Genomic DNA, 72,089 nt, shown 5'->3' with positions numbered 1-72,089 from the left:
TCCGCCTGACTAAAATCTGGGGACCAGTGCCTAAATTGGGAATGCTGTCTCACAGACTACTCAAGCAACAGCCTTACATGGGCAAGGAAACCTCCTGCCCTAGGCCCAATCATCTTCAGCTGCTCAATCAATGCCTTCCTTCCATCATGAGGTCAGAAGTGGGGATGTTCGTTGATGATTGCACAATGTTCAGCACCATTTGTGACTCCTCAGATACTGAAGCAGTCCATGTCCAAATGCAGCAAGATCTGGGCATGGGTTGACAAGTGGCGAGTAACATTCATCCACACAAGTGCCAAGCAATGACCACCTCCAACAAAAGTGAAACCGACCATTGCCGTTTGATGTTCATTGGCATTACCATCACTGAATCCCCCACTATCAACAACCTGGAAGTTACCATTAACCAGATACTGAACTGGACTAGCCATATAAATACTATGGCTGCAAGAGCAAGTCAGTAGAGGCTAGGAATCCTGCGTCAAGTAACCCACCTCCTGACTCCCCAAAATCTGTCCATCATCTACAAGGTACAAGTCAGGAGTGTGGTGGAAAACTCCCCAGTTGCCTGGATGAGTGCAGCTCCTACAACACCCAAGAAGCTTGAAACCATCCAGGACAAAGCAGCCCGCTTGATTGGCAACACATCCAGAAACATTCACTCCCTCCACCACCGACGCACAGTAGCAGCAGTGTGTACCATCTACAAGGTGCACTGCAGGAATTCATCAAGGCTCCTTCAACAATGCCTTCCAAACACACAGCCACTACCATCTAAAAGGACAAAGGCAGCAGACAGATGGGAACACTACTACATGCAAGTTCCTCTCCAAGTCACTCACCATTCTGACTTGGAAATATATCGTCGTTCCTTCACTGTTGTTGGGTTAAAATCCTGAAATTCCCTTCCTAACAGCACTGTGGGTTACCTACGCCACAAGGGGTGCAGCAGTTCAAGAAGGCAGCTCACCACCACCTTCTCAAGGGCAACTAGGGATGGGCAATAAATGCTGGCCCAGCCAGCGATGCCCACACTCCATGAACAAATTTAAAAATATGCCTATGTATAGCAAGGAGTATAGCAAATAAAGCCGATGAGCTGAGGGCACAGATAGACACAAGACAACATGATATCATTGCTATAATGGAAACTTGGCTTAAAGAGGTGCAAAAACGGCAGCTCAACATCGCTAGTTATAGAGTTTTTGGGCAGGTTAGAGAGGGGAATAAGAAAGTTGGGGTGTAGAATTATTGTTTAAGGAATCAATGACTGCTGTGAGCAGGGATGACATACTAAATGAAGCATCAGATGAGGGCATATGGGTTGAGCTCAGAAATTAAAAAGGGATCCTCAAATAGTGAGAAGGAGAGAGAAGAGCAAATATGTACAAACTTTCTGAGTACAAAAACAATGGGGCAATAATAGTTGGGGACTTCAACTACCCTAGTATCAACTGGGATACAAACAGCGTGAAAGGCACGAAGGGCACAAAATTCTTGAACTGCAATCAAGAGAACATTTTTATCCAGCACGTAACAGTCCAACAGGAAGGGGTATAATTCTATAATTAAGGCAGAATCGCCACAGATTTGCATGAAGTGCGGTAGCGGGCGTGAAAAAAGACAATTTACCCGCCGGCTGCAATGGTGGGTTTTCACATTGTATCGTCCGCTTCTCATCTTATCAATTATGCAGCACAGGAAACACGCAGTCTGGCTGTTGGGTGGCCTCTGAATTGCCGGCCACGCTGTGACCTCACTGTTTCCTCAATTTGGGTGCCATATCTAAACTGCAGCCCCGTACACAGTTCTCAATGCTTGCAGCCCAGGACTGTTCGAGTGAAGACATGGCCCTGAAAGTCAAGAAGAGTTCAGCGACCCGTCACTGGAATGCCTTTTGAAGGCCCATCGTGTTGTCCTCCACCCCCACTTTTGCCACAAGACGTCTAGCAATCTCACCACTCCAGCTTGAGAAGCAGTGGCAGTGATAGTCAGTTCCAATGCTGCACAGAAGAGGCTGGCCATCCAGTGCAGAAAGAGGATGAATGATCTCACCCGTGTTGCCAGGGTAAGGCAACCATTTCATCACTCTAAACTCACACACTCACAAGCCCATCACAAATTAACTGGTGTCCCACTCACTGCCAGCTCAAGGGACATCATCCCTCTCTCTCTCACACACACCCTCACATTTCCATCTAGCCTCATCTCCTCTGCAGGCTGCACCATCTTGGTACCCCTTGCACAAATCAACATGTGCGCCCACACACCCCCTGGGATACCCCCTTTTCCCCAATACAGCCTTCGCCCTGCAGCCTCTTGCCTGAGACAATTTCGCCCCCTTCCCCAAGCAAGCCCTAGCCCTGCAGCTATTGAAAAGAGACCCCTGCCTTATGGCTGGTCTGGTAGGTAGAGACTTGCCTGTGAGCCCCCCTAAAAGTGATGTGGTGCTGTTTGCAAAGCCTGATGCTGATGGCCACAAGTGCTGCCTAAGGCAAATGAACTTTGAAGCCCTGAGCGTAGACTAGCTCACCAGGTGTACATTACTTATATACAGTTGTGAAACACACTGACATGCCCGGATGATCTGAGCGAGATTCAACAGGCACAGTGTAGGAATGTCCCCAAAAAGAAAAAGGGCAGTACTGCCAAATCTAGAGTCCCCTGGTTATCCAGAAATATACAGGGTAAGATAAAGCAGAAAAAAGAAGCTTATGACAGTCACAAAAAGCCTAATACTGTAGAAAGCCTACAGGAGCATGTACAGTGGTGAAGTTAAAAAGAAAATTTGGAAAGCAAAGATAGGATATGAAAAAATGTTGGCAGGTAAAACCAAGGAAAATCCAAAAATGTTTTATCAGTACATTAAGAGCAAGGGGGTAACTAAGGAAAGGGTAGGGCCTATCATGGATATACATGGTAATTTATGCATAGATACAGAAGATCTGGGCAGGGTTCTTATTGAATACTTTGTCTCTGTCTTCATAAAGGAGAGGGATGATGCAGGCATCCTAGTTAAAGAGGAAAAGTGTGAAATATTAGATACATTAAGCATAATGAGGGAATGGGTACAGGCAGAACTGTTATCTTTGAAGGTGGATAAATCACCAAGGCCAGATGGATTGTATCCCAGGCTGTTAAAGGAAGCCAGGGATTAAATAATGGATGCTTCGAGGATTACTTTCTAACCCTCACTAGATACGGGCAAGGTACCAGAGGATTAGAGATCTACGAATGTTGTCCCATTTCTTAAAAAGGGTGTGAGGCATAGATCAAATAATTATAGGCTGGTCAGCCTCACTTCAGTGGTGGGCAAATTATTAGAATCAATTCTGAGAGACAGGATGAACTGTCACTTAGAGAGAAACGGGTTGATCAAGGATAGTCAGCCTCATTTTGTAAAAGGAAAGTCGCATTTTACTAATTCAATCCCATTTTTTGAGTAAGTAACAAGGAGGATTGATGAGGGTAGTGCAGTGGATGTTGTCTATATGTATTTTAGTAAGGCATTTGAAAGGTCCGACATGACAGACTGGTCAGAAACGTAAAAGTTCATGGGATACAGAGGAAGGTGGCAAGCTGGGTCCAAGATTGGCTCAGCGACAGGAAATAAAGGGTAATGGTCGATGAATGTTTTTGCGAATGGAAAGCGGTTTCCAGTGGTGTTCCACAGGGCTCAATGATGGTTCCCTTGCTGTTTGTTGTATATATTAATGATTTGTACTTAGATGTGGGAGGCATGATAGGGAAATTTGCAGATGATACAAACATTGGCCATGTAGTTGATTGTTAAGAGGATAGCTGTCGACTCCAGAATGATATCAAAAGTGGCAAATGGAATTCAATCCGGAAAAAGTTTGAGGAAATGCATTTGGGGAGGGCGAACAAAGCTAGGGACTACACAATAAACGGGAGGATATTAAGAGGGGTAGAAGTGAGAGATCTTGAAGTACATGTCCACAGGTCCCTGAATATGGCAGGAAAGGTGGACAAGGTGGTAAAGAAAGCATTTGGAATGCTTTCCTTTATTGGACGAGGTATAGAATATAAAAGCATTGATGTAATGCTGGAGTGGTATAAAATTCTGGTTGGGCCACAGCTGGAATTTTGTATACAGCCCTGGTTGCCACATTACAGGAAGGACATAGTTGCTATAAGGAGCACAGAGGAGGTTTACAAGAATGTTGCCAGGACTTGAAAATTGCAGCTATGAGGAAAGATTGGGTAGGCTGAGGTTGATTTCCTCAGAACAGAGGAGAATGAAGGGAGACTTAATTGAAGTATTCAAGATTATGAGGGGCCTAGATAGAATAGACAGGAAAGACTTGTTTCTCTAGCGGAGAGGGCAATTACCAGGGGGCACAGATTTAAGGTGACTTGGTGGAAGTATTAGAGGGGACATCAGGAAAAACTTCTTCACTCAGAGGGTGGTGGCTGTCTGGAATTTGCTGCCTGGCTTGGTGGTGAAGGCAGAAACCCTCAACTCATTTAAAATGTACCTGGGCCTGCACCTGAAGTGCTGTTACCTGCAAGGCTACAGACCAGGTGCTGAAAGGTGGGCTTAGAAAGGGCAGCTAGTTTTTTTTTTCCGGCCAGTGCAGACATGATGGGCTGAATGGCCACTTTCTGTGCCGTAACTTTTCTATGGTTTTAAAATAAATGAGTTAATACAGCCATTAAAATAGCATTCAGTGGAATGTGATAAAAATGTGAAAGTTTGTTCATTAATGATCCCAACAATAACTTCCTGGCTTAAGTATCTGCCCTTAAAAAGTGATTTAACACTTCAAAGTTCAGACTATTAGAGTATCAGCGGGAGATTTTTTTTCTATGTGAATAAGAGCTTTTTCTCATTTATTAATCAGTTCTCATTGATTCTGATAATTTAGTGCCCATTATGCATATGGATCTAGTCTCACAGGGAACTAGAGTAATGATGCCTAAATTATTCACGAACCGATTACAAATTTTGCTAGTTGGAGCAACAGGCAATGAAAATATGAAATATTAATATTTTGTAACATGTCCATTATTTTCAAGATTTATACTTATTTGGCCTATAAAGAATTTGGGAGAATTCATATTATGCTATTGCTAAATTAGATTTATCCCAAGAGGGATTAATTCCTTCCTGGGGTGTGGATTAGAACTATTAGTTGGGACCCAGGAATTAGGTAACAACAGTTTGTTTCTTATCAGTTTGAAACAATGGTGTTCATTAATGTATTCCATAGGGAAACCGGGTTTAATATTAGAATGCCTTCTATGGTTATGAATATCTAATTTTATGATTCAAATGTTTCAGGAGCAAAACTTTCAGGTTGAGTATTGAATTTTTAGATATAAGATAAATGGAAAATCTGGGTTTGAGAAGCTGGTAAACACCCTTAAGATAATTACAGTTCAAAGGATGGTACATGTTTATCTAAGGGGTTAGAATTAGAGGTGTGAAAGCAATAAACAATAGGTCCTCTCTTAGCTTCGTAATGGAGCCAGTGAATCTGGTAAGATTGCAATTGTCTCTATTAGAGATATAAATTATTCATATGGTCTCTCAGCTCAAAGTAAGGCTTGAGAGCAGCAGGTAAACAAGGGAAGATATTAAAGTGTCCACATACTTTTCATATCAAAGGACAAGTTTAAGGTTAGAAATAATCAGCTTAAATTTCTGTCTGGGACATCCCAAGGATGCCACGTTGCCATTGGGATAGGTTGCCAAGTAGTATTTCTTTTGTTTTGGCTTTATCTCTGTGAATCTCAGTGAATTCTGTGAATCTCTGTGAATATTTGGAAGCCACTGGGGTCTGAAGAGAGAAGACTGCCAGCAGTGAGCGATCTGAAGCATCTGGAACCAGGGCAGAAGGTTTTCAGAAACCTGGGGTGTTTTTAATTTAGATTCCACTAGGCAAGAATGCAACAAGGCCCATGCTGAGGTGGGGAGTCAATAATTGTGAGTTGCTTAAGAAGAGTGGGAGGATCGCCTAGCTAGATAATAGTGGAAGAAGCACAAGAAATCTCATACCTCAAAGGATAGTGGGAACACTGAGGAAAATCAAAGTGAATTCCTGAGGGCTGTGGCATACCTTGGTTTGATCCCAGGAGAAGTGAAGGTACCATCAAAATCCTTTAACTATAGAGCAACTGTTGTGTGGAAATATAAGTAGAACGGTGGGTATCCTGCTGAGAAGTTTGGGTTTAAAGAATAAGTGTGTATGAAATATAGTGCTGTTACTAGTACTTGCTTCATTTAATCTGTGTACAGTAAAGTTTTTTTTACAATGTGAATTCTTGTGACATAATTCTTTCAGTGAATAACTGAGAGTTCAATTTTTAAAAAAATGTAAAATCCAGCCCCAGTTTCTCTGGAAAGCACAATTTTGTATGAGTTGCAGTTTGAACCAGTCAGAGTGGCATCTTTTTCTAATGTTTTGAAGTATGTTTTTAGATCTCTCCCTACTCTCCATATATCATGTAACATTCCAAAGTGAGAAGAAGTGAGAACATTTCTCCCATGCCTGTGCAAATACCATTTGCAAGCAGAGGCTCTTAAAAGGGACATAGGTGTGTTGTGTCCTTTAATGTTACTTACTTCATTGTAATGAAGCAGATAGCTTGATATCTCCTCTGACAGTGTAATTTACCGGGTTTGCTAAATTGTAAGTTAGCCCATATTCTACCTTCTCATAGTGATACAATGCTTTCTAATCTTTTCAAGAATGATTTTGGTACAGGACTATTACAGTTCACCATATGCATCCACACAAAGCTGAGGAAATCAGGATGACAGAATGCTGCTTTGAATAAAAGAGCTCAATTCACTTGCATTCTTCTAACAACAGGCTTCTTATGTTATCGGTAAACTTTACCCTGCCTCATCCATCACAATTAATGAATCATTGCCCTGAGCTAGAAGGTGTGTCATGGAAAACTTGACTATCTCTTTGGTAATGCAACATTTTTCCTTCACAGTACTTTCATGTAAATCTATACTCTCACCCAGTTTTTGAAAAGGTGAAATTTGAGTTGATGCTTAGAGTGGGACACAGTTTTCTTTAAAAATGACAATTTGGTTAATTTTGCAACAATAAGAGCAACTGCTGCTTTTCTCAGCTGCCCTGTTTAATATCAAGCTGTCTTGATTTGAAAGCTCATGTCTGTAATCCAGTTTTCTTGCTTAGACTTTTATCTGCATTTTCCATCCTTCAAAGCTGTTGTTGAGTCTGTGGAATGAGTTCTGTGTGAACTGTTACTCACCAGTAGCCCCCTCATCTATGTAAGAAGTTTGGTGGTTCAAGTCCCACACCAAAATATTGAGCGCATAATTTAGGTTAACACTTCAGCCCAGTACTTGAGGAAGTGCTGCACTGTTGGAAATGCCATCTTTTAGATGAGCCACTAACCCAGTTCATGGGCAATATTTACACCTCAAACAGCATCACTAAAAGCAGGTTATCTGGACTTTATCACATTGTTGTTTCCAAGAGTTTTCTGTGTGGAAATTGGCTGTCATGTTTTCCATCTTACAACATTGACTGCACTTCAAAAGTACCTCCTTTAGCTGTAAAGAACTTTGGGAAAGCATGATTAAATATTCCTTTTATTCGGTAGTTTTTCTCAAGAAATTAGATAAACTTATTTTTGTACATTTACATTAAAAAATGTATTATGCTGTCAATTCAATAAGGAAAACATCTTTTCCTCAATGCAGCCTGTAGCTGGTGAGATTGTGGCAAATGAGTGGCAGTTGCTCCAAGGGGATTCCCAGCTAACCAGTATTATTATTTATGAGAATCAATAAGGTCAGAGACCAGTGTGACTCCCTTACACAAAAGACATGGGGCGGAATTTTCCACTCCCACTACCAGTGGGAATTGTGGCAGGCAGGGGAGCGAGATATGACGTGAGTCAGAAAATCAGTTTCCTGATGGAAGGAAATTAGTTTGGAATCCTGTATTCCCGACTTTCATGGTAGCTTAAAGGCAGGTCGAGTGGTCCACGGATTTATGTCGGGAAACTCATTTGCATCTTATTAACAGGCCAACACACTGGAATCTTGTTCCCCCTCCAAATTTAGCACCCCAACAGCGGGAATTTAGACTGTGCAGTTTCACAATTCTACATATGTGACATGCACCTGGTGAGGGAGGATTCTTCCCAGAATCATGGGGCACTCAACACTGTCTTCTCCATTCTTGCAGACTGCTCAAGGGAGCCGGGAGCCAAAGCTACGGCAAAGCTGGAGATGGTGCACAGGGGAAGTGGAGGGGTGCACTGAAAGCCAGAAAGCTAGAAGGTGGCCAGAAGGCTGGAGAGGGAGGGTGGAAAGAAGGTTTGAGTGGAGGCTGGAAGGGGGTGGAAGGGACAAAGGCTAGAAGGGGGGTGGAAGGGGTGAAGGCTGGAAGGTGGGTGGAGTGGGGGGGTTGGAAGGGGTGAAGGCTAGAAGGTGGGTGAGGTGGGGTGGAAGGGGAAAAGGCTGGAAAGGGGGGCTGGAAGGGATGAAGGCTGGAAGGAGGGTGGAAGGGTGGAGAGGAGGCTGGAAGGGGGTTAGAAGGCTGGAATGAGGTTGAAGGCTGGAAGAGAAGGTACTGGTAGAGTTTCTGGGGAAGGAGGTTAGTGTGTTTTAGAGGGCATTGCCTGGGAGCTGACAGTGGGGTCCTGTAGGAAGAGCCCAGAGTGCTGATGGTAAGAGGGAACAGTGACAGTTAGAGGGGGAGGCAGGAGGTTCAGAGTGTGTGTCTGGCACATGTAGGTGTCATTGGTTGGGTCATGGAGGGGGACAAGAAAGGTAGCATTGATAACAGGAATGGGCAGGGCCTGGGCATGGTAATGGGTGTGGGCTCCAAGGAAAGAAAAGCTTATCGAGGTGGATGGTTACATGGTACGGGGTGATGGGGGGAGGTTCAAAGATGACAGGGGGAGGTAAAAGGTGGGGGAGAGGGCTTCAAAGGAGACATGCACCGTCTCTGCAGCAGCAAGGCAATGCCCTTGTTGTCAAACTGTGATACACTGAGGTGGGAGGAGGGTCTTTTCGGGTGGGTGGAGCTCAAGGTCAGAACAATTAGCCGACTAAAAGGACACTCTTATAATCATGAAGGAACTGTATGAGAACAATGGTCGGTTATGACCCTTGCTCTATGGTGACACCACACAGCAGCAGGTTTGTTTCCAAATCATGGGTCTTGTAACCTTTAGATCCCAGCAAGGTGTGGAACTGCCATCCATTCTATGCTATTTGCTATTGGTTACAATCAAAAGTAGGGCTGAAAGGAGAGAGGGAAGCAGATGCTAACAAGGGGCTGGTGAAGGGCTGCGAACTCATGATTCCAAACCTCCATCCTCCTGGGTGAATGGTCATGGCTGACAAGGGATACAGTTAGTCTCCAAGCTACTGAGGCAATGTCTCTCCATGGAGTTTCGGGGGCAGTGGAGATAAATGGAAAAATGTCCACGTAAGGCTTCTTGCACATGGGCTGTCACAACCCTGCTTAAAGCATAATGTCTCCATATGCATTCACGTCTGGACAGGAGGAACACCCATTGCTGGTCCTCCAGGATGCTCTTTACCTGGAAGGGGCGACAGCAGCAGGATAATTTACAAGCCTGATGAGTGAATCTCCCGCGTCTACATGATGTCTTCCTGGGATTGAAGGATGACAGATGTCTTGTCCTGCCATCATGGTCACATATAATGTGCCTTTGCTGATGGCAAGGTGCAGATATAAAGCCTACTTACTGCAGTGAGATCATGTGGGAATCAAGGGATTTGAAGTTCCAGATAGGAGTTCTTTGGGTGGGGTGTGGGTGAGGGGACATGTTTCACCCCTGACTGCATGCAGATCATAGTATCGCTGGAATATCCATTGAATCCATCAGACTTGGAGAAAGAATAGGGCAGAATTTATTTACAAAAGTGCAAAGTTTTTACAATGAGTGAACACCTGTGGCACCAGGAGGCAGTGGATACATTGGCAGAAGGGAGATGGAATAGCAGCTCACCCTTGGAGCATCCTGGCTGGATCCCCCGTGTTGCTTTGTTGGCCAGTCCTCTATGCGGGTGGCCGAGGGCCCCTCCCTGACTCCATGAGAGGAAGGTCAAGGTGAGCCATCCCCCTCTCGCCTGTCCACTGCTGCATTGCACCTATGGCTAGAATGATGATGTGCAGGTCTGAGCACAATTCTGGCAGAAACTGCTGGGCCTGGGTCTCCAAGATAGCCACTGCTTTTCCTATGGAAACTTCAATGTGTTCACATGCCAGAGCCACAACATCAGAGAGAATGCGGACGACTTCTCTATCCTTCATCCCAATCTGTTGACGACCTCTGACAACTCTGCCTGATGTTCCCCTGCATCTCTTTCCATCTCCAACATTTGTTCTGTGGCCAAAAGCAGAGGCACATCATTGGACTCAGACTCTGCAGGGGCTGGTCTCCAGGAGTTCTCCGAGTGCCAGAGACCTAGGCTATGACTGCCTCCACCAGCTGTGGACCCATGTCTGTGAGGTGATCACTAGATTGTGATTCCAAGCCTCCTCTAGAATTTGGTCCCACCGAGGTGTGTCTGTCTGTGCTGGTGGAGGATGCAGGTGAATGCAGTGATGGCTCAACATGTGCAGGACCCTTTTCTTCCTCCAAGGTGGTCTGGGGGCCAATGCTTTCTTCTGTGGAGGACACTGTCCTCCCCCTCTTCCTGCTGGCACCTTGAATGGAGAAAAGAGAGAATGAGTGATTGCCTAGACTGGCTGAAACATTACAGTCACATGTCCGAATGTTGTACTTGTATAATGGATGCTTCCTGACTGGGTTGTTGGGGGAGGCTGATCTCGCCCTTGGTGATTATACGGTCTGTGTCCTCCCCTGCCAGCTCTGCAGCCTGCTCTGTGAATTGGGTGAGGGTCCTGAGCTCCAGGGTCCCACCTCCCATCTCTCTCTCTCGCTCCTGTTGTGGGCTATCTTGCCTTGCAAAAAGATAGATGGATTGAGTGTGTGCACTGTGGATGAAAGGGCAGTTCAGAAGGTTGCATGTCTGCTGTGTGTGCAGAGCCCTCCCCAGTAAGGGATTAGAACAGCTTTTGTGCAGGGCCTTAGATGAAATGGTGATGTTAAAATGGCTTTCAGATTTGTCCACCAAAACCAAAGCAAATCCAACTCAGCCAATCACTGCCCCATCAGTGTACTCGCGATCATGAGCAAGGTGATGGAAAGTGTCGTTGGTAATGCTATCTGGTGGCACTTATTCAGCAATAACCTGCTCACTGACACTCAGTTTGGGTTCTACCAGAGCACTCAGCTCCTGATGTCATTACAGCCTTAGTCCACACATGAACAAAAGAGCAAAACTCAAGATATGAGGTGAGAGTGACTGTCCTTGACATCAAGGCAGCATTTGACCAAGTGTGGCATCAAAGAGCCCTAGCAAAACTGAAGTCAATGGGAATCAGGGGGAAAAGTATCCATTGGCTAGAGTGATACCAGCACAAAGGAAGATGGTTGTGGTTGTTGGACGTCAGTCATCTCAGCTTCAGGACATCACTGCAGGAGTTCCAGAGGGTAGTGTCTTAGGCCCAACCATCTCTAGTTGCCTCATCATTGACCCTCCTTCCAGCAGAAGGTCAGAAGTTGGGATGTTCGCTGATGAATGCACAATGTTCTGAACCATTCGCTACTCCTCAGATACTGAAGCAGTCCACGTCCATGTGCAGCAAGACCTGGACAATATTCAGGCTTGGACTGATATGTGGCAAGTAACATTCACACCACACAAGTGCCAAGCAATGACCATCTCCGATAAGAAAGAATCCAGATATCTCCCTTTGACATTCAACCGCATTACCATTGCTGAATCCCCCATGCTCAACATCCTGGTGGTGAGCATTGACTAGAAACTGAACTGGATTAGCCATACATATACTATGGCTACAAGAGTAAGTCAAAGGCTGGAAATTCTATGAAGAATAACTCACCTCGACTCTCCAAAGCTTGTCCACCATCTATAAGGCACAAGCCAGGAGTCTGATGGAATATTCCCCACTTGCCTGTATAACTGCAACTGTAACAAAATGCAAGAAGCTCAACAACAACCAGGACCAAGCATGCCGCTTGATTGGTAGCCCATCCACCACCTTCCGAATCCACTCACTCCACCACCGACGCACAGTAGCAGCAGTGTGTACCATCTATAAGATACGTGGCAGGAATGCACCATGGTTCCTTAGACAGCAACTTCCAAAAGCACAACCACTGCCATCTAGGACAAGGGCAGCAGATAGATGGGAGCACCACCGCCTGGAAGTTCCCTCCAAGCCACTCACCATCCTGAGTTGGAAATATATCACAGTTCCTTCACTGTTGCTGGGTCAAAATCCTGGAACTCCCCTCCCACACACTGTGGGTGTACCTACACCATATGGACTGCAGTGGTTCAAGGAGGCAGCTCACCACCACCTTCTCAAGGGCAATTAGGGATGGACAATAAATGCTGGCCTAGCCAGTGACGCCCACAACCCATCAATGAATTAAAAAAACCGTGAGACCAAAGGTTGCTGTCTTTTCCTGGACAATTTTTTTACGGGATCCAGAGATCCTGGTGCGCAGTGAGTGAATGGCTATCTGGGTGCCATGTAAATATGGCGCCCGGATGTTGGAGCCTATGAGGTGATGGTGGGGTGGGTGACTTCCTGCCCGCTCCGCTTTCACATTCGACATGCTCCTCGTGGCTCCATAATTAATCAGCTGAACAGTACAAGATTCCACGTGTTCAGCCGCCCCACTCTCCAGCGGAAGGCACTCCAACTTCTGCTTCCGCCACCAGATTTTGTCCCAGGTTTGTACTAAGTGCGGTAGAAGACGTGAAGAAAGATGCCTTATTTGCTGGCCACAATGGCTGTATTGTCTGCTTACCACCTTATTAATTATGCAGCCATCGGATACACGCCGCCTCGCTGGCAGGTGACCTCTGAATTCACAGCCATGCTATTATCTCACCATTTCCTCACTCCGGGTGCCAAAGCTAAACCACAGTTCTCAATGCTTGCAGCCCAGGACTGTTCCAGTGAAGACATGGCCCTGAAAGCCAAGAAGAGTTCAGAGGTCCACCATGACGTCCCCCACCCCCACTCTGGCCACAGGAGGTCCAGAAATCTCACCACTGCAGCTTGGGAGGCGGTGGCAGTTGTGGTCAATGCCAACATTGCACAGAAGAGGATAGCCATCCAGTGCAGAAACAGCATGAATGACCTCATCTGTGCTGCCAGGGTAAGGCAACCATCTTATCATTCTAGCCTCACACACTCACAAGGCCATCACGCATTCTCTGGCATCTCACTCACTGCCAGCTCAAGGGACCACTCCCTCTCTCACACACACCCTCACATCTCCATCTGGCCTCATCCCCTCTGGAGACTGCCTCCTCAGCCTTCATCTCCTTGAGGCTACTTGCACAGATAACACATGCCCTCCGAACACACCCTGAGATACCCCACTTTTCCCCAGTGCAACATCACTCTGCAGCCTCTTCACAGAATCACAGAATTGTTACAGTGCAGAAGAGGCCATTTAGCCCATCGTGTGTACGCCGGCTCTCTGAGCATTTTAACTTAGTGCCAATCTCCTGCCTTTTCCCCATAACCCTGCACATTTTTTCTGTTTAAAAATCATCCAATGCCCTCTTTAATGCCACAATTGAACCTGCCTCCACACTTCCAGGCAGTGCATTCCAAACCCTAACTACTTGCCGTGTGAAAAAGATTTTTCTCACCTTGCATTTGCTTCTTTTGCAAAACACTTTAAAACTGTGCCCTCTGGTTCTCAATCCATTTATGAGCGGGAACAGTTTCTCCCTATCCACTATATCCAGACCCCTTGCGATTTTGAAAACTTCTATCAATTCTCCTCTTAGCCTTCTTCGCTCCAAGGAAAACAATCCCAACTTCTCCAATCTTTCCTCATAACTGAAGTGTCTCATCCCTGGAACCATTCTCGCAGACATCTTCTGCTTTCTTTCCAATGTGTTCACATCCTTCCTATAGTGTGGCACCCAGGACTGTACACAATACTCCAGCTGAGGTCTAACCAGTGTCCTATATAAGTTCATCAAAACCTCCCTGCCCTTATGCTCTATGCCCCATTAATGAAGCCTAGAATACTGTATGCTTTAGAAACAGTTCTCACTACCTGTCCTGCCACCTTTACTGACTTTTGTGCATAAAAACACAGGTTTCTGCTCCTGCACACCCTTTAGAATAGTATCCTTTATTTTATATTGTCTCTCCATGTTCTTTGTACCAAAGTGCATCTCCTTGCACTTCTCTGTATTGAACTTCATCTGTCACCTATCTGCCCACTCCACCAATGTGTCAATGTCTTTTTGAAGTTCTTCACTGTCCTTCTCACAGTTTACAATTCTCCCAAATTTTGTTTCATCCGCAAACTTTGAAATTACCCTCATCACACCAAGAGCTAGATCATTTATACAGATCAGGAAAAGTAAGGGTTCCAATAACAACCCCTGGGGAACTCCACTATAAACCTTCTTCCAACCCGAAAAATATCCATTAACCATTATTCTGTTTCCTATCCCTCAGTCAATTTTGTATCCATGTTGCTACTGTCCTTATTATTCCATGACCTATAACTTTCCTCACAAGTCTTTGTGTGGCACTGTATCAAATGTTTTGGAAGTCCAGATACACCACATCAATGGCCTTTCCTTCATCAACCATCTCTGTTACCTCTTTGAAAAACTCCTGCAAGTTAGTTAGACATGATATTCTTTGAACAAATCCATGCTGACTCTTCTGAAACAATCCACATTTTTCCATGTGACTATTAATTCTATCCTGAATAATTGTTTCTAGAAGTTTCTCCACCACTGAAGTTAAACTGACTGGCCTGTAGGCTGCAGGGCAGATCTTGACAACCTTTTTTGTACAAAGGCATAATGTTTGCAATTCTCCAGTCCTCTGGCACCTCTCCTGAATTCAGGGGACATTGAAAGATTATTGCCAGTGCCTCTGCAATTTCCACTCTCACTTCCTTCAATATTCTTGGATGCATCTCATCTGGTCCCGGTGCCTTATCAACTTTATGTACTGACAACTTATCCAAAACCTCATCCTTATCAATTTTAAACCCTTCTAGTGACTGAATTTCCTCCTCTATCACCATGGCCTGGGTAGCATCTGCCTCATAGGTAAAGACGGAGGCAAAGTATTTATTTAACACCTCAGGCATGCCTCTTGCCTCTATGTTCAAATCGTCGTTTTGGTCCCTAATTGATCCTTTATCACTCTTTTACTATACATATAGAATACTTTGGGATTTCCTTTTATGTTAGCTGCCAGTCTTTTTCATAATCCCTCTTTGCTTCTTGTATTTGCTTTTTCACATTCCTTCTGAACCTTCTGTATTCAGCTTGGTTCTCAACTGTATTTGCTACCTGACACCTATTGTAAGCATACTTTCTCTTCTTTAACTTTATTTCTATCTCCTTTGTCACCCAGGGAGCTCTGGATTTGTTTGTCCTACCCTTCCCTTTTGAGAGAACATACCTTGAGTGTACCCAAACCATCTCCTCTTTGAAGGAAGCTCATTATTCAGCTACTGATTTTCCCACCAACATTTGGTTCCAGTCTATCCGGCCTAGCTCCATTCTTGGCCCATTGAAATCCGCTCTGTGCCAACTGATTATTCTGATTCTGGGTTGGCCAATATTCTTTTCAGCCATCATCCTAAACGTTATCTGCTAAATGTTCTCCACTGTCACTTGATCTACTTGGCCCACCTCATTCCCAAGAACCAGGCCTAGCAGTGCCCCCATTCTTGTTGGACTGGACACATATTGTTGTAGGAAATTCTCCTGAACACAATCTAGGAATGCTTGTCCCTCGCTGCCCCTTACATTACCATTATCCCCGTTTATGTACAGATAGTTAAAGTCCCCCATTATAACTACTCTACAATGTTTACATCTCTCTGTAATTTTGTTGCAGATTTGTTCCTCTATATCCTTCCCACTAGCTTGTGGTCTATATATTACACCGAGCAATGTAATTTCGCCCTCCTTAGTTCTTAGCTCTAGCCAAAACAATTCTGTCCTTGAAAGCCCTCACACAGCCCTTTTCTCCAGTACTGCAATACTCTCTTAAGCAAGGACACCATCCCTCCTCCTTTTTTCCCTTCCACTTTGTAACTAGGAATATTTAGCACCCAGATCTACTCTTCCTTAAGTCAGGTCTCCATTTTTGCCACAACATCATAATTCCACAAAACAACCTGAGCCTGTAACTCCTCAATTTTATTAACTATACTCCCTGCATTCACATACATGCAGTGTAATCCTGATTTAGACTTCATTACTTGCTCCCTTACTCTGTCTCTATTAACTTACTATTCTCTATTTTAGTGCTATCTGCATCTCCCAACATTCTGTGCACCCTGGTATTACTTTCTAATAGTCTCTCCTGGTTCCCACACCCCTGCTGAGTTAGTTTAAACCCTCCCCAATAGCACTAGCAAAATAACCCTCAAGGAACTCAGTCCCGGCTCTGTTCAGATGCAACCTGTCCAGTTTGTAGAGGTGCCATCTTCTCTAGAGACAGGTCCAGTAGCTCAGGATTCTAAAGCCCTCCCTCCTGCACCATCTTTCCAGCCACACATTCATCTGTCTTATCTTCCTATTTCTGTACTCACTTGCACATGGCACTGGGAGTAACCTAGAGATGACAAATTTAGAGGTCCTGCTTGCTAATTTTCTGCCTAGCTCCCTAAATTCCAATTGTAGGATCACATCCCCCGTTCTACCTTTGTCAATAGTACCAATGTGGACCATGACCTCTGGCTGTTCGCCCTCCCCCACAAGAATGCCCTGCAGCCGTTCTGTGACATCCTTGACCCTAGCACCAGGAAGGCAACAAACCATCCTGGAGTCACGTTGATGGCCACAGAAACGCCTGTCCGTCCCCCTAACTAAAGAATCCCCTATCAGTACTGTTTTTCCACTCTTCTTTCTCCACTCCTGTACAGCTGGGCCACCCGTGGTGCCATGGGCTTGGCTCTTGCTGTACTCTTCCAAGGATCTATCACTCTATTGATCCATCGATATCCAGAATGGAAAACCGGTTAGTGAACGGAGCCTTGGGGACTCCTGCACTACCTGTCTGTTTCTCTTGGACTGCCTGGTGGTCACCCATTCCCTATCTGTCTGCTTGCCTCTAACTTGCAGTGTGAACAACTTTCTGAACGTGCTATCTATATAATTCTCTGCCTCATGGATGCAGAGCTCAATCTTGTGCAGCCGGTGACACTTCCTGCACACGGGCTCGTCTGGGTTATGAGAAGTGTCCATGACTCCTCACATGCCACAGGACGGGCATTCTGCTTGGCTAAGCTGTCCTGGCACACCTTAAGCTTAAACTGTTAAATCACTTTATTCCTTAAACGTTAGCTACTTTTACTTACTTTAACCTTACTCTTAAACTATTAACCATCAATTGGAGATTAGTAGAAAGTAGAAATTCTTAGCCCTTATTCACAAATCAGCCCTCTCTCCTGTGACTATAAAATCTTACTTTCTGTGCGCTTGTTTAGAAATTTACATTTCTATACTCGCCTGTTTTCAATTCCCGACTGTCTCGCCACTCGGCTGTTTTATCCCCTGAACTCTCACCTTTTTAACCCCTGAGGTCTCACTGTTCTATCCCCTGAACTCTTGCTGTTTTATCCCCTGAACTCTCACTGTTTTATCCCCTGACCTTTCACTGTTTTATCCCCTGACCTCTCACTGTTTTATCCCCTGACCTCTCACTGTTTTATCCCCTGAATGCTCGCTGTTTTAGCCCCTGAACTCTTGCTGTTTTATCCCCTGACCTCTCACTGTTTTATCCCCTGACCTCTCACTGTTTTATCCCCTGACCTCTCACTGTTTTATCCCCTGAATGCTCGCTGTTTTATCCCCTGACCTCTCACTGTTTTATCCCCTGACCTCTCACTGTTTTATCCCCTGAATGCTCGCTGTTTTAGCCCCTGAACTCTTGCTGTTTTATCCCCTGAACTCTCACTGTTTTATCCCCTGACCTCTCACTGTTTTATCTCCTGAACTCTCACTGTTTTATCTCCTGAACTCTCGCTGCTTTATCCCCTGAACTCTCACTGTTTTATCCAAGTAGGAAATTATATTAGTTGGCCCTACTTAATAAACTTTACCAAAAAGTACAATCCCTACTTTATTCTAAGCCCTATGAACAGAATAAACCTTAAATGCTTACTAGTACTCACCACATACTCATCAAACAGCTAGCTTTTTCTCTAACCAATCAAATTGCTTCTTTCCTGTGTTGTCTCACTCTCCTTTTGAACTCAGCGCGCGCTGGTTCCGAGCAGCTGACAGGTCCGCCTCTCTGACTGTTCTTCCCGCAGGTGAGTGATGTAGGCCGTGCTCCCTGGGCTGTATTTATTTTCTCCCTACTCTATCTCTCGCAGTTCTGCCTCTCCAACTGTTCTTCCCGCAGGTGAGTGATATCACAATTCCTTTATCTGAGACCACTTCTCCCCCTTCCCCAAGCAAGCCCCAGCCCTGCAGCCATTGAAAAGCCAACCCGCCAGGTAGAGACCTGCCCGTGAGCCCCCCTTAAAGTGATGTGTTGCTCTGTGGAGCCTGGCACTGATGACTGCGAGTGTTGCCTGAAACAAAATAGGCAAACAAACCTCGAAGTCCCAAGCGAAGTGCAGCTTGCCAAATGCATGTCACTAATGTACAGTTGTGAAACACATTGGCATGCAATCGCTCCGATGTGTCTGGATGATCCAGTGTGGGGGGATAATTCCGGTGAGCAGGGCTAATAATGAGATGCTAAGTTATTGAAATTAGATTCCCTACGTGCAGCGGTGGGGAATGCAGCCTGCCATTGACTGTCGGAGGGGACGATTGCAATCTGCTTTCACGATGGCGTAAAACCGATTTTTGGCATTCTTACCATATTCTCCGCTTAAGCCCGCCATGATGCCTGCCGCCAACGGGAGGGGAAAATTCCGGCCTTAGTTTCCAGAATGGAAAATTCTGCCCATGGTGACATTCCTATTTATTGTTCTGGTGCAATAGGAGTTATTTCTAGCTGCATATTTAACAGCATATTTTAAATCACTGATGAGCTTTCTGTTTCATTCAATTAATTTATATATTTTGCAGGATGCTGGAACAGTTATTGACCTACTTTGCTTTAATTGATTAGGCTGGAGTTGGCTTTCTTTTTGTAGGCGTTGTTGGTTTGCTTCCAAGCATTACAGCTTTCAGTTCCATTAAATAGTTCACTGAAATAAACTATACTGTAACACAGCTAAAAGCTACAGACATTGTGAAAGAGGAAATGATGGAATCCTACTTGTTGGCGATTTGCTTTCAAGTAATTTCAACTAACTGTCCATTTGGGGCTGGTTGAGTTTTGGGATTCTTGATGATTTCTTGAAAGAAAAGCTTTTAGATTTAGGAGATGAATTCCACAGGGGTTCTCCCAATCTGATGAACACCCATGGCCAAGGTCAACAAGGGGGTTGTGTACTCTTCGGGTTGGTTTTTAAGCTCCCTGCCAGTATGTTTGAAGGTTGAGGACACATAAAATCTAACAAGTGGCATCCCCACTGCCTATCCAGCCACTCCCAATCTGTATAAAATTTTACAGGGAGTGGAAGCGGCACTGGTGGCCCATCCACCTTAAGGTCTATTAAGGCCTTAAGTGGTCAATTAATTGCCACTTAAAGGCCTCATGGCACTGCTGCTGGTATGTTACCTGTGGCAAGGGGAGGCCCACACCATGCATGACGCCTGGCAGCTTTAGCTGTGTGGGCTGTTATTGGGCAAGATTGGGGGGTACCAGCTTTTCGGGCCCCCTGGAACCATTGGAGGCATTCCTGCCCTCCAAAATCATCCTCCCTTTAACCCCCCCTTCTGACCTTTTGAAACTGACACCCCCTCCCCCATCACCAAGCCCTCCAACCCTGCACTAATCTGGGCTCCTTGGAGTGGTTGGACAGCCTGTAGTCCCAGCAGTGGCCACCGCAATAAACTAGCATTGCGGGGACCACAAAGCTGCTGGCCATCTGATTGGCTGTCAGCTCTATAAGGAGGGACTTCCTCCTGAGAAAGAGGCAGAAGCCTCATGTTAAAGCAATTAATGCTGTACCTAGTGTTAAATTGCTGCAGGGCAGCTTTCGGGATCATGGGCAGACTCTCCCCCAACTTTTTTTCCAGGGGTGGTGGGAACCACTGAATCCCTTAAAACACAGCTCCGTGTGACACCCAAGCAGATGCTAATAAACATCGTCTGATTAACTGATGATTAAAAGTCCACGGATTTTTTTTACCCAAATTTGTGTAAACTAATCATAGAACATCATCTCCCCTGACTTATCTTGCCACTTTAATTGTCCTGGCACCCTGTGACACTGCTGTAAAATTCAAGAGGCCAGTGGGGAGCATTACGTGGGGGATGATTCATTGGGAACTCAGTTAAGATTGCTCAAACTCATTTCATACTGACAGAAAGAAGATTTTCAAGCCCATAATCTGGGCTGAGCTTGTTGTTGGGCTCTAGAGATAGGCTGTGTTTTGTCACCTCACCAGGTCACTTTAGCTCTGTGGTCTCTGTTTTGAATATAATTAATATACCTTCCAAAGTTAAGCTAGTAATCGCAGTTTTGAAGTTACAACCATGTAAAATTACTTAACATTACCACCAGTTATCTGCTCTGCTTGTAAGCTTTGCCCTGTTGCACAGGAAAACTCTCATGATATTTATGTCTTGATGGAAATGCTGTGCTAGAAAATGTTGCATCAAAATTCCTTTGAAAAATGAAACATACTTCCACCCCTAAGAAAAATGTAAATGCGTTGGAAGCAGTTCAGCAAAGGTTTAAGGGATTATGATCTGGAATGAATGGATTGTCTGATGAGGAAAGGTTGGGTAGGCTAGGCTTGTATCTGCTGGAGTTTAGAAGAATAAGAGGCGATTTGATTGAAACATATGGGCTGTAACTCCCAAGCTCCCCAGCATCGGATTTGGAGGAGTACCCAAAAGATGCGCTGGGAAATCCCTCTCGGAAGTTTCTAGGTAAGGGTTTGCACAGCAATTGCCCAGAAGTGCAAACTTCCTCTGGACAAGTACCCTGCGCCGGGAACCATCTGATTTAAATTGCAAATTTTGGATGGTTTTGCTAGGGGTTTACCAATAGTCACCCAGAAAGAGTTGGAAGAATTAAAACCTCTTCTAACTTCTGGATTACTATTTTAAACACCCATACCGACTCCCACGGGACTCCCCTCACACCCCTGACCACTGTCCACGAGGAATCCCCCCTGCCCCGTGAGTGTGCAACCCCCTGGCCTCCAATCACCCCGAAAGGCTTGACCTGACCTCCGCCAACCTCCGACGCCACCCCTGACCTCCAGGACCCCCTCCCCCCTGATCTCCAATACTCCCAACACAACATCTGACCGCCCAACCCCCTGACGTCCGACCCCCACACCCCCAACATCCCACCCCCACCTGACATCCGAACCCCCCCATCCAAATCTGCCGACATCAGAACCCCGACCACCCCCTAGCCCCCAAATCCTATCCACTTACCTTCTCCCTGGCCTGTCAATATCACTGGGCCCTTTAAACTTAGCCTGCTTCCCGGCAGCTAGTGCTGTATAAATGGGGGCGTGGCCTCCTTGAATCCGCAGGAGCTGCATTTCACTGGGAGTGAAGTGCAGGGAGATTTCGCTGCAGGCCCCAAGTGGCTCCGGCGATTGGAAGTGTCGACATTATTTTCAAGAGAGGTAAGCATGTATTTATTTCTTCTAATTCCCAGGGGCCATCTCTTTCCGACGCTAGTTGGAAATATTGGCCCATAAAATCCTGAGGGGACTTGTAGGATGTGGAAAGGATGTTTCCTCTTGTGGGAGAATCTAGAACTAAGGGGCCACTGTTTATAAATAAGGCATCGCCCATTTAAGTGAATGATGAGGATTTTTTTTCTCTCAGAGGGCAGTGAGTCTTTGGAATTCTCTTCCCTAAAAGGTGGTTCAGGCAGAGTCTTTGAATATCTTTAAGGCAGAGGTATATGGAATCTTGATAAGCATGGGGGTGAAAGGTCATCGGGGGTAGGCAGGAATTTGAAGCTGAGGTTAAAATTAGATCAGTCATGATCTTATTGAATGGCGGAGCAGGCTCGAGGGGCCGAGTGACCTACTCCTGCTCCTAATTAATAAGTTCATATGTTCAAAATGGCAGGATTTTATTTCGATGCAGACGCAATAAATTTGGCCTTTGAATAATGTCAAAATCCCCCTTTCCCAAGAATTATCAAACACCTGTCCTGCAATAAAAATGAACCAGGATATTTTCACGTTGAATTCGGTGTTGTAATTTATGGCCCAGGGTTTGATGAGGATGGCTCATCATTCTAAAGATCATCTGTTGAAACAGATATGAATAATTAGTGCCAATGTGCCAAAATAGGAATTGTTGAGGATGGGAAAAGACATCAGAAATCCAATGTTCAATTAGAATGTGTATAACCTATTAATCTTTCAAGAGATCTGGTTTGATTTTTCGTCAGTCTCTTTTTTCCTTACTTTGCACATTTTTTAAAGGGCTGTTTGAGGACATAGGGCCAACAGCATAGTAAACGTGCCTTGACAAGAACAGTAATTGAATCTACAGCCTGGAGCAAGTATAGTTACACGTACTACGGCACGCAAACACGATTAATGTGACAGAAAATAATTGCCTTGTCTCTAATTGTTGTGCATGTTGCCACAAAATCTGCTGAACACACTGATGTCACACTGCAACCTTGCAGACTAGCACTTCTCATTTTCTTTAAGTGCCACATGTGTACACTGTTACTTAAAGGCAGTTGGGTTCTAACTAGTTCTTGACCATATTTTGTTTGCTAGCTGTACAGTGAAATTCTGCCAGTAACAAGAAGATTTGCAATAAATCAGTTACATGGAACTGTTTAAACTGACATGTGCTATAAATCAAATACAAAGTCACCTTAAGCACATTTCAGTAAGGAAAAATCCACCTTAGGGAAATAGTCTTATGCTTCTACAGCTTCTCAATGACTGCATTAATAACTGCAGCCACTGAGAAGCTAAGTTTAAAGAATTCTCAGGTAACCATTAAAATGCCCAGAGGGGTTCTTAAATTCCATTTTTAACGTTGGTTCTCTCTTAACATTAGTATTGAACCAGCATTCAGATTACTGTGGGATAGATTTTGACTTTGTGAGATAGTGTGAAATGGATGATAGCAAGTTGGCAGCAATGCTCCCTGTAAAATTTTGTAACTTTGTATGGCCAGCTTTTTCAGTTCCACGTGTATCCTTAATTTCTTTTAGCATAGTAATGCAGACATCCGATCCAGTGCTTATTACTGAACAAGTCTTGCACAGCATCTTCCATGCTGCTGCGGGGCTGTGCATGTATGCAGCTCAGCAGGAGCATTGGCCAGCAGCCCATGTTACATCTCTCTGGACTTGTAGTGCCATTTACTTCAGGGCAGATGGATCCTTGGTTTAATATCTCATCTGAAAGACAGCACCATTAACAGTGCAGTAGCACTCAGCACTGCAATGGAGTGTCATCCTAGGTCATGTGCTCAAGTCTCTGTAGTGGGATTGAGCCCACAACATTCTGACTCTGAGGCATGAATGTTGAAGTTTAATATGTCAAAGAAAGGACAAAGTGTAGCTCTACCATCCTACTCTGAGATCTCTGAAAGTTCTCAGAGGACTGTATGAAGAATTTCCATTGATTAATAAGTGCAGCTGTAATAAGTGTAATAAGTGCAATAAGTACAAATTTGTAGGTCTAACAGCACTGTCCATCTGAACTGAGCCCTCCCTTCCACTGGCTGCAGCTGGTCTGCTGGCACATTGATGCCAGGCACTTTAGCCAGTGCTTTCTTCTGACTGCCCCTAATCTCCCCAAAATAGATGCATCAGTGCGTATGCTGGGAGACCTAGCGTGCTTGGCAGCTATAGATATGATTATTCCCTTCCTTGATGCCAATATCCTCATCTTGGGAGATAAACAAACAGGGAACTTATTACCTAAGTGTCAGCTGTGGTTCAGCACAGTCAACTTTGAGTCAGCAGGTTGTTGGTTCATAGTCCCACTCTAGGATCTGAGCACAAACATCAAGGCTGACATTCCAGGGAGTGCTCACCATCAGAGTTGCCGTCTTTCAGGTGAGATATTAAACCTAGACTCTTCTGCCCTATCAGGTGGATGTAAAAGGTCCCATGGTGCTATTTTGAAGATTAGCAGGGGAGTTATCTTTGGTGTCCAGCAAATAATTATCCTTCAATCAACATCATTCAAAACAAATTATCTGTTACCACACTGATGTTTGTGGGAGTTTGCTGTGCACAAAATGGCTTCTGTGTTTCCTACATCACAACAGTGACTACACTTCAAAAGTATTTCATTGACTGTAAAGTACTTTGAGAAGTGCTGTGGCCATGAAAGATGCTTTATAAGTGAAAGCCTTTTTTTATCCCAAAGGATATATAGACTGTGGCTGTGCTCAAACTTGCAAGATCACTACAAAGTTCGCAAGAAAGGGGTAGATGTGGGTGTGTGTTAGATTGATTCTTAGTACAAGCAAGAAGCCAAAGTAAAAGTGAACCTTTACCTTGTTGGCTTGCCATGAATGCACCAAGCACTCCTCTACCCATACACTTTGTGGCCTCTTTGCTTTATTTTTTAGAGGCTCTGATTTTCACAGCAATTGAAACATTGCAATTTGATTATGGAGGCTCTGTGCTGATGGTTATACAGCACATTAGGAAGTAACATGATGGGCAACTCATAAGCAGTGTTATGGACAGGGAAGAGAGGCAAGCTGAACTCCTTTATTTTTTTCACCATCTGTCTGGAAGCAGAGGTGTTTTAATCTTTGAAATAGACTGTGGCTTGTTCCTCCAAATTCTCTGTTTGTGATGTCAATTTAAAGTGACTCACAGCAAATTTTCTTTAGGATTAAGTCAGAAGCATTGTTTATTCATACATTCAACTCAGGGATGGTCATCTCAACTACATGCACACACAAGAACACAAAAAAGGGATAGGAAAGAAAAGAGTATTGCAGCAGGGATAACTTAGAACAAAAAAAACAAAGATAGGAATATTAATTCATAAGAATGTTAGGGTCCAGAATGTTAGAGTCCAGTGAGGATTCTTTCACGTAGGAGTTAAAGTTCAGGTAGGTTCAGCTAGCTAAAAGCAGTAGTTGCTGATTTCCTTCAAAGTTAGTGATGACACAGCATGATAAAGTTGGTATACAGGGACTTGGTCTGCTCTACAGGCGATGGCAGGAATCTTCCAGACAACCAGGCTTTGAGGAGGTTTAGATCTGAGGCAGGCTTTGTTGTCAGCTGGAGTCCTGACAGGCTTCATGTTAACAGCAGACTGCCTTGGGAGTCTAGGAATGTAACATTAAAACAAATGCCAGAGGATATAAGGTCCATGTGATATTGCCCATTGATAAGTTTGTTTCAGGTTAACAATCAGTTTCTAAGTCTCTAGTCAAAATCCATTGTTCACCTTAGGAGATAGAGGGTGGTTGTTAGCACAGAGATAAAAACAAAAAAACTACAGATGCTGGAAATACAAAACAGTTCTGTTGAAGGGTCATGAGGACTCGAAACGTCAACTCTTTTCTTCTCCACCGATGCTGCCAGACCTGCTGAGTTTTTCCAGGTAATTCTGTTTTTGTTGTGGTGGATGTTAGCACCTCTGTGCGTATAATCAGCTTTGATGGCTCTCTCTTTGTTATAAGGCCAGGCTGGGGAGGCAGGCAATTTGCTGCTCCCTTGTTTTGTTGATTGTAATGGGTCCCCACAATGATTGGTGTGAGATTCTACAAGGATGAGGGTTCAGCTTTGTCCTGTAATTACTGTTGGAAATTTCCAGAACGTTAGCCAACTTGCAAAGCAAATCTCTTTTGCCTTGCTCACCTTCATTGCTTTCCTTTTCCCTCCTGGTGTTTGACAAGGTGTTTACTAAAACCCGCTTTCACAGCCATATCTCCTTTCTCAGTGACTGTCTCCGTCTCCGACTTACCCCACGTGGATTTCAACTGAAATTCCACCCCTCATGTTTCGAACCCACCCAGGATTACAGGTATCTCCGGGACATAAAACGTTTCTCGGACTGCTGTTCCCGTCACATTCTGAAATCCACACTCAGTGCCATGCGCCGCCATATGAACACACTCGACTTCTCCCTCCAGCAGCACCGCCGTACCCTTTTTCAAAGCTGCGCGTGCCCCCAGTTTCATTTTATTCTTCGGCTCATCCGATGCCTCAACAAGAAACTTTTTCTCTTTCTCTCAAGTGCTAAGGAACGCAAGCTCCAACAACTCATCGACACCAACACCCATCTAGTACCCTCCACCCCTGCCTTTCCCTCCGTCCCCACCCCATCTTCCAATCCCAACCCCAGCCGTGTATTCACTATACCCCCTGACCTTCCCCTCTCCGATGCTGAACGTTCAGTGCTCAGCAATGGACTTTGTTTCATACCCTTACGCCCTCACCTCAATGAATTTCGGGCTCGGCATGATGCTGAACTCTTCTTTCGCCATCTTCGTCTCCGGGCTCACTTCTTTGGGCAGGAGTCCTCTCCCAGTTCAACGGATCCTTTTACCCATCTCCAATATTCTCCCTCCACCTGGACCCCTCCCTCTGGATTCTTACCTTCTCTTGATCTTTTCATTGAGAACTGTCGGCGCGACATTAGTCGTCTCAATTTCTCTGCTCCTCTCACCCATTCTAACCTGTCTCTCTCTGAACTTACTGCACTCCATTCTCTCAGGTCCAACCCTGACATTGTCATCAAACCCGCTGACAAGGGTGGTGCTGTTGTTGTCTGGCGCACTGACCTCTACCTCGCAGAGGCTGAGCGTCAACTCGCAGACACTTCCTCCTACCTCTCCCTGGACCATGACCCCACCACTGAACATCAAGCCATTGTTTCCAGGACTGTCACTGACCTCATCTCCTCTCGGGATCTTCCTCCCACAGCTTCCAACCTGATAGTCGCCCAACCTTGGACGGCCCGCTTCTATCTCCTACCCAAAATCCACAAACAGAACTGCCCCGGTAGACCGATCGTCTCAGCTTGCTCCTGCCCCACAGAACTCATTTCTCGTTATCTTGACTCCCTTCTCTCTCCCCTTGTCCAGTCCCTTCCCACCTACATCCGTGATTCCTCTGACACCTTACGTCACATCAACAATTTCCAGTTCCCTGGCCCCAACAGCTTCCTCTTCACCATGGACGTCCAATCCCTCTACACCTCCATCCCCCACCAGGATGGTCTGAGGGCCCTTAGCTTCTTCCTCGAACAGAGGCCCGAACAATTCCCATCCACCACTACTCTCCTCCGTCTGGCTGAACTTGTTCTCACGCTGAATAATTTCTCCTTCAACTCCTCACTTCCTCCAAATAAAAGGTGTGGCTATGGGTACCCGCATGGGCCCCAGCTATGCCTGTCTCTTTATGGGGTATGTGGAACATTCCTTGTTCCAGTCCTACTCTGGCCCCCTTCCACAAGTCTTTCTCCGGTACATCGATGATTACTTCGGTGCTGCTTCATGCTCTCGTCGGGACTTGGAAAAATTTATTAATTTTGCTTCCAATCTCCACCCCTCCATCATTTGCACGTGGTCCATCTCTGACACTTCCCTTCCCTTCCTTGACCTCTCTGTCTCAATCTCTGGTGATAGACTGTCCACCAATATCCATTACAAACCCAACGACTCCCACAGCTACCTCAACTACAGCTCCTCACACCCCGCTTCCTGTAAGGACTCCATCCCATTCTCTCAGTTCCTTCGCCTCCGTCGCATCTGTTCCGATGATTCTACCTTCAAAAACAGTTCCTCTGACATGTCCTCCTTCTTCCTTAACCGAGGTTTTCCATCCACGGTCGTTGACAGGGCCCTCAACCGTGTCCGGCCCATCTCCCGCGCATCCGCCCTCAAGCCTTCTCCTCCCTCCCAGAAACATAATAGGGTCCCCCTTGTCCTCACTTATCACACCACCAGCCTCCGCATTCAAAGGATCATCCTCCGCCATTTCCGCCAACTCCAGCATGATGTCACCACCAAACACATCTTCCCTTCACCCCCCCTTATCGGCATTCCGTAGGGATCGCTCCCTCCGGGACACCCTGGTCCACTCCTCCATCACCCCCCACTCCTCAACCCCCTCCTATGGCACCACCCCATGCCCACGCAAAAGATGCAACACCTGCCCCTTCACTTCCTCTCTCCTCACCGTCCAAGGGCCCAAACACTCCTTTCAAGTGAAGCAGCATTTCACTTGCATTTCCCCCAACTTAGTCTACTGCATTCGTTGCTCCCAATGTGGTCTCCTCTACATTGGAGAGACCAAACGTAAACTGGGCGACCGCTTTGCAGAACACCTGCGGTCTGTCTGCAAGAATGACCCAAACCTCCCTGTCACTTGCCATTTTAACACTCCACCCTGCTCTCTTGCCCACATGTCTGTCCTTGGCTTGCTGCATTGTTCCAGTGAAGCCCAACGCAAACTGGAGGAACAACACCTCATCTTCCGACTAGGCACTTTACAGCCTTCTGGACTGAATATTGAATTCAACAACTTTAGGTCTTGAGCTCCCTACCCCATCCCCACCCCCTTTCTGTTTCCCCCTTCCTTTTGTTTGTTTGTTTTTTTTTTGTTTTTTTTTCCAATAAATTATATAGATTTTTCTTTTCCCACCTATTTCCATTATTTTTAAATATTTTAAAATCTTTTATGCTCTCCCCACCCCCATGAGAGCTATACCTTGAGTGCCCTAACATCCATTCTTAATTAGCACATTCGTTTAGATAATATCACCAACTTTAACACCTATGTGTTCTTTTGTTCTATTGTTGGTGACATCTTTTGATGATCTGCTTCTATCACTGCTTGTTTGTCCCTACAGCCACACCCCCCCTCCACTTCTCTCTCTCTCTCTCTGCCCCCCCCACACACCTTAAACCAGCTTATATTTCAACTCTTACTTGGACTCGAACTCAAGTTCTGTCGAAGGGTCATGAGGACTCGAAACGTCAACTCTTTTCTTCTCCGCCGATGCTGCCAGACCTGCTGAGTTTTGCCAGGTAATTCTGTTTTTGTTTTGCAAATCATGTGACCTGTAACAGCCATGTTTGTGGTCCAGCAAAGTCAATTTTTAAATGACCAGAAATTAAGGTTTGATTTAAACAGTTTATGACCTCTTTCATGTCTTATGGACATGACAAACAGCCTATATTCCATCTATGGTGAAAGGATAAGTATAAACAATGTAAGTAGTTCTATGAGCCATGTAGTGAGTTGATAAGAAACGTATCAATCTGTATGAGTGAATGAAAGCCTGTTCCTTTAGCAGCCAACATTTTGGAAGTTTACAGCTAGGAGGTTTAGGAAGTAAGAAGTGCAATCAATGCTTTGCAGGCTACTTGCATATTTAATAGCATTCTGTGCTTCCAGTGCTTGTGTGGTATAGCCATCAAGTTCCTAATTTCTCCATACCATGGCACTCTTTCTCAGTCCAAACAACTCTTCCCTCATTTGCTCCCATGAATGATGCATAGAAAAGATTATTCATTTGACTGACCATCACTTATTGTGCTTGCCACATAGTAACTGATGGTCTCTCCATCCCCAAAATGATCATGTATTGAGCATTGTCTCCTCCAGAAAGACTTCTAAGCTTTCACGTGTGAAAGGGAAGCTCTTACATATACACTAGCGATCTTCTGGACAAAACTTCCATGCTCCATCAAAACTTATGTAGCATGCTTTAAATGCCGCAGACCTTTAAGTAATTCCCAACAACAATCCCCACCCCACCACCACCACCACCCCTGCCATCCCCCACCAATCACCTCAAATGACTCAGCACCTCTACGCACCTGAAAAGTGTGCACAGAGCTTAAGGAAATGAATTCCACAAAATTGGCCATGTTTTACTGAGCCCATTGTTATTAAGGTCCACACTTTTGCAAAAGTGGCCACTTCTCTCCAGCAGGATTGTTAAGTTATTATCAATTTCATGGAGTAGTTCTTGCAGTGGACTCCATGACCATCAGGATTAGCCGACCAGCTCTTTTGGCTGTCAGCCAAGTATGGAATCAGTTTCCGTATCCTTGAAATGAACCAGAACCTTAGAATGAAAGACTTCTCAATCTGTCAATTATGAAAATTCAATATAAAGGCTTTGAGCTGAATCAATCCAGTTGCAAGTGCAGCCACAAGTGGGTCCACAGCACAAAACCTCTCCTGATTGGCAATTGGCAACATCAGTCAAAGGATCCATCAGGATTGAAATGAAGATCTTCGCACTGATTCAGTAAGCAGAATTTTCCTGTAATGAAACTAAGTGCGGCAGTGGGTGGTTTCAGTAGCTCCCATCCCAATACCTGTAATGGCAGCAACTCGCACCCGATTCTGCACTTGGAGCCTCATTAGTTATGCTGAGGCGCTTATTGGTCCAAATGACCTGGCGATTTGGGAGCTGATTCGTTTGCCTGCTGTCAGCTGGCTGGTTCGAAGGACCGGGTGCCATATTTAAACACCAGTCCAATGCACAAACTCACTCTCTCCAGCTCACCAGAGATGCCTGGCAGCCAGAAAAGGAAGGCTGAGAGCCTGAAAAAGAAGGCAGCACTCCATTTCACCCACCTGGCCTTCCAGGCCTTGAATAGGGGGGTGCAGACACACAGGCAAGTGCTTTATCCCATGGATGGCTGCAGGAAGCAGAGCAGCTTCACCTCTCTGGCCTGGGAGGCCGTTGCAAAGCAGGTCAGCATGGCTGCCACCTGAACCCGAAGTGCCACCCAATACAGGAAGAGGATGAATGATCTCATTCGCTCTGCTAGGGAAAGTCACCCTTCAACTCCCTCCAATATCAAATACTCATCATGGTATCATGCACTCAAGCAACTACTCTCTTCAGGGTCACATGCAACTATTAGCAGGGGACACATATCAATACTCACCAAGACGTTCACATCAGCACCATCCCATCTATCATGTTGCTCACATTCCATTCTCTGGTCTTTCTGGGGAGGGCTCACCACACACAGGGGACATACATCTCTCCCAACCTCTGCTCCACCCCTTCTCATTACATGCCTTTCTTTCTTCCTCCTACAAGCCAAACTGGTGCACAACAGGCACGAGATAACGCAGATCAGGGGAGGGACGGCCAACATCATCGCCCTCACTGAGTTTGAGGAGGCCACAGCTGAGCTGGTTGGGGAGGACAGGGACAGCCCAGCTTCCAGCACTCAGAGGGCTGCTGGAGACCAGCTAGCTGCTCGGTCTGAGTCAGATGATGAGCCTCTAGAAGCGGCCACCAAATCAATGCTGGAGATGCAATGACATGTGGCGGCGGAACATCAGGCAGAGATTCAGCAGTCACTCAACAGACTAGAATGAACAATAGAGGAATCCATCTGCATTCTGCCTAATGTCATGGCTCTGACATGCAAATGCCTCGAGGTCATCATGGGAAGGCTGGCAGCCACCATGGAGACCTTGGTCCAGCAGGTCTTGCCGGGTTTGCACATGGCTCTGCATTCCATGGCCACACACCCTGGTGAGCACCATCAAGATGTAGGTGACATGGGTGCGAGGCACTTTGATCCCCCTCCAAGTGCACTATCTCTTGCAGGAGTCAGAGCGGGACCCTCGGACACCCACAGGGAGGATAACCATCAACTGGACATCCCAAGGGCCTCCTCTCAGGACACTCCAAGGGTGTACATCTGCTCATAGCCTCCTCTGCCTGTGTCCCCATCCACTCCAGCTGCTCAGGCTACCGAGGCTGCAGGAGACCCTTATCAGTCTGGGGCCATCCAGGCCTCAGGCCACCAGAGGACATCCACCAAGGTTATCACAGACATCAGGTTGTAGCAGTCAGCAGGCTTCCTCCACCTCTGCTGCGGATGTCTGCACCAAGGCTTGGCAGTAGAGTTATGAAAGTTAAGAGAAATTGATGTCACTTTTGGATCACGGGTGTACAATACATGCAAATAAATTGCACTTTTGCGAATACATTTGATGTTTATGTGAATGCTCCTGTCAACTGATGGTGTTGTGATTTTGTGCTTTGGAATGCTGTTATATCGAAGTTTAGCCATCCTCCCACTCAGTGATAGCATCCCACTGTGAGATTCACATTCCTGTGATGTCAACCTCAGTTGAACTGGTCTCCACAGCCTTGTGTGATGTCAGGGAGATGTGTTTAAATCGTTATTGGAAGTGTGTGATGTAAGCATTTCTACCCCTTCTTCTTCAAGGAACACGATTGAGTGAGGGCAGCTCATCAGCATTGATATTCTAGCGGCATTTGTTTCTCCTCAGTAGTGGTGGCAGAAGAAAAGACTTGCACGGGAGGAGATCCCTAGGCATGTCCACATCTCAGTCACAGCAGTGCTTGAATCATTAGGTGGCAGCTCTTGGTCCTAAGTGGGCTCTCAGTTCCCAGATTGAGCTCCATGGAGCAAAGTAAAGATCATGGTCTGATGATTCATGAAGGCAGAATGTGCAAGTGTGAATGTGGGACTCGTTCTCGCTGCAAATGAGTGGATATCAACTGAGTTGGAAGAAAATGGCATTGAGGGCTAGGAGAGATGTGGCCATATTCCCTCACTTGTCTTTACTCTTCCTGGAACCTGTCAGTAATTAATGTATCACTGCCACATCTCCCAAGACTTCCTTCTTCCATGGTGTGAGCAAGCTCATACTGACCTTCAGCAGCCTCCTGAGGTTCTTCAGAACCCTATGGTCTGCTCTATTAGGGAGTATGTGCATTTGTAAGCAGCATTGTACCTCTCTTTGGAATGACTCTGAGGGCGATGCACTGGTGTTATCAGCCAGTATTCCATTGGGTACACCTTATTCCCAAGCAGCTGTCCCTGAAGATGAAATGGCCCCTCGAAAGCCTCAGGCACCTGGGAATGCCTCAGGATGTAGTAGTCATGGCAAATGTGCAGTATGTGCTTCCAGTGATCACACACCAGCTGTACATTGATGGAATGATAGCCTTTGCGGTTTATAACCATGAAGACCTGCTGCCAAAGAGCCCATATAGCCACATTGCTGCAGTCTATTGCACCCTGTACTCTTGGGAAGCCTGAAATGATGGCAAAGCCTGTGAATCTTGCAGACAGGCTATATTTGTCCAGAACAAACCTGACATAAAGATGGCCCTTCCTGTAAAGGGCATCTGTGACCTCCTTTATGCCTCAGTGTGCTAAGGACTGAGTGATGCTGCACAGCTCGCCTGTTGATCCTTGGAAAGAACCAAAGGCCAAGAAATTGAGTGCAGCTTTCACCTTCAAAGCCACTGGCAGGGGATACCTTCCAACTCCATGTAGCCTTCACAAAGAATGTGGCATATGTGATGTACCAGATCTCGGGACAAGAGCAGACATGTACTGCATTGCCTCTCACTCATTTGTAAATAGGAGACTCTTCTACGATAAACCCGAGTCATTGTCTGGGTCTGTCCTCCTGACACTCCTGTTCTTGCTGTGGCTCTGCTTGACTGTGCCCCTCCTGCCCGAGTTGTGTGTGGAGTTGCTTCTCCCTCCTTCACCTCCTCCATTTCATTAGGACCATGACAAAGGCAGCATTGAGCCCTGGATCCATATATGCTTTTGTCTTCTCTCTGAAAGGAAATATTGAAGACATTATTGATTCAAGGGGCAAGAAAGCGAAACTCAGAAGAAGACATGTTTAGAGACTGTAAGGGTCCATAGGTTTTCCTGCCCTACTTACATGGTGAATGATGCCGCCTTGTCCCTGAGACACTAGCACACACACGAAGGTGACAAAGATGGCATCACAGATATGTAACAGTTTGAGCCCTGCGTGGGATGCTAAAGTTTCAGTGAGCTGAGTGACCCAACCTAGCTCTGTGCTCCCATCTCTGATGTGGCATATTAATGACCAATCAGTTACTCATGGTCAATGGGTGGATGCCCTTTGGCATTAGGAGTGTCACATCTGATGAACACGTGACAGACCTTCATTGATGGAATGCTATATGCGGTGCACCTGTGCCTCCTTCACTATTGCCTGCATTCCTAACTTCTAAATTCCTATGTGTTACTCTTGAGATGCAGCAACTGTGATGTGAAGCCACTGAGTTCCGAATAGCCCTTTAACAGTGCAAAAGAAGCCATTGGCTTTCAAGTGGCTTTCATCGCAAGGAGGTCTTCCTCCTTTCTTTTAAGCGCCTGCTTACTCCTGTGGCAACAAGAGGTTAGAGGGAAACCCCAGTAACCCCTTCCCTCTCACTGCCATTCCACAGCCTTCCCTGCCCATTGCCCCCATCATGTTCATCAACCAAACCTTCGCCTCACAACCCAGCCCAGTTGAAGTGCTAGTCTCTGAAAATGGAGGCCTACATGAATACCTCAGCACAGTGGTTTTCCTTGGGACAATGAAAGCAAAGAGAAGGAGCAGACCATCCCTACAGCACCAGCAGAGTGGCATTCATCACAACAAGACCAGCGCAGCGCTATGGCAGGTATGTTCCACTCACCTCAAAGTTACCATTGAACTGAGGTCCGACTTGTGCATGGCACCCCTTTTTCAAATGGACTCGAGGGAGATGTAATTTCCTGCTGATGTGATGGAAGATTGGAAGCCATAGCAAGATTCCAGTGAGCAGCTATTTTAATAAACATTCATGACATGCTAATGAATGCAAATAGTGCCACTAGTCGGCAGGATAACCGACCCACCGTGAACACACCATCAGGAGAATTGTTTTAATGACGACGGGTTTACGATTTTTTGCCTGCAGCTAGATTCTCTGCTCCTGCCCACCAAAAAACCCACTGCAGGTGGGATGGGAGAATTCCGGCCAGTAGATGAGCTTTTTCTGAAGTCAGAGTCTTGATTGTTATTGGTCATAGAAAAATAGTCCAGCCACCAGCACAACCATCAAACACATCTAATCACAGAGGAAAATCACCAAAAATGTAAATTAAAAGAAACAATAATCTTTTTTAGTTCTTGTATTTTCAATGATGCATCAATTTATCCTTCAAACTTTGTAGAGTCTGGCTAATATAAAGATGCACCAAGTCATGATTAGAAATGAAAACTTTAAACAGCTTAAAATCAGTATCAATAATCTGAACAAGTACAGATTCAAGGCTGTTCTAAAAGAAAATAAGAGATGGTTGCTTAGCAAAACTTTAAACTATGCTAATAACAATAATAATGGTGCTTAAATTTTTAATTCTGAAAATGTACATGAATCAGCAATAAAGCTGGGAGGAAGATGTTCTTTAAGAAGTACCTCAATCCAGAAACTACACTGATCCTGTACAATTGCTCAACGCAACCCCATCAAATTCCTCTAATTGATTTTCATAAGGAGTGTTCACCCATTTTGCTTAACAGCTCTGTTATAATAACTGATAGGAATTTAGTAAGGCCCTGTTAAGCAATCATATAACACTGCATTGTTCCATTCCAAGTTATGATAAGTAAAATATTGAAAATGCTACTTTATAAACACTGCAGCGTGCCTTTTTCTGAAAATCCAAGCCTCAATGTACAGACAGTACACATTACAAATGGTCATCAACTACAAACAATATTTAATGAATGTACTGACTTTGTAATTGAAATAATGGGCGGAATCATCCCAAATTTGTACAAAGTGCAGTACCGGATGGGAAAATGGACGTTTTACCCGTCGGCTGCAATGGTGGCTTATCATGCCGTAACATCCCATTCTCTGGCCTCCTGCCTCATTAATTATGCATTCACGAGGAACATGCCAGCTCGCTGGAGGGCAGGCTCGGATTTACCTGCTGTGCCGTGATCTTAGCACTTCCTCGCTCCAGGCGCCATATTTAAAGCGCATCAGAGCGTAGCCAAATTCTTGTCTTCAGACCAGGGCTGCTCCAGGCGACAGATGGCCCCGAAAGCAAAGAAGACGGCTGCCCCCAAATTTAGTGACGTCTCTTTAGGCGCCTGTTGGATGCAGTGGAAGGCTGCTGCAATGTCCTCTACCCCTGCTCAGGTCACAGGAGGTCCATCAGAGTCACCAATCCAGTCTGGAATGGGTTGGCTGTGGCGATCAGCGCCGCTGGAACAAAGAGGAGGTCAGCCACTCAGTGCAGGAAGAGGATGAATGCTCTCATCGATTCCGCCAGGGTAAGTCAACCACATTATCATTCTAAATTCACACACTCACAAACCCATCACACATCCACAGGGACAGCCACTCCTCAAGGGACAGCACCACTAACTCTCACACACACCCTCACATCTCCATCAGGCTCATATCCTCTCGAGCTTGCATCCTCATCCCATCCATGGCTCCGCTCACCACACAAACATTCCAGGCAGCCATGTGTCCTGCTCACACTCTCACCATCTGTTTACATGCAGGAGATGCTGGCTCACAACAGCAGAGAGAGGTCCCAGACCGGGGTGCAGTGCAGGGTGGGGCGGGCGGGGTGCGGTTGCGGGGGTTGGGTGGGGGGGGTGGGGGGGGTGTTAATGGGGAGGGGGGGTGGGTGGTGGCCCACATTAGGCCCCTCGCTCACTTTGAGGAGTGTGCCATCGCGCTTATTGATGAGGATGTGTACCGTGCCTGCGATGGCAGTGAAGTCAGTGGCGAACCCCCTTGTGAGGATCCTGCACCACATAATCAGGGCAGCACCTAGAAGAAGTGGTAAGCCTGTAAAAGTTAAGAATTTCTGATCACAAGTGGTTGCACGGGTGAACAGGTTTTGTCAGTTTATAATCTGCAAATATATTCACTTTCACTGAACAATGTGTAATGGTGTCTTTCAGTTTCATTTACAGGCTTCGCAAGTTCACTCCCTGCAGCCCCCAACACGCAGCCAGACCATGAGTGATTCTTGAGGGAGAAGTCTGTGTAGGGCAGGGCCTTTTGGAGCCTCGTGCAAGCACTCTCCTTCGCATGTGGAGCCTTCATCCATCAGACTCACCTCAATGTCCCAGGCATTTTCAATGCTGTCTGCTGGGGTTCTCTTTCAGTTGTCCATCTGAGCTGGCATGTATCTCTTCCCACCCACTGATCACATTCGCATGCAACCTGTGCCCGTCCAACTGTGCTCCTCTCCCTTTAGATTTCAACAGCCATGGTAGCCTTTTTCCCTCCCGCAGTCACCCATGTCCTTTCCCCCATCGCTATTGATTGTCCTGATATCACCTTCCACCTCCCCACCAAAAACTACCAACCAAAACCATTTTCTTTCCAAGATGCCCAGGTTAACTTGCACATTCCCTACCTTCCTGAGAATCCTATCCCCATCCTCATTGATCTCCATGACCTACTCCTTATCCACAGGGTCTACGTCTGCCTCTGAGTCCCTACCAGCCACCCTTGCCATCCCTTCTACCTCTACCATCGCACCCTCAGCCTCCCACCCCTCCAGCTCATTCTGTCCCCTCTCATACTCACCATTCCTTCCTACCATGCCCACCCTCAGTTCACTCCCCAGGGGAGGCAGTGGCGTAGTGGTATTGTCACTGGACTAATGTTCCAGAGACCCAGGGAAATGCTCTGGGGACCTGGGTTCAAATCCCACCATGGCAGATGGCAGGATTTGAATTCAATTAAAAACCTGGAACTAAAAGTCTAATGACGACCATGAACCCATTGTCGATTGTGATAAAAACTCATCTGGTTCACTAATGTCCTTTAGGGAAGGAAATCTGCCATCCTCTGGCCTATATGTGTCTCCAGACCCACAGCAATGTGGTTGACTCTGAATTAGGGATGGGGAATAACTGATGGCCTAGCCAGTGATGCCCACATCCCTTGAACGAATAAAAAAAGAAGAGAGTCATTGACTCCACAGACCCCATCCTTGCATGTTCAACTGGACATCCCTGGACTCCTTCTGCCCCTGGACTCCTTCTTCATTCTGAAGTCCTTACCCCTTTGAACTCCTTCTCATCTCCAAACTTCTCCCCTTACACCCACCTCCCCAGTTGCTGCATTCTCCCTTGTTACACCCTTCTCTCCCCGTACTCCCTCACCCACCCGTACACCTTGCTCTCCCATTCATGGCTAGATCTTCCTTCTCTCCACTTTCGCCGATCATCTGTAGCATCCCATGGCCAAGACTGTGATGTCCTGAAGCAGACCCCAGACATCAACTGAGACCTCCTACCTTGTATAAGCTGCTTCATGGTGGAGCATGTCCATGAGCATCCACCCAGAATGCGATGGACATGTTTCTCCAGGGTCCAGTTGCTGTAGTGCTCCTGCATCCTCTGCTCTTCTGATGTCTGTGATGTGAACAAGGCCTCTACGTTAGGGCTCAACTTCTGCACGTCACACTTGTTCAGATGTGTTCTGGGCTAGAGTGTTTTCCTGCTGACATGCGTGGTAAATTTGATGTGTGGGGATGATTCCTGCTTGCAGGCAAGGTGATGAGATGCAGATGCAATGAAATTAGGTTCCGACGCTGGACTTCGGGAAAGGTGGCCCACCATTGACGGACAGAGTGGACGATGGCTAACTGATTTCACAACAACATGATTCTAATTTTTGGCTTTCCTGCCATATTGTCCTCCCCCACTCTCCATGATGCTCATTGCCAACAGGGGTGCAAAATTCTGGCCTATGGCTTTTGATAGCGAGCTTATGATCTGAGTTTTTTAAATCATTTCTTTGTGATTTTTGTTCTGTCTTTTTAGGTGGGGCTGAGGCAGTAATAGGGGATGAAAGGATTACTTTCTGTACCCATAATGTGTACAATGATGTTGCCTTGTTCTTATGCTGGAAAATGAGTCCCTAATCTATATCCCTGGTAGCATAACTGATATGGAAATTCAAGTATAGGGTATCCTAAATACACTGTGAACGAGTATGGATTCATTGATGTCTTGACAAGCGCCCTGAGTAAAAGGGCATCTCCATTTCTTGAAAGTAGGTGAAGGGGTAGCTACAATTATGGATATTAATTACTCCAGTTCCATGGAACTTGCTTGATTAGCTTTGGGTTGGAGCCGGATTTTGCCAGAGTCCTGTGTCTGAATGAGCAAAATGTTTTTTTTCTCTGGTTTTGTACTTCTACCAGGAAATTGTGTGAGCCAAGTTGATGGTATATGTCTTCAGCATTATGTCTGGTTGGAATGGACCAATTTTTATGTCCTTTTTCAAATGTAGCTACATGCATTTCAGCTGCTCCTTCTGTGCTGAGCCCTATAAAATGAGTGCCCTGATGAAGGAGCTGAAGTATAACGATTAGATATGACACAATATACAGAAAACTTCCTAGTCAACCAGGGTACTGCAATATTGATCTGAAGCCAGGTTACATTACAGGTACTGTCTGGGCTAAACTTTCCTGCTGTGTTTGTAGACTAATGTCAGTAAGCAGTTTGAACATGGGTGGATTTGATCAAAGAGGTTGTGTATTGGTCTGTTCTGAAATGTGGCCCAGCATGGTACACATGCAAAATATGTATGGGCAATGTTGGCAGTTGAGCAATTATGATGTCAACCAAGTATTTTGTTTTGCTTATGCTAATCCTACATTATATAGTGAATATTAGATGCAAAGTGAAGATCCTTGCACACTTTGGCACTTGGTCTCAGGGGACACCACAATTGCCCCCATCATGCCATATGACATATGAACCATTTCTAGAACTCCTCAGATTGATAGCTAATTAGACAACATTTTGTTCTCTGACCTCAGACACATTAGGAATTGGGTTAAAAATTCACAAGTTCAGTTCATGGAAGTACCTTTGGATTGGGGGAATGCCCAAAGTTAGATGAACAATGATAATACTTGTATTGAACCATAATTCTGAAATAAGAATATGTGATAGCTCTTGAATGCTTGATAGTGTAAAATAAGTGATGACACACTGGCAACCCATTTCACATCTATCCCAACTTTTATTTGTACTGAAGTCAATTGGCAGAGAATCTGTGGCTTTGAATACAGTGCTATACCAGTTTGACAGAGTTTTACTGCTGCATGTGAGTGAAACCTGTTCTCTCTTTATACACTATCTCACAAAGTCAAGAGCTACCACAGAGAGAGAGAGAAAAACAGAAGAGAAGAGATTACTGGAAGTTAGATTCATACAGACAGGCCTTACTTTGTACAGTAAATCAGTTTGTGTTATTTATTATGTTAATTGCTTGCTAAGTATGGTCTTACTCATAGCACATCTTATCAAATAAACAATTGAATAAAATAATTTTAGTCAAAAACCCAGTGGATAAAGAGAAATTAATTTCTTAATTTTTACAATGAACTAAAACCTCTTCCCAACAGATTAATTAATTCCACAACTCATACAACGTCATGAAAGCAGCAGAGATAAGAAATCACATGAAGGAAAAATGTCAGAGCTCTGGAAAACTTAAGCTGGCTTAGTCATAACTGTTGAAATTAGAACGCCTTCTCTTCACTGTGAATGAGTCTTTATTTTTATACCTGTCTTTCACAACAGTGTTATACATGCTAATGTTAGTATAGCCATATGGTGTTGATCAGAAGCAATCTTTAAGCTTGTGTTCAGTGCTGTATCAGCTTGGCATGTGAATGAAACATGCGACTGGAATTTGCAGTCAGTGGTGAGCAAACGACAACAACCGTTCATTACACTTACCCTGAACCCAAAGAATTTTTATGGGCCTTTGCACTGGAACTTGCTATGATTAGAAAACTATTTCGGCAATTCATTCTCTACAGTGGATCTCAGACCTGTGTGCACAAGGCAAACAACGTTGTAATTTCTTAGCCAATCAGATTAAAGAGTTGTTACTGGGGCACAGAGAGTCTGAACCAGAAAGTATAAGCTAACATAGTTAATTAAATGGAAAATCATGTACAGAAAGTAATGGGAAAAGAAGGATGGGGATTAAGTGAGAGATAAAAGAGAAAGAAAGAAAAGGAACAAAAAAATGTATTTCATTTTTAAAAGCTTCCAACAACAATTAAAATCTGAAGGAATGAGATTGCCACAGTTACAATAAGTAAGATAGAAGGCTGGATTTGGAAATAATCTAGAGCTCAATATTCATGACTTCTCCCATTAATTTCAGGGCTGAACAAAACCAGAAAATAACCAAATCATAATGATGGAAAGATTCGTGTGAAACCACAACAGATAAAGGAAAATAAAATGGAGTGAATTTCAACTATTTCTGCCTTGTCTCTTAGAGATCCAGCAGCTGATCATAATAGGGTAGTAGGGGCTGCCTCTTGAATGCTCAAGGCTAGCCTGATGTGACTTTTAAGGCCAGTTAGGAAGCTGTTTGTGCATGCACGTTGATTCCCCACTAGTTGTAGCACAATGTTTTCAATTTTCAAGCACACAGCTGCTCCAAAAATAGGGAGAAACTGTGTACACTGGAAGGAAGGCTGTAACCAGGGAAAATAGATTTAAGGTAATTGGCAAAAGAGCCAGATGGGAGATGAGGATAATTTTTTATGCAGCAATTTGTCCTGACTGCACTGCCTTAAAAGGTGGTGGAAACTGACTTAATAGTAACTTTCAAAAGGAAATTTGATAAATACTTGAAAAGGAGAAACAAGTTACACAGCAATGGGGAAAGAAAGGGAAGTGTAACTAATTGGATAGCTCTTTCAAAGAGTGGGTACAAGCATGATGGGATGAATAGCCTCCTTTTGTACTGTACAATTCTATAATTCTTTGAATGATTTTCAACATATACCAGTAATCACAAACTATGCTATCGTCTTTATTAAATTTTTCAAAATCAATAAAGATTCTTACCTTGAGCAATCTTCCATAATGGTTACATAGTACAACAAAATCACAGTCAATTATCTTAGTATCCCATCTCATAAGTCCTACAATTAGGGTTGTTTTGGTCTATAAGGTTTTTGAGGTTGTTGGGCAGATTTTGTCAATTTTCTGTGTTAATACATTTAGTCAAGGTTATTCCCACGTTTATGTTGAGCAGCAGTCCATTGCTGTGTGAGTGGCAAGCATCTGGCTAATGCTGTAGTAAGGCTGTCTGGCTTTAATAAAAGCATTAAATGCAAATAGAAGTTACTTATGTGAGACTTCTCATATTAACTATGTTGAGCCACAAACAGTCAACTCAATGAAATTCCACATATCCTTTCACCTTATTTTCTTATTGTTTGCAAATACAGAAATTATAATATGTCATAATTTGTGCTTTCAAATACAAGGATTGATGCTTTCAAGATTAGCTCTCATTCAAAAGTGCTTCACCTAGCAAAATGCTTAAGATTCACTGAGATTAGCCCCCATTCTAAAAGCTCCTGGGTCATAAGATTTCTATATTTTCTGAAGGCTATGAGTGAACTTTTAAGGCCTGAATTTTCATAAAATCAGAAGGGCTCTGCTCATTAGCCCAAAATAGTGCGGGAACCCAGAATCCAGAGGATCTCCCTCACCCCTCAAAACTTGCACTTAGCACTTTCACGAGGGCAGGATGTATTTCACACAGTTCATGGAGGCAATGACACATTTAAAAGTGCAGCTGCCTTCAAACAGAAGCAAATTTGATCACCCAGGTTTCTGAAAAGTATTGTGGGCTTTAGACATTTGACCAAAAAGCTTGAGCATGCCTGAGTTATTTGAAGAGAGATCAAGCATCCTTTGGGAGAAGTCAAGTATCCTTTGGGAAAGGTTTGGCTTGTCATTGGGATTGTTAAGAGTAGCCATGAATTTGTGTAAAAAAGTGGATAAGGTCTTTGGAACTGTCAAGCTGTCAAGACACTAGAGTACCCTGCTCTTTAAATGTTGAAAAAAATTGGCTAGTCTGCAGATGAAAAACATCAGTGCTTGCAATTTCTATAGATGTTTGTTGACTTAAGCCTTAGGGTTATTATTGTAGGATTCATGCTGCTTGACTGCTTCCACAACCTATCATTATCACATGGTGGGGGGAGGGGAGGCTGTAAATTCACAGTTTGATTAGCGGCTCATAGAGGTTATAAAGGGATTAGCTGTCTTTGATGTCGGGCTACAAATACAACTGTTTGTTTTTTAAAGGATTGTGTACTTGAAGGAATTTAAATGTATTGAATGGGCTTTAACAATGGAAATGTTTTATCAATAAAATGGCAAATTTTGTAATAGATACTTAACATTTTACTTTATTTAATCTCACCATGGATCCTGTTGCCTTCCCTTGAAGGATACTGGTTCTGTCGGCATGCAGGGTGTAAGGGAAAAATGTGGTGGATGTGAGGCATGGGTTGTCATGATTTGATAGTAAGTTGGCATAGAGACTATAAAGAGATATGGGGATTGGTGGGGGGTGTTGGGTTGGCATGAGTTAGCACTAAGGTGGCATGGAGGGTGAGAGGGGTTATAGGGGTGGGTAGAGCAGCATAGATTGGCATGGAGGGTTTGAGAGCCCATGGCGGTTGCGTAGAAAGACATAGGTTGGCATAAAGCTTATGAGGGGCCATTGTGGTGGGCAGAAAGCATGGATTGGCATGGAGGGTATGAGGGGCCATGGGGTTGGTTGGGGGCATGAGGTGATGGGTTGGCATGGATGTGACATGGGAGTGCTTGGGGCTGAAGTGTTGTGAGGGGTGAGGACTATTTTTGTTTTTAACTGCTTCTTTTACAACGGGAACAAAGCCCCTGAGCATCAAGGTGAGCCTTTTAAACAGTCTGCCTTGGCACTCAGCAACTCCTGTGGCTGCCTCTGAATTCTTTCCAGGGGCAGTGGCCAGACTCTTGTTAAAGCCACACTCCCCTTTTTCTCCATCCCCCACCCCCCGACCAATCAGGGCACTTTCTCCTGAGTCAGGTTTGTGGAGTTGGGTTTTCCTGGCTCTGTCCTCCTGACTCAGAAGGGAAAATTTGATCTATAGTCTCAGAGAAACTTTATGGCTTTGATTTTTCAGTAAGAATAACAACGCTATCAGCACTTATTGTTATTAAGGAGCAAATTGGATAGCAACCTCCGGCATCTGTACATGCACAGTTACATGCAGCAATCCAGAATTTGCTGACTGATTTTCCTTGCTCTTCCATAAGCAACATTGTACCAGTATCTCACTGAGGGCCTCAGCTTTGAAACGCATGGGCCAGGATCTTCGGGTCGGAGTGTGGGGGCAGGCACCGCTCGCCAACACGTAAAATGATGCATGGTGACGTCGGGCGCATGTCCTGATGTCACCATGCATCATTCAGATCTTCAGTTCGGCGGGCGCACACTAGAGTTGGTTGTGCACCCGCCGAATTAAGGCCATTTAAAAACTAATTAAAATAATTAATGGAGCTGCCTGTCCAACCTTAAGGTTGGCGGACAGGTGAAGAGCCCAGGCAGCCTTCACATTTATCATGAAACCTCATCCACGGGCAGGATGAGGTTTTATGGAGGATTTATAAATCAAATAAATTTTTTAATTAAATTTCATTGACATGTCCCAGCTCATGTGACACTGTCATATGAGGGGACATGTGCAAAATTTTTTTTTCTCTTTATTTAAATGTTTAAAAATGAAATTAAACTCCCTGAGGCACCTTCGTGCCTCAGGGAGTTATCTGCGCTCTTTCACGTGCATGCGCAAAAGAATGCAGGCCTCAACTCAGTCTCCTACCCCTGCCAGCACAGAGAATGCTCAGCACTTCTGGGTCTGCGTCATACTGGGCAGGCCTTCATTGGCCCGCCCTTGAGTAATGGCAGCGTACAACCGATCGCGGGTGGTGATCGGCTGTGTGCCCACCCACATCCGCTCCCGCTCAGCCCTTTTGACTGGGAGAAAATTGTACCCATGGAACGGTGTGAAGCTGCCTGGACTAAGCCACTAGATACCCACTTAGCAGGCCAGAAAAAGTTAGGGCTTATCCTTTCAAGTGTAAGTACATTTTTAACAGAGTGATAAGTCTTAAGTACTGCCAAGCAACTTTGCTGGCACTGAAAATTTATTTTTACAAGAATGGAGCCTCAACATTGCAGATTTTAATAACTATTGGAGACTTTTTGTTAACTTTTTCTTTCTGTCTCTTATTTTTCCCTTTTAATCCCTTCTGCCTTTCCCTCCTTTTATTTCACTTTTATATCAGATTTTACATTGAATTAAATATTCTAACTTATTTTTTAGATTTTAGTAAGTATTCTTCAGTCTGATTGGTTAAAGAGATATCCCTACTCCCTAATGTGTAATAGTTCTGGGTATCTTTTACAGAATACATTAATTAAGGAACGGTATAATTTCTGAAGTTGAACCTTTTAATGCATGCGCTCCTGTATTCCTAGTGCTATTCATTTGAATAGCTTCTCCCCAGTAATGCATTTGAGCCAACTATGTTGACTATAATCTCATAGCAAGACAGGATGCAACAATTCCAGAACATTCCTAGGGCAACATTATCTATATACTGGGTGGCACATTAATATTGTAGATAAAGTGCTTTTCCTTAAATAAAGAGAGGAGTATTGACATGGCAATAGCACCATTCATATTTTACTAGCTGATATATGAAGTAAGAGTTTTCTGTTAAGCCTGTTAATGATTCTGTCATCTACCTAGTTATTGGCAGTAAAATGTGCACTCTGAATCATGAATGTAAGGAATGCTTTATCATTATTGACTGTGAACCTGTAAGAATATCTAATGGGTTGACATTCTCAACCCATGTCTGCATCAGGAAGTCCCCAGTCTCTGCTCTTTAGTCTCCTCTCTCACTCCTCTCTAATAGCCTTGCCAGGATTGGGAATCCTATGTGGGACAACCTGGAGCAAACACCCATATCCTGTGTTTTCTAAGTCCTTTAAAATGTATTTGTAAGATGGGTGGATGGAGTTTGGGAGACGCACTATAACTAACAAGAACATTCACTAACTAGAAACAGTAAGTAGGGCAGGATTATATGGCCCAAGGCATAGATTTAAGACTAATGCCAGTTTGAGGCTTGCTGAGAAGCGGAGCCACAGGCAGCAGGTTTAATTCTGAATGAGGAATTTACACCTTTGTCAAATACCAGGGCGTGGTTCTTACTTTCGCTTATTAATCTCTGTCAGACAAAGTCCCAAATGCTGCAGGAGGCATCACCTGACCTCCTCCCCGCTCCGTCTTCTGCTCCGGCACAGCATTGCCTCTCAGTACCAGCTAAAAACTGCCTGTGGTAATTCATATCTTAGAGGGAAGGTCAATGTACTCAGGTTTGGATAATGCGCTTTTCACAGGACCCATGTGGCAGGAGACATTGGGGTCTGAACTTTCTTGATGTCCAGGGCCTTAAAAAATCTTAAATAAAAACAGAAAATGCTGGAAAAACTCAACAGGTCTGGCAGCAGCTGAGGGGGGGAGGGGGGGAAACAGAGTTAATGTTTCGAATGCATGTGACTCTTCTTCAGAGCTCCCAAGAATTCTTAATCTAACTCTGGCAATAACTAACTTCACCAGACCAGCCAGTTCTCCTAAACACAGTAAATACTGGACAATATAGAGTTTGTGATGCAATGGTAAAAATGACTGAAAATTGCCCACATCAATATCATTGTTTTATTTGGTAGTTCCTGCACCAAGGAATGTTTCACTTGTTTCTTTATCTGACTCTATCTCATAGGTGTTAAACACTAATATTGTAACAATGTTAAGACACTTTTGCCTTTAGACAGAAGATGTCTACACAGATTTATGTCCCAGTTTGTAAAAATAGCATTTCCACATTTCTAGCAACATAGCAGACATTGCCAAATGAATACTTTGCAATCCCACACTTGCTCAATATCTGTCCAATTCTCCCTTAAATGTTTCCACATTATCTATTTTCCTAGTTAGTACATTCCACACATTCATCACCCTGTCACCATTTGGTTAACTGTAAACTGTCTGTGCACCTTACCTCTCTTAAGCTTAAGCCCATGTTCCTGAGGCCATCTCAATCTCTAATTGTTTTATTCCCGTTAGAATCTTGAATATTTTTATTTAATCGTTTAATAAAAGTAATTTTACAGTTGTTAATAGTTGTTAATAATAGGTGATAATAATAATAGTTGTTAACCATTTTAATAAATCATAACTGGGACTCTTGTTGGTGAGCACTGTCATTTGTAATGCAATCCTACAAGCTGAGGAGAGGCATCTTTTGCCCATGAGGTCAAGGAAGCCTTGTAGTAAAGACCAGGATGTCAAATTTATGATTTTTGGAAAATACTACCTTATATTTGGTTATGCAGGGACCCTTTGGCATTTCATTCTCACCACTAAGCCAGAAGGTGCAAGTTCAACCAACACTTCAGACAGTCCAAAGGAGTGTTGACTGGATCCCTGGCTCTAAATTTTGGATTCACATCTAGCAGGATAATCATGGCTTCTGCTGCTTCCCATCCCATCCCATCATAAGGGTTGTGAGAGTCCATAAATAGGACTAAGCAGGTGATTTTAAAATGGTTACAGCTATAGAAGGACTCTTCACATCACAGCCTGTAAGACTGTTAGATGAGTATTAAGGAGGAGGGTGAAGTTGGCATGGAGAAAAAAAGCCAGGGTTATCATGATTCTCAAGAATGATCTTGGAGTGATGAAAGCAAAAAGCAAAATACTGCAGATGCTAGAAATCTGAAATAAAGACAGAAAATGCTGGAAAAGTCGGTCTGCAAAAATATCCACGACATCGCACTATTCTCCGAGCAAAATTACGTCACTATAAATTCCCCACTCCCTCCCTTCCAATGAAAATCTTGGTAAATAATTACAGAACAGCAAAGTAATTCTTTATAATTGATTTTTCCAAAAGGAAATAGGAAGAAGATTTTTTGATTCTGAGGAAGAAGACTGTCTGCTGAATCCAACCTTCTCAACCGACCTAGGGGTTATTTCCTTTGCGAGGATCATTTCCCACATGAAATAATGTGACACTATTCCTCTTGTTGGAAACTGTGGAAGTTCTTGGAGACTGTATGTATTAGAAATATTGGCTAAGAATATTTTTGAATGAGCAATTTAGGATGGAAGTTATTTCAAATTGTGATCTCTCGTGTTCGATCTCCCCTGCAAGGGCTCTAGCTGCCAAATTGGAAAGTAACAATTTCCATGTGTGCAGGATGTCTACCTGAAACAGGCATTGGGTCTGTTGAGTATGCAGATAGGTGTCCTAATCCCTTAAGGCCCCAAGGCCAAATGGATTATCAAATGGGAGGAGGACACATTGTGCACACTGTGCTCAGCTGTTCCAGGTCTTCAGCAGCCCTTAAACGGACCACTGGAGTCTATCCATAAAAAGGTAAGCAACACATTCATAGTTTAGTTTCTGTGGAGCCAAGAGAAGCAAGTTCCCCACCACCACCAACCTCTTTCACCAACTAAAGCTTACCATTGGAGCTGCCTGTATTCCCTAAGGCCTGAATTGGCCAGCGACATCAGGAAGCCTGAGGAGCAGTTGCAGCTTGCTGGTTCCTGAACAACTGCACGTCCGATAAAATGCAAGACCTTAACAAGAAGCATTTCTTGGAGATGTATTAGATATATGCCATTTTTGTAAAGAACGTCTTTATTTATGTAACATTTGGTTTAATTGTTTTATCAATAAAAGTTTGAAACTTAGAGCTACTGTCAGTGTTTTTCAGTTTCTCCATTTGTTTTTCATAATTACAAACAGTATCATACTAATGCACAAGGTCTTTAGGGGTAAGGTTCACCCCTCTTGTCCCACCCGTGGATAAGGTTTATACAAATGTCGCCTACCCGCCTGCCTGTTGCGCCCATGCAACGTCCTGAAGATCGCATGGGCCCTGAAAAATTGCAGTCTCAAGGGCCTTAATTACATGAATAATTAATGGCAGGCACGCATCTGAGAACGTCGTGCACCTGCCCACCTAACTATCGCAATGGCACGTGGTGACGTCAGGACGCTCGCCCAATGTCACCACCCATTATTTTATGCGTCGGTGTGCGGGCCCCACCCCTGCACACCAAAGGGAAAATTCTGGCCCAAGTGACAGATGTCATCCTAAACATATGCTATGGTTTCTCTCATCACCTCTCCCCAGATGCTTGTCACACCGTGAACCAACCGGTCTCACAGAACTCTGTCTTTCACAGGAAAGTTTCCAATCTCCACCCTCCAAGAACTCGCTTCAGAACCTTCTCCCAAACCAAAGCTTTCTCTCAGATGCTTTCCACAAGGGCCTCCCTCCAGGGTTTCAAACTCTCCTTCTGATATTCCTCTCCCCTGGATCACCACGTGCATTCAAGCTTCCTTCCATGCACCCTCTCTCACTGACTCAGCCATCTCAACAGAACACCACTGCTTCACAGGTCCATAGCAAAAAGCTACAGACCTTCAGCTGTCTTTTTGGACCTTCTGGCTTCTTGCTTTAAATCTGATTCATGGAGCTTTCTTCTCTTTAAGCCTAACGCTTGGAGCCTTCCTCTCTGCTCCTTACTTTCACTTTCACAAAACAGGACCTTTTCCAGACTCCTGCTCTTCCTTTGACCAGAAGGTGTTCTTGGGACCCTTCCTTTCTGTCTCACTTCTTGGCCTTGGGACCTTTCAGTTCTTTTGGGAAATCTGCTCCCTCTACAATTCCCTCTCCCAGCATTGAGTGTCTCTGGAATCCTGGCTTCAACTTCAATTTGGGACTTGCTATCTGTCCCTCTGCTGTGCAATCTCTTGGGCAGCTGCTTCCAACTGAACTCGAGCTGCTTTTTAAAAAGTTTTTGTATGATTGCGTCTGTGTGTGTGTGTGTGTGTGTATGTGTGTGTGTGTGGCGGGGGGTGGGGGTGGTGCCTCCCTCTCTGGACCCTTGTTGCCAGGCAACAGCAGTTTTTTCTACTCTTGTTTGCTTTAACTTTTCTCCAAGAGTTGTAAAAATCTCATTAGAAATGCAGGTATACAAACAGAGCTTTAGACCTGTGGCTCCACTGAAAAATGAAACTAGATCCCAGGTTTCACCTTTTATTCACAAATAGAAAAAAAATATAAATTGAACTTAAAGATATACCTTATTCCTAACACACAAAAATACAAATATAACTTACTTAAACTATCTCTATATCCAAACAGTGGAATTTTCTGTTCTGGAGACTAAGTCCAGTGGCAGGAGCAGAAGTCAGAATGGCTTCTGGAGCCAGTGGAGAGAGCAAGGTGGCTGAATGCATGAGATCTTGTGCTATTCAGTTCATTAATTATGCATCCATGAGGAGCACATCGAATCTCGTGGCGGGGTGGGCAGGAAGTGGTCCGCCCCGCCGTTACATCATAGGGTCCAACACCAAGGCACCATATTTAAATGACATCCAGACAGCCATTCACTCTTCCACTCTGCTCCTTGGCTTTCCCTCCTAGTCCTGCCTCAGTCTCACCCCTCCCCTGTGCTCAGCCTTGTTGCAGCTTGTGCTACAGACAGCTGATATCTCACAGTGATGGTGTGCAAGGAAGGCAAAAGCGACGTCGACTGACCTCAAAGTCCAGGAAGAAGTCTGCCTCACCAGGTGCATGCCACTTATGTACAGTTGTGAAAGTGAACTTTGTAAATTCCCACTTGATTTGGAGGGGGCCCAAGATAATGGTGTGTTGGCCTTTTAATGAGCATTCATGAGATGCAAATAGAGATAGGTCCTTTATGATGCCATGAAAGTTGGGAGGATAAGATTCCAAACTAATTTTTAGCTGTTTGGAAGCTGATTTTTGTCTTCCCTCCAAATCTTGCTTCCCTGCCTGCTATGATTCCCACTGCTGGCGGAAGTGGAGGCTCTTTACCTGGTTTTACTAGAAATAAATAATTTACCCCTACAAGTTTCATTGCCATAGCTAGCAATTTACACCTTTCACCTTTGTGCATGTTAAGGCCATTCTCTCTGTCCCATTTTAGAAATAAATTACCAACTTGCTACAATAAAAATGAACGTCTAGAATATGCATTACAAGAAAATGCCCTTTTAATGATACTCATTTTGCCTGATGCCTGATATCAGCAATATTAAAATAAATAAATAAAAGCTAGTATACTGCATCCCCACAGCTGTCCTTCATTTAATAAATCTCCTGAATCTTAATTAATTCCCAGCATTTATTAAGTAATGATATAACACTCTTATATTTATGTTATTCCTCTGACTTACTAGGGGACAACCTCCTCTAAGCTTGACCTGGAGTATACATGGTGCTGTTTCCTACTTATTTCCAAGATGTCCCAGTTCATCTCAAAGATAGGTGATACCGTGGCAGTTGCCTTAGAGTTCTTAAGAACATAAGAATATAGGGAGCAGGATTAGGCCATATGGCCCTCTCAAGCCTGCTCTTCCCTTCACTGGGATCATGACTGATGAAACAGCATGTTCCCCTCTTTAGTGCCATTTCTCATGGTTGGCTACCCTCCATATTGTTTGACATTCCCTCCCACAGTTGCTGTCGCCCTGCTGCAGACTTCAACTCAATCTGGTGCTGCCTGCCAGCCTGCAGCTAGCATCTTCTCATCTTCCCATAACTAGACATCAAATCCCAATCATAAACTGGCCAGCCTGACCACAACCTGATCTCAAGCCCCAAGTCTTGAAGCTCCCCCAGTCCCACCGCAGGCTTGCAGCCCCACCCTACTCTTGTACAGCCAACAAGCAAAAATTCTTTAAACACTTTTAAATCAAATTGGTGATTTTAATTCTCCAAATACAGTATTAAACAGTTTAAAAAATAATTGGGCAGACATTTCATGCAAGAGATTTACATTTTCTCATATCTCATATCTAACAACAATCTAAATAGCTTTATTGTGGGCATTACTGTTTTTATTTGGAGGTGTATTTTTGTTACTTATTCATCTGTTTTCACCTTGTTTAGCCTTTTAAGATGAAGCACCTCACTGCCAGCCAATTCATGTATTTGACTTCCAATCTCCTTAGAAGTAAAATTATTTATTTCAATTGCATGCATAACAATACTCATCTAATAGCATTATACAGGTTATTTACACAAAGGAGTTTCACTGCCATAAGCAACTTTGTATCATGGTTTAACATTTGATCAGAACAGGATTTTAATTTTTGGTCTATAACATCACACTAGTAAACTATGGGTTATGGTCCAATCTCCCCAGGTGTAGCTTGGGCCCACAACTTTTTGTGCAGGAACATGACTCTCTGAGGCTAATGACACCAATAATTCAAAAATAATTGATATTAGCAACCAGTAGTCCTTGTGGAGAAAGTGCATAATCATCCAGTTCTTGGTGTAATTAGTTGATTATAGAAGGATGGTAGTTTAGGAAACCATAAGAAGTGTAACAACCCTGTGCTGTACTGTCAAAATCGAAATGACCCTTTCTAACTGTAGGGCAAGATTTGCCACTATTAATAAGGCTTTCCCCGGGAGAGAAAAAAGACTGATAAGGAGAGAACAACTTCAAATGTCAATGTGTTAGAGTGTAGAACCATTAATCAATACAGACTATTTCAATGGAAGTCAATGGCTGATTAATACCAGACTTATAGGCCCAGCTAAATATCATGCCCCCACTCCTATATAAAATTGTTTCATTTAAGTGTATACATTATGCTAAGACTTGCTGCATTGTGTATGCATTCTATGGGCCTATTTCTTCATGCGTTTTACTACATGTTTGTGTTTTAATGGATTGGGAGAGATTGTGTAGGGGCGGATGCGGTGAGGCCTAAATTTTCCTGGGGCCAGTGCTGAACACATTCTTTATTTGGTCCTAGTGCAAGTGTTCCACCCTTCTGAGAGTTTAAACTGTGAGAACAAGATGAAAAAAAGCAACACCCAAAAACACTTCATTCTCTGGATGGATGCTAATACCATCAATTCTTTACAAATTCTAAAGTGTTCTACACATTGTAAATATTTGAAGTTCAAAAGGTAAGGAGATATGGCTCTCCCAAACAAGGTAAAGAAGCACCCATTCACACAATTAAAATGACATTTATATTAACACTAATAAATCACATAATCTCTAGTAATTAGATACCATGGTAAAAAGAATTAGCATCAACCGTTCAAGGAAAACCATACAAGCAATGTATCAAACTGGTTTTGAAAGATCACTTGAAATTTATTATGGGGCCTAATTCTGCTGTAATGTTAAACATGCTTGAATCTGCTTTGCTTGCTTGTGTCATGACAATGGATCACAGTCCCAAATTACTTGAGGACGTATTGAACTTTTAAGTAAGAAGTGTTTTTTTTAAAAGGACGTATGAGCAAAAGCTGACTCAGACTGTAGAGTAACAGCTTGCTAGAAAATTCCTATATGGATTAACTTGACCAACTAGTGCAGAGAAAATGGAATGTCACACCTTCAAAGGAAGAGATGCAATGCCAAAATTGAATACCATTTTAGCAGAAACCATCTCCTGTTGAGTTATGTCCCAGACTATGGACATGAACTGATTGAAAGAAAGTAGCTTCGGGGTGAAAGACATGTTTGTTTTTCCCTTCCAGGAATACATAAGAAAAGGGGTTAAAAGCCAACTGCTATTCTGGTCTCTTGTGCTAGTTTTGGTGTTCTGTTCCGGTGAGGGTCACAGCCAAAGAACATTATCTAGGCATTGCTATGCTTGCAGGTAAAAAGTCTGTCTCCGATTACTGGAAGCAACTCACAAGTCAGCAAAGCCACAGTCGAAAAGGAAACTTTCTTCTGCTAACCTGTAGAACCAAGAATCTCCAAACCATCTGCTCAACTGCCAAAGTCAGCTCCACCGGAATCATCCAACTTAACAGCTGCAGCATTTCACCATCTACTTCTCATGGACAAGCCAAACACTAATTTGTATAGCTTTTTAAACTTTTATTCCTGGGCTCACTTCTCATTTCTAATCTGTGTGCATGTGTGTTGCTTTTTTATTATTTTTTCTCACATTTTAGTAACTAATAAACTTACTCTTTCTTTAACTCTAGGAAGCCTGATCAGATTGGCTCCTTCTAAAACATAAATACATTTGTGCTGGATAAAGGCCTCCATGAGGAATGGATCCTTTTTAAATTCACCTTGTTGTGACCAACTGAGGAAATTGAATGAAGAAATGGAGCCAGTTCATCCCTCCTCACCCGGAAGCATAACAATTCGAGGTATCTCAACCAGGATTATAACAAAGTGGGAGGTGTTTGCCCGAGGACTGGTTGTAACGCTTGATAAGCATAGATTGTGTTGGGATATGTGGAACCTCAGCAGAACATAGCCATGTTCTTAACTTTATCCTATGTGATAAATCCCTGCATAGTCGGAATAATAAAAAAGAATTTAATAGGCCAAATGGTCTTCTTTCATCCTTGACTCATCTAATCATTGGAAATCCCTTTTATGTTTCCCACTGATTGCTTAGTGTGAGAAACCTATCTACCTATGTAAAAGTGAAGATTGCATTGCCACCACTATGAGCCTTTCTAAATATGAGGCAGAATTTTCTGGCTGGCGGGTGGATGGGAGTGGGTACGGGCGAGCCCGGACCTGATCACTGCCTGTGATCAGGTCCGTGCCACCATTTTGCATGGGCGGGCCAATTAAGGCCTGCCCAGCATGAATTGCGGCTCCTGAGGGCAGATGGAGTGGGCGGGCGGTGGCGGGACTTTCAAAGGCTGACAAACATGGCTCATGAAAGGGCTCCCCAGAGCGCCGCTGGTGAGCAGGCCAGGCAGGAGGGTAGGGCAGGCGGGAACTGTGCCCCCCATTTTTCTGATAATTGCCTTGCTGCCCTCCACGAGGAGGTGGCAGCACAGCGGGAGGTCCTCGTACCCCAGGACGGGAGGAGGAGGCCCCCCCCACATGAACAAACATGCCTGGGAAGAGGTGGCAGAGGTGGTGAGCTCCCACGACATGGTGCGACACACATGGAATCAGTGCCACAAGTGTTTCAACGACCTCTTGCATTCGGGAAGGGTGAGTACCATATTGGCATTGGTCACTTAACCCAACAGGTAGGCTTTCCCCTCTGGCGCACCCCCCCCCTTGCCCCACCCCCCGCCCCTGCCAAGTCTGAATCTGAGTGTAGTGACTGCACTGAATCATTGATGGCATGTGTCCTTCGCTGGGTGGGCCAGCAGATATTGCCCATGCCAAGGCCACCTTGAGAGGGTGGTGAAGAGCTGGGTTCTGCACCCGCAGCATGTGGTACACTGAGGCCCACATTACTTTTGGGGGCAACCTGGAGGAGCTGCACTTAGAGCAGAGCTGGAACTCCAGAACACATCAAAGTCAGGGTGATGACATGCTGGGAGGGGAACTTCAAGGTGGAGTGGCACCGATCAATCTGCTGTCCTCTGCTCTCCATGTGCTTGCGCCTCCTTGCTATGGAAGATTAGACCATGTGTTGCCTAATGTGATGTAGGCAGCATTTGGCCAAGCAGGAGGAGACAGGCCTGTCATCTTTGTGTGAGTGTTCGCAGCAGCGGGGCGAGGAGGCACTGGAGCCCTGCAATGCCCCACTCTGGTTGGGGTGGGCAGTCCACGAAGAGAATCCAGGTACAAGTAGCACTAATCAATGCTCCTCTCTCCTTTTCAGGAGAAGAATGCACATAATGCAGTGGAGCGGGTGAGGACTTGCTGAGGCCCAGCCCAGGTGGTGATGCTTAGCCAGTTTGAGCAGGAGGCCCTAGATCTGGAGACACGCCATACACCCAAGTCCACCAGTGTCGGTGAGGCTGGGCTGCCACGGCCAGTTATGTTTGACCAGCAGTGAGGTCGCCATTCTTCTCCCAGCAGCCATGGCAATGCTGAGTGTTCAGTGATTGAAGTTTGCAACGTGGCTTGACCTTGCTTATGGAAGGATGAGCGCATAATGATCTGGGACACAGGTGTGCACATTGGCATTTTCTTTAACTAATCAAAAGTCCTTGTTCTTTCTTTCAGCATTAGCGGAGCAGGGCCGGGAGGAAGAACAGCAGGAGCCCCCACTCCCCCTCAGGACCCTGAAGTCTCGGACTCAGCAGCGTCACACCATCTCTGCCAAGCAGGCAACAGTGCAGATACTAGCACCTCGGTGGGAACTAGAACATCGGCTAGTGTCCCACAGCACAGCGGTGAAGGTACTTCACAGTTTCTGGAGGAGCTGACAGAGACAGAGATTGCCCATGGTGCCAGCAGTTGGAGGACTGCAGGAGATCAGGCACATGCTCAGGTGGTAGCCGATGATGTGTCTCTGGAATCGCCTGCAATGCAGCAAGTGCAGGATATGCGGCCGGGTGTGTGGGAGCACCTGGTGGAGATACATGAGGACATGCCTGGCTTGGGGTCCAAGGTGGAGGAGTCTAAGCAGACCATCTCCGATGCAAGGAGCCTTATGGCCGAGCGCCATGAATCCTCCATGGAGAGAGTGGCTACTCTCATGGAGAGGCTCCTCCAGGAGACCCATCAGGGCTTCCTGGGGATGCAGTTGGACCAGCAAGCCCTCACATCGGCATTGACCGCAGCTGGTCAGTGCCAGTGCGGAGATGGCCTGGGCACCAAGTTTCCCAGCTCGGCGCACATTCATCTACGGTGAGCAGGGAGGTCCAAAGCGACTTCATGTCGGCGCATGAGCTGCCTGTCGTCTCTGCGCTCCTCTCAAGGTATTCCAGATGAGGGCAGCAGCTCCTCTGCCCCTCTGCCAGTGACCGTTGCATCCAGTGAGGCTGCAATGACTGGAGAGATGCCAGCTGTGAGCGGGGCCAGCACTGGCTCTGCAGGTCAAAGGATGGTCGCCATGGTCATTGAAGCCAACAGGACAGCAGAGTGAGCAGGCCTAGACTCAGATGCCACTCCCAGCGAGGGGTCAGCACCAAGATGTAGCACCCGAAAGTGTAAATATAAGGCACCTTAGGCACACCACAGGTTTATCACTGGTGCTTTTGTGTTGGCCTGAGGTGAGGTCTTAATGAGTTGGTGTGATGTTGAACACCTTTGTCATTTTGTTCTCTTCAGTTTCTTTTGTTGTACACTTAAATTCAGACGTGTCACCATGGCTGAGGGTGCATCTTTTCTTCTGCAGGTGGATAGTTACCAATAGTGTAATGAGTGATTTGTGGGGCATTCAGCTTTATTGACAAGGCCATTGGTTAATGTTCCAATCCAGGCAGATTTTGCAGTCAGGTATCAAGTATGGAGCCTGCAGCTGATCCTGGAGGTACATTGTGGTGTACTAGGTGAAGATTCATTGGATTAAAGCCTTCCGGGTGACCCTGCCTCCCTGGAGTATGCCCGGGTCAGCGTCTACACCCTCAGCAATTCCCTGGGCATGCTCATCCTCGGACTCACTGCTGGACTCATCATGTGCAGCCATAGCCATTGCGTCGACGTCTTCGTTCACAGTGTTGCCCCTTTCCAGCGCAAGATTGTGGAGAGTGCAGCATGCTATCACTATCAGCAACACACGATTTCGGGGGTACTGGAGTCCACCCCCTGAATGGTCCAGGCATTGGAAGTGCATTTTAAGAAGACCAATGGTTCTCTCCATCACAGCCCTTGTGGAGGCACGGCTTCTATTGTACCTGCTGCTTGGCCTCTGTTTTTGGATGGCGGAGTGGCGTCATGAGCCACCATCTGAGGGGATAACCCTTGTCACCCAGCAGCCATCCATCCAGCCGGGCTGGAGCACTGAAGAGCCCCGGCACCTGGGAGTGTCTGAGGATGTAGGCATCATGGGAGCTGCCTGGGTATCTTGTACAGACTTGTAGAGTCTACATCCTGTGGTCACACACTATCTGCACGTTCATGGAGTGGAAGCCCTTCCTGTTGACGAAGGCACCGGGCTCAACTGCTGGGGCCTTGAGGGCCACATGTGTACAGTCTATAGCACCCTGGACACGGGGGAAGCCAGCAATGGCCGCAAAGCCTCTGGCTCACTGTGCCTGGCTTGCCACGTTCCAACAGATGTGGATGAAACAGAGTGTCTGTAATCTGCTTGACACAAGTGTGGACAGCTAATTGGGAGACACCGCAAAGATCACCCACCGACCCCTGGAAGGAGCCAAAGCCACAGAAGTTGAGGGCAGCTGTGACCTTTAGAGCCACTGGCATGTGGTTTCCACCTACACAGTTAGCGGAGAACTCAGGGCCAATCATCTGACAGAGGGAGGTGACTGTCTTCCTTGAGAGACAGAGCCTCCTTCGGCACTGCACCTCAGACATATTGAGGTAGCTGCTTCACCACCTGTATACCCTGGCAGCATGAGACTGACATCTCCTGTGGCCCCTTACACCTTGTACTACCTCTTGGCCCTGCACCCCTTGTGCCTGCACCTCTCCTCCCAAAGGTCCCTCCCCTGGAGGCTGAATGTGCACTCCTGACCTCCTTCCCCTTCTCACCCTCCCTTCCTCCTCAGAGGAGCTGCCCCCCAGTGGAGAGTTCAACTCCCATTTCCAGACTAAGGGAAAGCTTCTTGAAACCTTCAGGCTGAAAAAAGATTCCTCATTGCGGAGTGCTGACCTGAAGGTTGTGAGTCCAGACCAAGCAGCTGGTATGCATTTTGAAGTATTGCAGATCACACAGGCAAGTATCAGTAACTTTGACAAATCAACATTTGATAGAATACACTCGCAACCCCAGTGAGCTCTCTTATCCCACCCTTGGATGATGTTTTTACAAATGTATCCTACCCGCCTGCCTGTTGCGCCCGTGCAATGACCCGAAGATCTCACCGGTGCCGAAAAATCGCCATCGATTGGTGTCTGAAGGGCCTTAAGTGGCCTGTTCATTAATGGTGGGCGCTCATTGGATATCATCGCATGCCCACCCAACAAAATATTGCGATGGCGCGTGGTGATGTTGGGACACTCGCCCTACGTCACCGTGCCTCATTTTACGTGTTGTCATGCAGGTCCCGCACACGCCAATGGGAAAATTCTGCCCATGGTCTACATGGGCTAACCATCTGAAAGGATGAAAACATGGACTTCCGGTTGCTCCATCTTGTGGGTAAGAGAATAATGCAGACCGCTGTTAGGTGGACTAATGAGATTGATTTGTATGCTCCAGTTCAGCAGCACGTGTTAGCAAATGTCAGTAGATGTGTCATTTGTTTTAGTGATGTGAATAAGGTGCAGATTAAAAAAATTAAACTGTATAGTATTTCAAGTCACAACTTTAGTTTTAAGCTGAGGAATTCCTATGCATTTAATATGATCTACTAGAATTAATCATCTGAATGACTGATTTAATCAGTTGACTCTATTTTTGTGACATATTACAGGATGCATAAAAGCAGAATTTCAAAGGTTGCTTGACATGTACAGTGCTTACAACACTAATACCTGTGCTCTATATATATCATTGCTTCATTCTATATAATTCATCATAAATCATTTAACCACTTGTAATTTATTTTAAAACATTTATTTGGATACCCACCACTTACTGAGTGGGCAGAATTTTCCTGTTGGCATGTGGGGGCGGGCCCCGCACACCCATGTGTAAAATGATGCATGGGGATGTCGGGTGAGCGTCCCCTCATTACTGCGCGCCAACGCGATATATTTTTGGGCGGGCGCACGTTGACCTCCGATGCGTGTTCGCAATTAATTAATGGGCCACTTAAGGCCCTTGTGGCGCCAATCGATAGTGATTTTCCTGTGCCCGTGCAATCTTCGGGCCGGTGCATGGGCGCAATGGGCAGGCGGGTAGGAGACATTTGTATAAACATCATCCATGGGCGGGAGAAGAGAGTTGAGTGGGATTGCAAGTGTGCCCTGTCAAAAGTTGATTTGTCAAAGTTACTGATACTTGCCAGTATGATCTGCAATACTTCAAAACACATACCAGCTGTTTGGACTGGACTCACAATCTTCAGGTCAGCACTCTGCAGTGAGGAATCTTTTTTGGGCCTGCAGGTTTCAGGAAGCCTTCCTTTAGCCTGGGAATGGGAGCTGAACTCTCCACTGGAGGCACCTCCTCTGAGGATGAAGGGAGGGTTAGAAGGAAGGGGGGGGAGAGGCCATGGGTATACATTCGGCCTCCCGGGGAGCCAATTTTTGGAGGACAGGCGCAGGCACAAGGGGTGCAGGGCTAAGAGGTAGTCCAAAGCAGAAGGGGCTGCAGAAGATGTCACGATCCTGTTACCAGGGTATATAGGCAGCGACGCAGCTACCTCAATATGTTTGAGGTGCAGTGCGGAAGGAGGCTCCATCTCTCAAGGGAGACAGTCAACTATATCTGTCAGATTATTGGGCCTGATATCTCTGCTAACTGTGCGGGTGGATACCCCATGCCAGTGACTCTGAAGGTCACAGTTGCCCTCAACATCAATGCCTCTGGCTCCTTCCAGGGGCCGGTGGGTGATTTTTGTGGTGTCTCCCAATCAGCTGTCCACACTTTTGTCAAGCAGGTTACAGACGCTTTGTTTAGGCATGCATTGACCTTCATCCACTTCTATTGGGACCAGGCAAGTCAAACACAGCGAGCCAGAGGCTTCGCGGCCATTGCTGGCTTCCCCCGCGTCCAGGGTGCTATAGACTGTACCCATGTGGCCATCAAGGTGCCAGCAGGTGAGCCCTGTGCCTTCGTCAACAGGAAGGGCTTCCACTCCATGAACGTGCAGATAGTGTGTGATCACAGGATGCAGATTCTACAAGTCTGTGCAAGGTACCCAGGCAGCTCCCACAATGCCTACATCCTCAGACACTCCCAAATGCCGGGCTCTTCAGTGCTCCAGCCCAGCTGGATGGTTGGCTGCTGGGTGACAAGGGCTATCCCCTCAACAGGTGGCTCATGACAACTCTCGGCCATCCAAGAACAGAAGCTGAGCAGCGGTACATAGGAGCCACACCTCCACAAGGGCTGTGGTGGAGAGAACCATCGGTCTTCTCAAATTGTGCATCCGATGCCTGGACCACTCAAGGGGCGCACACCAGCACCTCCCAAATCATGTGTCACTGATAGTGGTTGCATGCTGCGCTCTCCACAATCTTGCACTGGAAAGGGGGGACGCAGTGGATGATGAAGACACCAATGCAGTGGCTGCAGCTGCACATGATGAGTCCAGCAGTGAGTCCAAGGATGAGCATGCACAGGCACAGGGAAAAGATGAGGACGTAGATGCTGACCTGGGCATACTCTAGAGAGGCAGGGACACCCAGGAGGCTTTAATCCAATGAACATTCAGTTAGCACAACACAGATGGACCTCCAGGACAAGCCTGGAATGTAGGCTCCATACTCGACACCTAAGTTCAAAATCTGCCAGGTTAGGAACAGTAACTAAGGGCCTTGTGAATAAAGCTGAATGACCCACAAACCACTCATAACATTTTTGGAAACCATCTACCTGCAGAAGAAAAGAGGGACCCTTAGCCATGGTGACATGTCTGAATTTAATATTACAACCAAAGAAACTTAGGGAAACAAAATAACAAAGGTGTTAAAAATCATACCAACTCATAAAGACCTCACTGCGGACCAACACAAAAGCACATGATAAAACCCGTGGTATGCCTAATGTTTACATTTTCGGGTGCTACATCTTGGTGCTGCCCCCTCGCTGGGACTGGCATCTAAGATAGCCTGCTCACTCTGCTGTCCTGTTCGCCTCGATGACCTTGGTAGCCGTCTTCTGGCCCATGGAGCCTGTGCTGGCCCCGCCTGGGAGGGAGCTGCCAGTTCCACAGCTGGCATCTCCCCAGTCGTCGCAGACTCATCGGATGTAACGGTGACTGGCAGAGTGGTGGAGGAGCTGCTGCCCTCATCCGGAGCACCCTGAGAGGAGCCCACAGAGATGCCAAGCAGCTGCTGCTCTAACATGAGGTTGTTTTGGACGTCCCTGCTCAACGAGGATGAGCACCGAGCTGGGAAACTTGGTGCCCAGACCATCTCCTACATTGGCAATGACCAGTTGAGGTCAATGCCGATGTGAGGGCTGGCAGATCCAAACGTATCCCCAGGAAGCCCTGATGGGTCTCCTGGAGGAGCCTCTCCACAAGAGTCACCACTCTCTCCATGGAGGACGCATGACACTCGGCCATGAGGCTCATTGCATCGGCCATGGTCCGCATAGACCCCTCCACCATGGAGATCAAGCCAAGCATAGCCTCATGTATCTCCACCAGATGCTCCTACACACACGGCCACATGTCCTGCACTTGCTCTGCTGCGGACGACTCCAGAGGCACATCATCAAGCACCGACTGAGCATGTGCCTTATCCCCTGAAATTCTCCGACTGCTGGCGCCATTGGCACTCTCTGTCTTTGCCACCTCTTCCAGCAACTATGAAGTGCCCTGACCGCTGTGCCCCAGGACATTAGCTGATGTTCTAATTCCCAACAAGGTGCTAATAACTGCGCTGGTGCCTGCCTGGCAGATTTGGTATGATGCTGGTAAGACTTCAGGGCTTTCAGGTGTGAGAGGGTGCCTCTGCTGCTCTTCCTTCCAGCCCTAGTCTGCTGATGCTGAAAGAAAGAACAAGGACATTAGATCAGTTAACATGGAGACAATGTCAATGTGCATCTCTGGACCCCAGATCATTAGGTGCTCATCATTCCATAAGCAATGATTAAGCTATGTTGCAAACTTCAATCACTGGACATTCAGCAGCACCCATGGCTGCTGGGAGAACAATGGTGACCTCACTGCTGGGCAAACATACCCGCCCGTGGACCCCAGCCTCACTGACACTGGTGGACCTGGGCGCATGGCGCCTCTCCAAATCAAGGGCCTCCTGCTCGAACCAGCTGGGCATTGCCACCTGGGCCAGCCCTCCGCCAGTCCTCACCCGCTCGGCTGCATTATGTGCATTCTTCTTCAGAAAAGGAGAGGAGAGCATTGATTAGTGCTAATTGTACCTGGATTCTCTTCGCGGATGGCCCACCCCAACCAGAGTGGAACATTGTAGGGCTCCAGTGCCTCCTCACTCCGCTGCTGCCGAACATTCACACAAAGATGTCAGGCCTGTTTTCCCCTGCCTTGGCCAAAAGGTGCCTACATCACATTTGGCACCACACGGTCTAACCTTCCATAGCAAGGAGGCGGAAGCATGTGGAGTGCAGAGGGCAGCAGATGGTTCGTTGTCACGCCACCTTGAAGCTCCCATCCCAGCATGTCATCACCCTGACTTTGACATGTCCTGGAGTTCCAGCACTGTGTCTAGGTGCAGCTCCTCCAGGTTGCCCCCAAAAGTGGGCCTCAGTGTACCACATGCTGCGGGGGCAAAACCCATCTCTTCACCACCTCTTAGGGTGATCTCGGCATGGGCAATAACTGCTGGCCCACCCAGTGAAGGACACATGCTGTCAATGATTCGATGCAGTCACTACACTCAGACTTAGGGAGGGGGGAAGCCCACCTGCTGGGTTAAATGACCAATGCCAACATGGTACTTACCCTTCCTGAGCGCAACAGTTCGTTGAAGCATTTGTGACACTGGATCCAGGTGCGCCGCACCATGTCGTGGGCACTCACCACCTCCACCACCTCCTCCCAGGCACATTTGGCCATGTTGGGGGGGCCTCCTCCTCCCGTCCTGGGGAACCAACACCTCCTCGAGGAAGGCAGCAGGACAATCATCGGAAAAACGAGGGGCACAGTGCCCCCCCCTGCCCTACCCTCCTGTCTGGCCTGCTCACCAGCAGCGCCCTGGGGAGCCCTTCCACTGGCTAAGCTTCACAGCCTTTGAGAGGCTGCAGCAGCTTTTTAAAACAGGCCACCAGGTGGCCATTGGACCCAGTGGTCATTGCAGTCCTGCCGCTGCACGCCCACTCCCCCTACCCTCGGGAGCCACGATTCACACTGGCGGGCATTAATTGGGCCGCCTGTGTAAAATGGCAACAATCAGGTCTGCACCTGTCTGTGCACGCTCCTGCTCTGGCTCTGCCTGCCCGACAGGCAGAAAGTTCTGCCCTGTGTGATAGATTGCTTTCCGGGCATTTGTAAGTTCAGAATAGCATTCATTTATACTTAATTCTCAGTGGGCAGCTTTCCTTGCTGATAAGAATGTACACAGGTGCAGGACAGCTGAGAGAACTCACATTGGCATAGATTTCACAGTTAGTGGTGAAGGGGTGACATCAAAAAGCTGCTCACAAAGATTTAATAGGTTGTAGAATCTAGATTCCTTATTTTTCTTACATCATTTTCAATTTGGTACTATTTTTAGGGGATCTGTGATGTCCAACAACAGAACAGGCAGGGTTATCATTCAATCAGATTGAAGAATTCTCACAATCAGCAAAGCAGGAAATATAGATCACATTTAAAACATTGTACCAAAAGTGAAATAAGGATTGGGACATAGGCATAGGAATAAAAAAAAACATTTTTGAAGTTATAATTTTTAATTCAGTGAAAATTTGCAATTTTTATATGTTCTTCTGAGAGAATGGGACCTCACCTACAAAATTAGTTTTTCTAGGCCAGAGAGATTGTTCAGCATTAATTATGACTTACACTGTTACAATGTTAAAAATACTTAGTTATCCCTGACTGAATGAGGCTTAACATGTTCATTGGTCATGACAGTGAGAAAACATGCAAAGTTTTTTTATTTATTCATGAGATGTGGGCATCACTGGCTAGGTCAGTATTTATTGCCCATCTCTAATTACCCTTGAGGAAGTAAGGGTGGGCTGCCTTCTTGAAACACTGCAGTCCATGTGGTGTAGGAACACCAACAGTGCTGTTAGGGATGAAGGTCCAGGATTTTGACCCAGTGACAGTGAAGGGACAGCTATATATTTCCATGTTAGAGTGGTGAGTAACTTGGAGGGGAACTTCCAGGTGGTGGTGTTCCCATGTGTCTGCTGCCCTTGTACTTCTAGATGGTAGTGGTCATGGGTTTGGAAAGTGCTGCGTAACTCTTGGTCAGTTTCTGCAGGGTATCTAGTAGATGGTACACGTTGCTGCCACTGTGCGTCATTGGGGAGGGAATGTTTGTGGTTGGGTGCCAATCAAGTGGGCTGCTTTGTCCTGGATGGTGTCAAGCTTCTTGAGTTGTGGGAGATGCACTCATCCAGGCAAATGGAGGGTGTTCCATCACACTACTGATTTGTGCCTTGTAGATGGTGGTCAGGCTTTGGGGAATCTGGAGGTGAGTTACTCGCTGCAGGATTCCTAACCTCTGATCTGCTCTTGTAGCCAGAGTATTTATATGGGTGGTCCAGCTCAGTTTATGGTCACTGGCAACCCCAGGATGTTGATATTGGGCAATTCAATAATAGCAATGTCATTGAATGTCAAGGAGAGATGGTTAGATTCTCTCTTGTTTGAGATGGTCATTGCGTGGCTCTAGTGTGACGCAAATGTTACTTGCCACTTGTCAGCCCAATGCTGGATGTTGGCCAGGTCTTGCTGCATTTTGACATGGACTGCTTCAGTATCTGAGCTGTCAGGAATGGTGCTGAAGTTTGTGCAATCATCAGCGAACGTCTTTCCCTTCTGATTTTATCATGGAAGGAATGTCATTGATGAAGCAGCTGAAGATAATTGAGCCTAGGACACTACCCTGAGGAACTCCTGCAGTGATGCTCTGGAACTGAGATGATTGACCTCCAACAACCATAACCTTTGTGCTAGGTATGACTCCAACCAGCAGAGAGATTTCCCCTTGATTCCCATTGACTGCTCCTTGATGCCACACTCAGTCAAATGCTGCCTTGATGTCATGGGCAGTCACTCTCACCTCACCTCTGGAGATCAGATCCTTTGTTCAAGGCTGTAATGAGGCCATGAAGCGTTTGGCCCTGGCGGAACCCAAACTGAGCATCAGTGAGCAGGTTATTGCTAAGCAAGTGCCACTTGATAGCTCTGTTGATGACACCTTCCAAGACTGTGCTGTTGACCAGAAGTAGGCAGACAGGGCATTAATTGGCCAGGTTGGATTTTTCTGCTTTTTGTGCCCAGGACATATCTGGGCAATTTTCCTTATAGTCAGGTAGATGCCAGTGTCAAAGCTGTATTGGAACAACTTGGCTAAGGATGTGGCAAGTTCTGCAGCACAAGTCTTCATTACTATTGCCGGAATATTGTCAGGGCCATGAAATAGTTGAGGTTCAAGGTAAATCAGTGATTGCTAATGGTTTTATTTGTGAAGACTGTAACAGCGCACCCTGTGGATGTGCAGGGTATCACAGAGCAACTTCTGGGGCAGAGTATTACACTTGGCTTGTGGGTGCGCGCCCGACACGCCCGAGTGTAAAATGATACGTGATGACTTTGGGCGTGCATCCCAACGTCATCGCACAGTCTTGTGTAATATCATTCAGTGAGCACGCACCGGAGTCAGCTACATGCCCGCCAATAATTAAAAGGCCCATTAAGGCCATTAACAATCTAATTAAATTCAAATTTACGCTGCCTGTCCAACCTTATGGCAAGCGGCCTTTACATTTTTAGGAAACATCATCCACGAGTGGGATGAGGTTTCCGAAAGCAAATAAACATTAAATAAAAACTGTATTTTTGAACTAAGAACATGTCCCAGCTCATGTGACAGAGTCACATGAGAGGACATATTTTATTAAATTTTTATTCTCTTCATTTTCTTTTACACATTGCTTCAATCTTCCTGATGCAGCTCCGTGCTTCAGGGAGATTGAAGTGCTCTTTCTCGTGCATGCATGAACTGCGTGCTAGGCCTGCTCTCCCTCCCTCCGCAACCACCAACCCCCGCCACCCCCCTGCCTGCATAGCAGTGCTGAGCGCTGCTGCTCGCGTTCCACGCTGGGCGGGCCTTAATTGACCCATCCACGTGAAATCATGGTGCGGAGCCGATCGTGGGCGGTGGTCAGCTTCATGACCACCCCCCCACCCAACCCCACCGAGCACCCCCACCAAGGGCAAAATCCTGCCCTGGGATTTTCACATTCAAACTATATATGAGGAGACACCAGAGGATGTGATCAGTTTGCACAGGAAAAATAGCCAGTGCTGACAGCCTTGATCTTATTACGACTGCCAACCCTGGGCCTGTCTGTATGTGTGTATCAGTGGCATTGGCCAGTATCCAACAATCTTGACTATACATAAGCTGCAAACATTAACAGAAGAGCACCAGAGCCAATGCCATCTTAGTATTTGTGGTATGTAATGGGAGTAATTTTTAACCTGAAAAAACAGTCAGTTAAAATGTAAAAGATCTTAAACTGAAATGTAACCAGCCTCAAAACTGCCCCTTCCAGTTTTGACAGACTTTGAATGAGGAGGTTTGTGTGGTCAATTCACTCCCAGGAGGCGAACCACTCATTTAAGCATTTTAATGTGGTCGTGCACTTAAGATTTTACCTCAGCCAGGTGGGTTTCCCAGACCTCAGGAAGTGACCTGCTAAAAGGAAGGGCATTAAAAAGGAAAGTCTTTCCAGCACCGCTCGTGGGCCAGAAAGAGTGAGAATACTTCCCTCCCCATGCACCCCCTATCCTGTTACTCACTCCATGTGATTGGACTCCCCATCCCAGCTCATAAGCCACTCCATACAATCAGTGACCATCCTAACCCCATCACCAACCACCCCAAACCCCCAGTTCTTCCCTCAGCCTCCCTCTGATCCTCCCCACCCCACAATCAACCCCAAACCAGGCTGTACCCACCCTCCCCTCACAACCCCTACCCTGAGCAACAGGAGATCTTCCTACTCCTGGGCTGCAGCCTCTTCTGGGGTGTTCCATGCCCAAAATCAAGCCAAACCTGTCAATGAGCCTGTAGTAGGAAACCTGTTTAAAAGTCACACACAGACTGAAGTTGAAACTCTGCAGCATTCAACTCCTTCCCCTGCTTGGAAATCCCTCCCCAGTAAATATCAGGACCAGTGTGGCAGACAGAACCTGTAGACCCGCAGTACATTTTCAGAACAGTTCTATCAACTCTACAAATAGCAGGCTATACTTTATCAATTTCATTTGGATAAACGTTATCAATTTTTCCTTGATGTGTAATAACACAAGCTTCTGTCTAGTGCTTATGGCAAAATTGGTGCTGGCGTGATGTTAATGTGGAGATAGGAAATGCCACACAGAATGTTGTGTTAAGAGCCATCACATTTTTGGGATATGAGAGCCTTGCTCCGTGATGGTGGTTGGTGGCACATTTAACTAGGGACTTGAAATCCTTCATGACATCAGCTCTTAAATGTTTGCGGCTTGCCATTAAAAGGTAAATTGTAGTGGTGTCAAAAAAGTGGACTAACTGTTCACGAGATAGCCCAGCGTTCTTTGATGCTGAAGGGTTGGAGGTACTGCTGCTGGAGGTGCACCTGTTGGTGGCCTTGCTGTCTGAAGGACTCCTGCCTGTAAAAACACAAGCATCAGCTGAATGGTAGAAAGGAATGAAACAAGTCCCTCATACCTAGTTGCAACGACAAACAAAACTGATAAGGGAGATGAAGGTGGCTGTGCTCCTCAAATTTGCACAAACGGGGTGGAATCTTCTGCCCCCACAGGATGTGAAAAAGGAGGCAGGAAGGCCTAAATATTAGGTGAAGTGGCATTGGGACTGATATCCGACATCTTCCTGGCTCCATCGGTGGAAAATTCTGGGCAAGACGGCTCATGGTCGATCTTGCCACCCCCCACTTGAGACTCTTAACTGGCCAATTAATGACCACTTAAGGGCCTCTTCCCACCTCCACTGCAATTTTCACAGTTCCAAGTGGGCTTGTTGACATGCAGCATGCATGAGTGGTTAAACTGTGTGGGGTGGGAGCCCCTCGATCTGCACTCATCTGTTTATGATTGACAACATGGACATGGGGCAGGGCAGTGGTCACTGAAAGCCATCCCCCTGCCCTTGCTGCTGGCCCCCATGGTCCCTTCTCCCCATGAACCCCACACCTCATGAGACCCCCCAACAGCACTCACCTTTCCCCTAGGTCACTCCTGGGACTCTGGTGGGTGTTGTTCCGGCAGCAGCCATGGCCTCCTCCATGGCACTGATGAATGCAAGAACTGCTGGCCTCTGATGGGAAGACAGCTCTAGGCAGATGGGACGTTGTGTCCCAGGGTCATCAGTCATAAGTAAAGCCTGCTGCTGTCCACTTAACTGCCTGAAAGGCAGAAGATATGGTGGGCCTTCTGCCTCAGTGTCAGCACAGGTGCCTTTTTCAGGTAGCATATGAGGCACCCGCGAAAAAGGAAGATACTGCCCATTGCTCCTGAAGTCTACCAAGCTTGGCACAATGTTGTTAGGCACCCCTGCATTCTGTAGGATGGAGCCCTTCAAGCATTGTTCATCTTCGCCCTTTTGAACGCACTCATTGATCTTGACTCGGCCGAGATTTATGAGTCATGGAGGAGTTGCGACTCTTGCATGCTGTGGAGTTTTGATCCCTGTCGTACATTTTTCCCTTCCTGGTTCCCTAACCGCAAGGCAGCCTGGGTGATGGGCATGGCCTCCCCCCCGTCAGGTGGGGAATGTCCCGAAGAAGCCAGTGATCCTGGGGTGGGGGAAGCAGATTAGCTTGGTGGGCTGGGAAGAAGCCTTGTTCTCTTAAATGTCACCTGTCCACTGATGCTTTCCTTTCAACTAAGGGAAAAGGGAAAAAAGCCAATTAGTACATTTTTTAAAACAATCTTAATGGTTGGTCCAATTTTAGCACCTGTTTCAAATACCTTATGAGCAGAACCCACTATTTCTAAATTTTCTGACGGTCCTGTTGAGCCTTGTGTATAAAGTTCCAATGCCCCTTTTGTTGGAATTCTATGTTAGTCACTTCTAATTTTCAGATGCAAATGGTGCGTAATTTCACTCATTGTGCTGGGCAACTTAATCAGCATACCTAAAAGAATCACGAGAGACCACTCAAAACAGTGCTGGAAGAGATTTTTATTTCTGTGTATCCATAGAATATTTAATCCCACAGCTGGTCTGTGCAAGGACCCTTTCTCCCTGCTATTCTCCAACATGTTTCCCTCTCCTCCCCCAGGCTTCACCTGTCAGTTATCTCAGATTGGATGCCAGCTGATACCCAACCTCCCATGCACAACCAACAAGCTGCAGCAGGCACTTTGCAACTGCCACTCACCCTCGGCATTTAGATGAGCTCTAATTGGAAAATGATTTGGGTCTCCCAATCAATGTTCTAGCTAATTTCCCTTTATTGTGTGTGACCCATTTCTTACATACGAACATATGTCACAAACACATAAAAGGCGTTTCCTCAAAGTGATCTGTGAACTAAGAATTTGTGTGTGTATATGTAAACCCCTTCTAATTTGTGAGTGATTCAATTTAAAAATAACCAGCAGCAAAGCTTTAGGATGGAATCATCCCAGGTTTGCACTAAGTGAGGTAGAGAGCAGGTAAAAGGACATTTTACCCACTGGCTACGATGGCGGGTTTTCATGCCATATCATCCCAGAACCCACCATATTAATTATGCAATCTTGGCGACTGCGATCATTTGCTCAAAAAGCCCAGGAGCTCCCGCACAGGGTAGAGGGGAGAGCTGGCAGGGGGCACCAGGGAATACACCACCTCACCCGACAAGGACTCTAAGTCACCCCCGATGCTGTCCTCCCCAGGCCATCACCTCCAGCTTCCAACTCCTCCCCTGTAATGAGTACAAGATCTGGTTCGGAGCTGCCAGTCAGCTTCACCTCCACGTCGATCCCACCCCAAGGATCAAGGTCAGAGACAAAAAGAAGCAAAGAGAGCCAAAGAGTTCCTGGCAGAGCCAAGCTGAGCCAAACAGAGCCTGGCAGAGGCAAACAGAGCTAAACTGATCATGTTGGAGCAAAACAGAGCCAAACAGAGATAAACAGAGCCAATCAGTGCCAAACAGAGCCTGGCAGAGCCAAACAGAGCACAGGAGAACCAAACACAGTCAAACAGAACCAAATGGAGCCAGGTAGAGCCAAACAGAGCCTGGAAGAGCCAAGCAGAACCAAACAGAGCGAAACAGAGCCTGGCAGAGCCAAGCAGAGCAAAACATAGCCAAACAGAACCAAACAGAGTCTGGCAGAGCAAAACAGAGGCAAACAGAGCAGAAAATAGCCTGGCAGAAACAGACAGAGCGTGGCAGAGCTAAACAGAGTCTGGTAGAGCCAAACAGAGCAAAATACAGCCTGGCAGAAACAGACAGAGCCTGGCAGAGCCAAATAGAGACAAAAAGAGCTAAAAAGAGTGTGGCAGTGCTAAACAGAGACATAAAGAGCCTGGCAGAGCAAAACAGAGCCTGACAGGGCCAAACAGAGTGAAAATGAGCCAAATGGAGACAAACAGAGCCAAACAGAGCCACACAAAGCCAAACAGAGCCTGGCAGAGCTGAACAGATCCAAACAGAGCCAAAAGGAGACTCACAGAGCCAAACAGAGCCTCGCAGAGCCACATAACGTCAAACAGCTAAAAAGAGCCAAAAAGAGCCAAACAGAGCCAAGCAGAGCCGCACGGAGCCCGGCAGAGCCAAACAGAGACTGGCAGAGCCAAACAGAGACTGGCAGAGCCAAAGAGAGACTGGCAGACCCTGGCAGAGCCAAACAGAGACTGGTGGAGCCTCAAAGAGGCAAACAGAGCCAACCAGAGCCATACAGAGCCAAACAGAGGTAAACAGAGCTAGGCAGAGCCAAACAGAGCAAAAAGGAGCATGGCTGAAACTAACAGAGACTGGCAGAGCCAAACAGAGCCTGTCAGATCATAGCAGAGCCATAAAGAGCCAAACAGAGCCTGGCTTAGCTAAACAGATCCAAACAGAGCCAGACAGAGACAAAAAGAGCCTTGCAGAGCCAACCAGACCGAACAAGACCCAAACAGAGAAAAAGAAAACCTGGCAGAGCCAAACAGAGCCAAACAGACCTGGTAGAGCCAAACAGAGCCAAGCAGAGCCAACTGGAGACAAGCAGAGCCAAACTGAGCAAGACAGAGCATGGCAGAGCCAGGCAGAGCCTGGCAGATCTTAGCAGAGCCAAACAGAGATAAACAGAGCCTGGTAGAGCCAAACAGAGCCAAGCAGGCTCTGGCAGGGCCAAGCAGACAATCGCAGGGCCAAACAGAGCATGACAGATTGAAGCAGAGCCAATCAAAACCCAAGAGAGTCAAACAGAGCCAAACAGATCCTGGCAGTTTCAAACAGAGCCAAGCAGAACCTGGCAGAGCCAGGCAGAGCCAAACAAAGCTAAGCAGAGCCTGGCAGAGCCAAATGGAGACAAACAATGCATGGCAGAGAAAAGCATTGCCAAACAGAGCCAAACT

At 45.8% G+C, this 72,089-nt stretch overlaps 1 long non-coding RNA gene across 1 annotated transcript; it reads left to right on the top strand.

Moving 5' to 3' along the window:
• Positions 1–21,688: 21,688 nt before the first annotated feature.
• LOC121282349 lies at positions 21,689–41,236 on the top strand. The gene is made up of 2 exons (XR_005944046.1): positions 21,689–21,811; positions 41,141–41,236. It is a non-coding gene; the product is annotated as an uncharacterized LOC121282349 (long non-coding RNA).
• The last annotated feature ends 30,853 nt before the right edge of the window (positions 41,237–72,089 follow it).

This window comes from Carcharodon carcharias, chromosome 9, assembly GCF_017639515.1.
Source record: "Carcharodon carcharias isolate sCarCar2 chromosome 9, sCarCar2.pri, whole genome shotgun sequence".
Lineage (NCBI taxonomy): Eukaryota > Metazoa > Chordata > Chondrichthyes > Lamniformes > Lamnidae > Carcharodon > Carcharodon carcharias.
Note: the sequence above shows the minus strand (reverse complement) of the source record. Positions and strands in the feature narration are given on the sequence as shown.